Genomic DNA, 72089 nt, shown 5'->3' with positions numbered 1-72089 from the left:
ATTTCTTCAACTTTTCTCTGATTTTCTTCTTCAGACTCATCGGAACCAACATCCAATAGTCTCATATTAACTGTTAGTTTCAAAACAGTAACATGATCCCATAGGTATGAAGAATTTAGAGATGCTCCAACTATCTGTTCCCGAGTTCCTCGTGTAATAACTGGTAAGATCTGTCAAAAGTCACCACCAAAAACTATAACTTTCCCACCAAAAGGTGTATCCATGCTGTTAGGATTTATCGGTCTACAAATATCTCTTAAAGAACGATCGAGAGTTTCAATACAAATCCTATTAACCATGGGTGCTTCATCCCAAATAATCAGAAAACGGGAATGTGCAGTCCGACCTTCAGGTAATAACAAAGCCGCAATTCCACTGGATGCTACATTCAAAACAATTTCACCTCTACAATGAAAAGTAGCTGATAAAGTTCTCCATAAGAAAGTTTTCCCAGTACCACCGTAACCATACAAAAAGAACACACCGCCTCTACTATCGTGAACTGCTCTGACAATTGTGTCGTATGCATTACGTTGTTCTTCGGTTAGTTTATCAATAAGAATAGAGTGGTCAGATGTAAGTGATGACATATCATATGATAGTTCATCGATAATCAACTGATTTTCTGATAAATCCAAACCAACCGAAGAAGGAAATGGCATAGAAGTGTAATTCGTCAACGATTTACCATTACATTGCAGTATTTTTTCGATTTCATTCAATGTCATGTTTTGAAGCATCTCTGGCGTTGGTTGAATAGCTGCATTGATTTAAATATAAATGAAAACATATTAGTATTGCTATAAATTATAATCTGCCAATGTGACAATACATAAAGATGAGGTATCGATTTTTTTTACTGAATATTACACTTTTTTGATATGTAACTTATTCCCAGACCTATTGTTGATTATATGTGAATATATAATTTTTTTTTCTAAGCATTTCATTTTTTTTTTAAATTACAACTAATGGTCGGAAAGCATACCTGACATGCGCTGATGAATTATGTCGACAAACAGATACTCAAAAGCCTTTTCAAAAACGTATTCTGGACGACTTAGACTATCGGTTAGAAGTAGTTGTGCAAATAGATTCCTAACAGCATGACCAGAACCCCAAGTGCTGACCTCTTTTATACCATCTATATATTCCTGATCTTCATCCAACAACCCCATTTCATAGCAAGCTTCTTTGAAAGTAGAACAAACCTTACCACCAACCGTCCTTATTTATTCATATGATTTCGGACCCTTAACCTTGTTCAACAATATTCGAAGATAAAATAGTTCACCTGTTTGTGGCGACACGTGATGTATTCGACCAATGGATCTGGTTTTTCTCTTCCTTGGTGTCCATAATTTAGTGTCCTTATTCCAAACAAACATTGTGGGAAATTCAACGTATGTTAGTTGGCGTGCTTGTTGAAACGTTTGGTTACACCTCATCCAAATAAAAAGGTAAGGATGTTGGTTAAGGCTACTAACTTATTACTGGAGTTTTTGATTAAGAAATCTTACAGAAACTACAACTTTCTTAAGCACAAATGATCACGAAGTGTGAAGACAATAGATTGATCAAGCATAGTTTAAATCCTTAGGGTTCGGTCTGCACTCGGTTAACAAAAGAGGGGTCAACAAAAGAGGAGATAAGGGTGATTCGAGTTTAACTCTCGCTCTGGAATACCGTGAATAATTCCAATGTGAGATGATGATGGGTGGTTAAGCGTCGACTCACTATCATTAGGCTAGATGAGATTGATGGCTCAAGGGAGGTGTTAGGATTTATGTTCATAGAACGTTACAAGTAAGCTTAAGAAGCTGTTAAGACTCCGGTAGCGCGGGTTAGGGTTCGATGATAGTGATGATAATATAATCGTAAGTGATTTGTGAGTGGAAGTGTGTGTGACGAATGTAATGTGTGTAACGTGTGTTGTAATGAGGGTCTGATGCCCTATTCATAGGTGGACACCTTTGTCCTTTAGTGTCACGTAATACGATAAAATGGAATATGCTCTTGCTATGTCGTACTGTTTGGTATGCTAAAGCTGGAAAAGTGTGAGTGGTCCCCACGCAGTCTGCCAGCTGTCTGCCACAGCCGTCGTGCAGACTGCCACACGATCAAAAACTTGAAGTGAAGTGATGTATAAGTATATTTAAAATTAAAATTTAAATATATTATACGGAGTACTTAATAATAATAAGTATATTTAATAATTAATTAATAATTAATTATTCGTATATATTTTGTTTATTTGTTTATGTTTAGGAGTCGAACGATAAAGAGAACCCCAATTGGTACAAACCAACATCTTCAGCCCTTGTTCGTATTTTTTTTTTTTTTTTTGAAAGGCAAGCTTGCATCAGTCCGGACCAAAGCCTAGTCATCATTTGCACACACACACACGCGCTTTCGGGCAGGAAACCCGAACCACACTATGAGGATCCGACCCTTAAACCATCCCGAGGGGCAGGCGGGCTGGATCTTAGTCCCGGAGCGGGTCGGTAAAACCTTCCCTTTGGGCCACCTTCAAGGAATAATGTTTCAATTCCTAGAGCGGGTGATGAGGTTCGAACCCGAGACCTCTAGCCCTACGAGTACACAAGTGTAACCGCGGTACCATTGAAGCAATGCTTCGTTGGTCAGCCCTTGTTCGTATTACATGACTGCAGTAATTATTACTCCATTAATTTGCAACTAGTGAGAATAAAATCAATAGTTACGCCTCCCGATTCTGAAACCTAGAACGATTCACAAGTAGAAGCAGTGCTTGATTTGTTTCGCAGGTGACTGAACAAGTTTACACTCAATTTTTTCTAATTGATGATTTGATTGTTATGTTTTGATGATTTTTATTGGTTACTTTTAATTGTGGATTCGAATTTTCAGACGATTTGATTGTTAGGTTTTGATTTTGCAGATGAATTTGTGTTTATGAAACATCATAGTCACTCTAATTGGTTTGAGTATTGTTGATAAAGTTGTTACTGTTTATTTTATATACTTTGATTGATTGATGGTGCACCTCCTTTTACTTTGTGATAAACTGGTTCATGCCTTGCACAGACATGGAACAAGCAATCCCCATCGTACCTGACGCCGCCATCGTCCGTCGTTGCAACAATTCCCTGGAAAATACCGACATTCACAACCCTCTGAAAAAGATGGAAACTTTAGGTAAGAAACATAGTTGTGTGTTTAAAGTTTGTTTTTATTATTGTTGTACTAAATAAATGTGAACGTGATGTGAAGTGGGTATTATGTATGTATGACTTGTTTGGTCTGATGAAACAAACAGCTCCGGTATCCAAAACGCCAAGGTTAGCTAGTTTGAATTATTTAAAACTTAACTAGAATATACATTACCTTTATTGCATAAAAAAGTTGAATGTTATAATAATCAAAAGCAATTTCTCCAGTGATTTGGTAAATTACTCATCTGTTAGGTTATATAATAATCACAGCTGCATATATATAATAAATATATACCATCGCAAGTATTTGACTTTCAATCAGCAACATCTAAGAACTATCTGATCATAACCAAAATAATACCCTCTTAATCTGTTTGACATGCAAATATCAGTATAAGTTTAAGTTTTTAATCATTGTAATATGAACAAATTATGAATGATTAATACCTTTATTGCTCTTGATTATTATGTATAGGATAGGATTATTAATTTATTACATCATACTATATTAATTAATTACTCCAGTATTTGTTTGTTTTTAGACTCTGATGTGTGTAATGCTTCTTAAGCAACGCCTCTCTACTTTATTCACCTCCACCGCTCTACTTGATTTAATGTATTGCATTGCAGGGGGGTTTTCTATTTATCATCATCAGCATAAAAAACAAAAAAACAACCCAACAACCGGCCGTCTTGTATCGACAAAAAATAACATTGTGGGTGGTGATGATGAGTTGCCGGTTGACATCATATACAACATCTTGTCTAGAATGCCTCTAAAATCTTTGGCTCGATTTCAATGTGTAAGCAAGGTATGGTGCAAGTGTATTAACGATCTGTACCTTGAAATCATGTCTAATGCCAAACGAGGAGCTATGAAAGATGATCCCACGATGCTCTTCATGTTCCATTTGATAAAAAATGTACATTTAAAATCTAAGCGTGCATCTGCATCACTTAGTATGTTGTTGGTAACTAAAGAAGAAGAAGAATTTCATCAAGTGGTGATCACAGAAAAGAATCCTCCGTATATGGAGTTTCGTACTAAAGATTGGAGTACTAAATTTTATCTACTAGACATAATTTTAGGTTCTTGCAAGGGTATGATAATTTCATCACAAGACAACATCATCGAAGACGGCACCATCGTTTTACTTGTGATCAATCCTCTAAAGAAACAATGTTATAAGCTGCCACCCATCAAAATTTGGTCATATATATCATTTGATTACGATCGCGAGGCATGCGGGCTTGGTTTTGATGATTCTACAAATACTTACAAAATGGTGTGTGTTGTGCTTCGAGATCAAAAGACTATTAGGAGGTTTAATGATGTTGATGATGTGGTGAAGGAGGATTTATGCACCATGGTACATGTATTGGGCACGGATTCATCATGGCGGGAGATACCCCAGGTTCCACCGTATCCCATAAGTGGTGAAGGTGTATTTTCTAATGGATGTTTGCACTGATTGGTTAGTCATCGTCTTAAATATTGGCCGATCCGTGTAGTAAGGAAAGTAATATATTTTGACGTGACGAAAGAGGAATTTGGGTTGATAGATCCTCCTCCTATTACATTACCTAATTTTGGGATTAGGACGCATTTGGTTGATCTAGATGGTCAAGTTGGACTTGTGTATCAAGAACTACTGCCCATGTGCTCCATAGAGGTGTGGTTACTGAATCATAAAACAAAATGTTGGGGCATCCATTGTCGGTTAGGTTTAAAACCGCCTCTTGATGATACAAATATAAAGGTTATAGGATATTGGAACAAGGACGCGGGCGACTTATTAATAACAGAGTTATTTCGGGAACGCTTGTTTATCTACCGCTTAAAACAAGGCGTTTTGCATGAAGCCAACTTTATTTATGAGGATCATGATATACGAACAGATATTCGACTCTATCAACCTACATTTTCTTCAGTCCTTCGTTCCCTTCCGTTCAATTAACCTAATAACTAATTATGATTGCTGGCTCGCTGCTTCTCTTCTAGCTACCTTATAATAATAATCTTAATTAATTAATGAACAAACATTTGTTTCATTTTTTTGAGTTGGTTATTAAAAAAAAATTATTACGGTTCCTTACGGACAATACTTGCTGAATTGAATTGGCTGATTATTTAATCTGATTATGGTTTATGTCTGAAACAAAACCACTAGCTGAATTGAATGTTTGATATTTAAAAAAATTTGATTATGGTTTATGTATAGAAATCAATTGGTGAATTAACGTGGTTGATTATTAAATTTGATTATGGTTTTTTGTAATTTGATTTTCTCAAATTAGTTTGTTTGATCATTCGGCTCTATTGAGGCAACAACAAATGTTGATATATTGGCGATTTGACTGCCGCTTAGAGTCCAAATTGATTTTGAGGCAAACCCATGAAAATTCAAATCTACCATTTTCATGACGTCTCATATTTTTTTATTTTTATTTTTTATTTTTTTTGGTTTGAGGTCCTCTCGGAATCAAACTCTCTACCCCAGAGTAGAGAGAGGGATGACCTTCTCTTCCTATAGGTGGAGAATTTTTTCCCAACTCGTGGGTAGAGAAACGACTTCTCTTCTATTATAGGAGGAAGGATTGTCTACATCTCACATCTACCATACCTCGCATATGCGGGATTGAGTATTGTTGTTGTTGTGTAGTTTGTTTGATCAATCATATTGCATTGATTCAGTACTAAATTCAGTTTGAACTTCAAGTGTTTTAAACAAACACTTAATGCTGTAATAACGATTTTACTCATTCGAGGCAAATAACATCTTGTGTGTTGCACCATCTCATTGTGATTTAGTACATGTTTTTCGTTTGTTTTGCAACCAATATGAATATTTAGTAAGTTCAATATAGCCTAACTGGATTATTAAATTTGGGGTATATTATGATCACGTGGATGTTTGTGAATTTTGCAGCTCAACTAAATTAGGCAATGGGCTGTGAGTTTTCTAGATTCTGCTCATGTTGTTGTGCTATAGAACATAATGGAGTGATTATGGAAACCCATGAAGTCGGCATGTAAAACTTCTTATATTAGTTTTTGTTGCCATGATACAATTTAAGATTAAGTTTGATTTGTTGCAAAAACAGAAGAAACATGTGAGGCATGTGATTTGCCTTTGTTTCATGGATTCTCAATTGACCAAAATAAGGCTAATAAATGTTTTGTTACACCTTATATAGTTATATGTATGTAAAAGGTTTGCTACTTTGTTACCACTAATTCGTTAACATTAGCCACTGGACATGAGGTATGCATGGGAACCACAAATCAAATAAAACTATCACGTGTGTTGTTACAGTAGCTATGTATAAAATAGGTTTTACATGATCTCTTAGTTTTAAGTTATTTTGATTCTATTTTTTTATTTATTAATACTTCAATTTTATAAATTAGGATTTTTGCTAACGGGTTTTTGTGATTCTGATGCAGTTTAATGGTGGTAATTCACTTGGGCTAACGGTTCCTGATATGAATTATTCTCTGCACTATATGAGTTCGTTAAGCTTTTTTTTTCTTTTGATTTTACTGGAAGTTGGAAACTGATAATGTATGGCCAAATGTTCGTACTCTTGAAAAAAACAGAGTGGTCTTCTGATGTAAGTAATCTTCCGGTCTTCTTCTCTTCATATGAATTTTTGAATTCACAATGATTTATAAGATTATTTTTATTTTGGTTATGTTCAATGTAGGTGATAATAAAGTTGTTGGAAACCATCAATATTTTTATTACATATTGCGTTTGAATCAAGGTCAGTACTCTAAAATTATGAATCCTAATATTACAACATAGAAACATAGTCTATCTATCTTGTAATACTTTCAGAATAAACTTCTTATTATAAACTCTCTGCTACTTCATGAACAGTTAAAGAAAAGCAGATGCTGAACTAATTATCTACCCTATAACAAGCAGAGTAACTATCCAAACTGCCGCTACTTAAAAAGATTATTATTTTTATTTAGATCTTGGCTAATCGCCATTCAGTTGCATGTTTTTAAGAAAGGAAGATGGTTGTCTTTTTTGCTCTAAATCATAACTGTAACTTGGTTGTTGTAATGCTCATATGGCTATTTTTCATCAGAATTGTTATATTATTATTTGTATTTATTTCATTAATAAGCCTTTCATTCAATAAACAGGTTTTCAAACGACATCTCAGGTTTTGACACAAGGATAAAAGTGATTTCAAGAAGTACGACGTATGAGCTAGTGTTTTATTATGTTAAAAACGATAATTTAGTGGAGTTGCGCTGTTATTGTTTCGAGGGAAACAATTCCATATTGATATAGCAATATCAATATGCAACCATGGGTTTTATGAAAGCGTTTTTTTTTTGTATCATTCTTAGATGCCTACACTTTTAATTCTTAGTTAAATATTGATATTGATATTTATTCAGTTAAATATTGAATCGTCCAAACTTTTTAAGTTGTAAAGAAACAGGCCCCAAGTGTTTTGTCAACCCAACCGGACACATAAAAGTAAGTATATTGTCGACCCCATTGAATTTGTGTCATGTCAATCCAATATCCCTGCTCCAAGGAACACAAATAGTGTAATTATACCAGTATATATAATAATCAAAACATAGTAATTCTGCGAGGGCACACAAAAATTATCACCTGCACCTGTTGTCCTTTTAGCCTATATTACTTAGCCCACTCTATAAGGGCTCATTATGTCTAGTCCATTAGGTTTATGTACTCGTCTATATATTGGTGAGCATATGCTTTGTAATGGATCGACAAATAATATCAATAATATCAATTCATATCATCGCTTCTAAAGTTAACATGCCCAACATGCTTGGTCGATCTTGGTACCATTGATTAGTCTATATACCCTGCTTTAATATTAACTTATTATTATTATTATTATTATTATTATTATTATTATTATTATTATTATTATTATTATTATTATTATACTTATATATAAATATATAAATATATAAATAAATTCTGGAGGAAGTAATTAATGAAGAAGGTGAGTTGCTAAATAATCTCAAGGCGGAATGGGGAAGTGGCGTTTATGATGCAGTAGTTGCTGCTTTTATGGAGATGAATGAGAATAACGCTAGTGGAAGGTATGTGGTTAACGAGCTTTTGAACTTTAAAGAAAATCGTAAAGCTACATTGAAGGAAGTTATTAGCTACATTTTGAAGAATTTAAAGACCCTCAAACGCAAAAGATGATGATAAGGTTTGTATTTTTTTCCGTCATATCATGCGCCGGTATGCCTTTTCTTTCTTTGTAAAGCTTATTCTACCTTTGCCATCATATGCTAATTTATTTTTGTAAGCCACCGAACTTTTGTTCCATTGTTGGGCAAATTTGTCCGAATTCTAAAATTTGAAATGAGCATCTATCTACTCTTTGGGTACATATAAACTACACGTGTTTAGGCCAATCTCATATCTAAGGGAACCCTTCAGTCACAACTCACACATCACGCATTACTTATAGTAGATGCAATACTAGATGTGGCTTCAATTCAATTAGAGGAAAATTGATTAGGTTATTTTTCTACTTCAATAGGTAACATCAAAACTTGTTTGTAATATGGGGAATCGGTCAATGTGTTGAAAATGGCCCCGAGTGTATATAAATCTTTGAAACCATCTCATAATACATTATCTTTTATGATCGTTAATTTAAAGTTGTAATCATATAGTGTTGGACCCACCATGTCTAAAACAACAACAACAAACCCCAATACCACATAAGTGGTTTATGGGAAGGTGAGATGTAGACAGTCCTTCCCCTATCCGAGAATAAAGAAAAGTCATTTCTTCGCCCAGAGTGAAAACACTCTCAAAAGTAGAGAAAGTCATCCCTCATTTGGATCCACCTTGTTTCAGCTAGTTAATTACCCATGTGATATGTGTTTATGCTGTTATGCAACTACATGATTGTCATTAATAGTGTGTGATATGATGTTTAACGACGATACATCTGTTATTCGATGCAGATTACAGATCTGGCGGTTTTGGATGGTAATCACGAAGCAATCTGTGGGTTCATGTTAATATGAATTCTAAATTCTAAACTAGTATTTGGATTGCGCACAACATTCAACAGGACTCTATTTTTTGCAACTTGTCTAATCTGTTGTCGCCCCTTTTGGCACTTGGGCCCTTGTTTGTCATATAATAATATTTTTAACGTAGGTCTTACATCTAGTATTTGTCACTGATAAGTGATAAGTACTCTTTATAAGTAGTTTTCCCATGCTTCTTGGATGGAAAAAAAACAAGCAACAAACTTATCCTTTTGCCGTCAACCTTATAGATTGCCTTTTGTTTTGGTCTAATCTTAAATTGGCCTCAACTAAAATGGATATTCAGGGTGCACCCCCTTTTACCCCTACCCCTGCATTTTGACCTTTTTTTGAATTTATTAACTTAAAATTATTATTATTATTCTAACGTCACAATCACAAGATCAATCGCCTACTTTTATTCATTTATTTTATTCATTTATTTGAAGTTTCTAATACTTTGATCTTAGTCATTTATATCATTTGATCTTATTCATCTATTATTATGTAGTGAGAGTAGTATAAATATATGTAATCTCATTTGGCACAACACCGATCAAATTTTTTGTATTTTCTCTTGTAAAAAACTCTCAATCAATATAAGTATTTTCCTTTATTTCCATTTGTTCTCTATTAGTTACTTAAATCGTAGGAAGGTCCGAGTAAAGTTGATTTAGTAGTGACTAAGTATCGCACGAGGAGATTATCGAGATAAGTGTGACATTGAGCCCCACTCAATTTTAAACCTCTTTTCGCCACTGCTTGTTGCCAGATCCTTTTAGGTTCTTACAATGACAAACAATTGTTGTTATTTGAGCGACTATTTGTCTTACTATGTTATTACTATTTAATTATTGCATTAACGATTTGAAACTTAAAGATTAATTTGTGAACATAAAATAAATCTCAAGTTTCTTAAATCAAAATTTTTTAAAGATCTATTACCATATGGATCACGTAATTATGCAATTTTTGTTTTGTTTTTTTAATTATAGTACCATAATATAAAATAACAAAAATTGTAGAATTACGTGTTCTATAAAATAATAGATATTTAAAAATTTTCGATTTAACAAACTTGAGATCTATTTCACATTCACAAATAAATCTCTAGGTTTCAAATCGTTAATGCAATAATTAAATAGTACTAACATAACAAGACAAATAGTCAATCAAATAACATTGGTTGTCACTGTAAGAACCCAAAAGGATCTGGCAACAAGCAGTGGCGAAGCCAGGTATTAAAGATGAGAGGGGCTCAGTGTCACAGACTTATCTCGTTAATCTTCTCGTGCGACACTTAGTCACTACTAAGTCAACATTACTCGGACCTTCCTACAATTTAAGTTACCAATAGAGAATAAATGAGAATAAAGGAAAATACTTATATTGATTGAGAGTTTTTACAAGAGAGAATACAAAATATTTGATGTGTGTTGTGCCAAATGAGGGTACCCATATCTATACTACTCTTACTACATACTAGATGAATAAGATCAAATGATATGAATGACTAAGATCAAAGTATTAGAAACTTCAAATACATACATAATTCTAAAGATATCTATAAAGTTTTTATCATTATGAAGATGAAGTAAGGAGGATTCAAGAAAAAGCTCCATGGAATTCTTGAATCTTTCGATTGTTGGTTAATATATCACAATTGGGCTACAAGCTGAATGTGTTGAGCCACAAACTTAGTTGTGAGAACAATCAAAAGTTAAATACTTATAATAACAATTCTATCTATAAATTGTAACAAAATATTATATTGAGAAAATAAGTTAACCATTATAACCGTTTTAAATAGAATAAATATATGAGCCAAATCAATAAATAATTTTTAACAAATATAATCTATAAAAATTAGTCACTTTTGTACAAGACATTTAACACAAACTAGTTTGTCGATAATTGTTAAATAGCTGTGATTACTTAACTATTCATATAACTTACAATAAAATACAAAATCTTTGAGAAAAATCTTATCTTTTGTGTTAATAGTTGAACGCGTTTACTCTTCTTAAAAATTAAAGAAATTGTAGTAATTATATCATCAATTTCTCTTTCATTATAAAGAATCAAACAAGTTTTAAGAGTAACATAAATACGAGTAATCATAAAATGGTAACACTTCATTACTGTTATAATATTAGGCTTTAATGGATAGTCAATTTTGTACAAATCATAGTCAATATTGGATACCTCTTGTATAGTATTTTTTTTGTACTATAAATACTCATGTATGCAAGCTAAAAAACTTGCACCCTCCATTATACTTACAAGAATCATTTCTCTCATTTCTCTCATTAGTATTCTACTCCTTCATTACTAGAATTTTGTAGTAAGTTTAGGCTACCAATGTTGTTATAAACCACTAAATTACAACACGTTATCAGCACGAAGTGCTCCGTATAATCAAGGTTTATCTAAGCAAGTACAAGTCACTAATCAAGGTAAGAAATCCTTTAACGATATCTTATATTATTTATTAGTAAGATAAATATTATTATCATCATAAGTAAAATTATATTTATGTAATCTAACTTTTATTAACTTCACTAACATTTATATTTATGTTATTTAAGTTATATATGGTCGGTTATACCGCCTGAATTATATTTATGTAATCTAACTTTTATTAACTTCACTAACATTTATATTTATATTATTTAAGTTATATATGGTCGGTTATACTGCCTGAATTATATTTATGTAATCTAACTTTTATTAACTTCACTAACATTTATATTTATGTTATTTAAGTTATATATGGTCGGTGATACCGCCTGAATTATATTTATGTAATCTAACTCTTATTTATGTAATCTAACTTTTATTAACTTCACTAACATTTATATTTATGTTATTTAAGTTATATATGGTCGGTGATACCGCCTGAATTATATTTATGTAATCTAACTCTTATTAACTTCACTAACATTTATATTTATGTTATCTAACATTTATGATTACTTATGCAATTAATCATTATTTATTTCATGCATACTAATGTTTATTCTTAAAATTTATTATTTATGCATAATATGTTTATTCTCTTAATCTTCGTATTTATACTAAACGTATTTATAGTAATCGTATTTGCACTAATAAAATTCTTTTATTAAAATTATTATTAATACAACGAGTACATAACAGTCGTTAACGTCAACTAACGACGTTACAACAGTCATATATACATAACGGTTGTTAACGTCAACTGACGACGTTACAACGACTATATTTTTCAAATATAAAATAAACATCTCCGTTTTCACATTTTCACAAATCAATCTTCATTTTCTCATATTACTACTCTCAAAAAGTTTTTTTGTAAAGATGATTCACACAAGGATGATTTTTTCCTATTGTATTGGTCATCCTAACTATCATCATTGTTGCTAATATACCACCGGGTGAACCTATATTCTATCCTGCTCTTGTGATTTTATCATTTGTAATCATGCCATTATTCTGTTGTTTGCTACTTATGAATTTAAAATAATTCTAATTTCATTTTATTATTTGTCTATGAATAGAAGTTGATTATGATTATGATTTATGTTGTTCATCTTTTTGATAATAGAAAATGTCGAATTTGAAAAAGCTTAAATTTGCTCCTTTAGAATCAAGTGAGAACAACTACTTAACATGGGTTATGAATGTAGAAAAAACGTCTCGAATCAATCGGTATTTTAGAAACCCTGAATGAAAATAATAGAAACCCTGAATGAAAATAACAATGTTCATTTTATGTAAAAGAGGTGAGTTTGTAAGAAGCATATTGTGCAGAGTTTTCTATTTAACTTTCAATTTCAACGCCTCACTTAATATCAATGAGTAGTACTACTTGAAGCTGATTTGTTTATAAAAGCTTTTAGTAATGATTTCTACTAGATTAAAACATATTTTATAGAATAACAACTTCTTATAGACATTTTCCAAATAAAGTATTAAACTAATTAAAGCACTAGCTCCCAGTACTAACTTTAATCAATCCACGTACGATTATTTTATATATAAAATATAAACGAGTAATCAACAATTACAAGCTAGCTAGCTACTTGTATATTTTAGAAAATTATTATAATCAAACCAAACTTCTTAATCATACATATATGATTAAAGATTCAAGTGTATTGTAGAAAAAGCTCAAAGATAGATATGATATTAATTATTCAGAAACAATCGTGATCTATGAACAAATAAAATTGAAGATGTTCGCTTATAAGAATCCCAGAGATTCTTATTAATGATATGGTAACATGGATCACCAGTCTAGTATTTCTTGAATACATGAACATCTTGTTTAGCTCTACAAATAAGTCCTAAAAGAAAAGAAAACAAGAGTGAATCTGTTGAAAAATCTTGATTAAATAAACCATGAGCTACCTTGAGACTTCAATGGTTTGAATTTTCTATGATGCCTAGCTTGTTATGTATCACTCATAAATAAATGGTTTTAGACCATAACGCATATGTTTATTAAGTGTTATCTTTTATGTACTTCAGATTGTAACTTGTTTGCAGGTAATATAATTTGATTATCTTCCTGAAATATAACTCATTATTTGCTTATCTTATTTGAAGTTTTAGTATGAATCGTGCTGAAATACAACATCAATTAAATGGTAAAGACCTATGTATTGCATATAGTGGTAACATACACACTATGATTAAATCTAAGAAATATTCATTGATTTAAATCAAATGAAGGAATTATAAATACTATATCAGGTCTTGCAAACTTGATATAAGGAACGGAAAAGGAAAAAATTCATATTACCAAATGGTACGAATTTTCTGATAAACAATGCCTTGTTTTCTCCCAAATCAAAGAGAAATTTGTTAAGTTTCTCTGATATATATCATAATGTATATGATTATCAGTCAATGATAACCGGAAATGAGAAATATCTATGCAGCACCGAAAAGCGCATATGATGAAAAGTGCAGCGCATATGATTAAAAGCGCATATGATAAAAAGCGCATATGATGAAAAGCGCATATGATGAAAAGCGCAGCGCATATGATTAAAAGCGCATATGATGAAAAGTGCATATGATGAAAAGCAGAGCGCATATGATTAAATGCGCATATGGTGAAAAGGATATATGATGAAAAGCGCATATGATGAAAAGCGCATATGATGAAAAGTGCAGCGCATATGATTAAAAGCGCATATGATGAAAAGTGCATATGATGAAAAACACGGCGCATATGATTAAAAGCGCATATGGTGAAAAGGATATATGATAAAAACGCATATGGTGATTAATGAAAAAGCTCATATGGTGATTAATGAAAAGCACATATGGTGATTAATGAAAAAAATATTGAGAAAGAATCACCAATGTTTCTTGAAAGAATTCAAGGTTATATATATAGACCAATTCATCCATCATGTAGACCATTTTGATATTTAATGGTTCTAATAGACGCATCTAGCGGATGGTCTCATGTTTGTGTGTTATCAAGCCATAATATGGCATTTGCAAAGTTTCTTGCACAAATTATTAAATTGAGAACACATTATTCTGATTACACCATTAAAAGGATGAGACTTGATAATGCTGGTGAGTTAACATCTCAAGCATTTAATGATTATTATATGTCTACAGGGATTATTGTTGAACATCCAGTTGTTCATGTGCATACACAAAATTGGTTTAGCTGAATCAATAGATAAACGCTTGCAGCTAATAACTAGATAATTGGTAATGAGTACTAAACTCTCAATATTTATATGAGGACATGTAAATTTACATGATGCGATATTAATTCGCATTAAACCAAGTGCAAGTCATAAATATTCTCCATTACCAACTTAATTTTGGTCGAGAGCCAAATATTTTCCATCTTAGAACATTTGGTTGTGCGATTTATGTTCCTATCGCACCACCACAACGCACTAAAATGAGTCCTCAAAGGAGGATGGGAATATATGTTGGATATGAAACATATTCAATTATAAGATATATTGAACCCATGACGGGTGATGTTTTTACAGCACGTTTTGCTGATTGTCATTATAATAAAAAATTGTTCCCTATATTAGGGGGAGAAATAAAAAATAAAGAAAAAGATGTTTCATGATGTGAACATAAATTAATGTATCTTGACCATCGCAAAAAAGAATGCGAAAAGAAAGTTCAAAAATAATACATATGCAAGAACTTGCAAATAAATTACCTGATGTATTTACAGATACAAAAAGGAGTGACTAAATCATATATACTAGCAGTAAATGCTTCAGCTAGAATTGAAATTCTAAAAGTTGCCAATAATGTCACTCATGAGTCTTTGCCACGCCAGAAACGTGGGAGATCAATTGGTTCCAAAGATAAAAATCCTCGAAAAAGAAAATCAGCTGATAATAAGTTAAAATAAAGTGTTCAAGAAGAACCACAAATCAATACTCCTTCTGCAGAGGCGATTGATGATGTCAATACGGAAATTGCAATCAATTATGCACATTCAAAAAAATATTATGGAACCGAAATGACATGAAAAATCTTGATGAGATATTTTCATATAATGTTGCATATGACATCATGAATGATGATGATGATCCAGAACCAAAATTTGTCATGGAAAAATAGACACGATTGGGATCATTGAAAAAGAGCAATACTAGCTGAATTTGAATCGCTCAATAAAAGAAAAGTTTTCGGATCTATTGTTCTCACACTTAAAGATGTTAAAAATGTGGAGTATAGATGGATTTTTATGCGAAAATGAAATGAGAAAAATGAAGTTACAAGGTATAAAGCTAGACTTGTAACTCAAGATTTTTCTCAAAGACCGGGAATTGATTATGATGAAACTTATTCCCCTGTTATGGATGGATTTACTTTTAGATACTTAATCAGCCTGTCAGTTTCTAAAAATCTAGAAATGCATCTCATGGATGTTATTACTGCTGATCTTTATGGATCACTTGATAGTGATATATATATATGAAGATACCTGAAGGATTTAAGGTATCAGAAGCATCAAATGCAAAACACAAAGAAATGTACTTAATTAAATTACAAAGGTCTTTATATGGGTTGAAACAATCGGATCGCATATGGTATACCCGATTAAGTGATTAATTGATAAGAAAAGGGGACAAATAATCTTATTTGCATATGTTTCCTTATTAAGAAAACAATGTCCGGATATGTGATTGTAAGTTGTTTATGTCAATCATCATAACATCATATGAACAAATAAAGAGATCAGTATTGCCTTGGATTGCAAATTGAGCATATGCCTAATGATTTACTTGTACATCAAACAACTTATACCGAAAAGATTTTAAAATATTTTTAAAGACAAAACCATTGGTTGTTAGATCACTCAATATTGACACTGATCCATTTTATCACTGTGAAGATCATGAAGATCATTGGAGCTCTTATGTATCTTACAAATTGTACAAGACCTGACATTTCTTTTGCAGTTAATTTGTTAACAAGGTTCAGCTCAGCTCCTACCAAAAGACAATGGAATGGGATCAAACACATATTTCGATACCTTCGAGGAACTACTGATTTAGGATTATTTTATTCTAACGAATCAAAACAAGATTTGGTTGGTTATGCAGATGCAGGTTATTTATCTGATCTACATAAATCTAAATCTCAAACTGGATATATATTCCTAAATGGAGGTACTGCAATATCATGGCGTTCTCAAAAACAAATACTTGTTGCAACATCATCAAATCATGCCGAAGTGATTGCATTACATGAAGCTACTCAGGAATATTTTTGGTTGAGATCAATGACATAACTCATTACTGATTCTTGTGGACTAGAACGTGATAAAAGTCCAACAACTATCTATGAAGATAATGCAGCTTGCATAGCACAGATGAAGGAAGGATATATCAAAAGTGATCGAACAAAACATATACCTCCTAGATTCTTCTCATACACTCAAGACCTCATTAAGGACAACCAGATTGAAATGAGATATATTCAATCCATCAAAAACTCTGCTGATCTTTTCACCAAAGCATTTTCAACTGCTATTTTCAGAACGCATGCTCACAATATTGGCATGAGGCAAGTTCAAAAGATGTAACAGCTCAGCAATGTCTACTTGAGGGGGAGTCAACTATATGCTGCACTCTTTTTCCCTTAACTAAAGTTTTTATCCCACTGGGTTTTTCTTTGGCCAAGGTTTTTAATGAGGCAGTAACTTAGAGTTGATCTCAAACAAAACAAAATTGGTATCCAAGGGGGAGTGTTATAATATTAGGCTTTAATGGATAGTCAATTTTGTACAAATCATAGTCAATATTGGATACCTCTTGTATAGTATTTTTTTGTACTATAAATACTCACGTATGCAAGCTAAAAAACTTGCACCCTCCATTATACTTACAAGAATCATTTCTCTCATTTCTCTCATTAGTATTCTACTCCTTCATTACTAGAATTTTGTAGTAAGTTTAGGCTACCGATGTTGTTATAAACAACTAAATTACAACAATTACAACAATTTTCATTAGGAAAAATACATCTAAAATATATATAAAAAAATGTTTATAACTAAGATTATCTTATCTTATGTTATAGATGTTATACAAACACAATTCTTACGTGGAATGAAATTATTAAAGAAGAAAAACTTACAATTAAAATGACTAATTGCATATTTTGAGAGAAGTTAATTGCTCCTTAAAATAATGGTAAAACATAAAAGGAATACTAAATTTTAATATATAATGGCTCGGTAAATTAAATATAATTGACGTATGATAGGATTGTTTATTCAATATATTAGAGTTTGTTTGAATGAAATATATTTTGGCCAAAACTCAACATATAGTTGGAGTGTAACGACCCTGGAAATTCCAACTTTTATTTATTAATAATTATTATTATTAATACGTGTGATTAAACGAATGTATGTGATTACATTTACATGTTGCCATGATTGCCCGTACTTGACTTTTAAGTGCCCGAAACGTCTTTGTGACACACGAAACTTCACGAATAATATTTCTAGATATTATTTACATTCATGATTAATTTTATTAATCATTTTAATTAACTAAGACTATTAGTTAGTTACTTGGGCTTTAATTGGGTTTAATTGTTAATTAATTGAACTTGGGCTTTGATTAGTTAATGGACTCATGAATTAAGACTTGTAAGCCCACCCTACCTTTAAGTGGGCTTAGTTAGCCCACTCTTTCAAAGTGTAAGTATCAATTAAATGGTAACTAGTTAGTTTGTAAGGATTGGAATCTAGTTATGCCTTAATCCCCATGAAACTACATCTTTTAACCACCTTTTGTAAGGCTTTACTTGCTATTAACCAACAAACACTCCTCTCCCCCCTTGAAGGCCCCAAACCGTCGGTTTAGGAGTACCATATGGGTGCTTTTGATTTCATTTTTCTTCATTACTTCATCTCTCAAAAACACACGCACAAACTAGCTTCACTTTTCTCTCATTTCTCTTATCTCTTTGTAAGTGACTTGAACTTGTTCTTCCTCTTCTTTCTTGAATGAAAACCGAATCCTAAAGTCATCCATCATCATCATTTGTTAATTGTTACTTGATCTTGATTATTGTTTAACTACTTGTCTTTGATAATTGTTGCTACTTACTTTCATGTTACAAGAATGAACTTACTAGTTTGATTCTTCATTTTTATCTTGTTATAACAAGAACAACAAGAACATAATCTATCTAGTTATGTTCTACCTTATTTGTTTCAAAAGATTATAAAGTTCATGGTTGAAAGACATACTTGAAGTTCATGAAGTAAACTTTAAAGTTTACTTTCTAAAGATCAAACTTTGGTTTGAATCTTTAAAGTATGAACAACCATGAACCTTTTCTTGTTTATTTAAGTTTACTACTTCATTTATGCACTTTAAATTTCATGTTGTTGGTTAAAATTGGTCAAAGATTACTAGTTAACTTTGATCTTATACTTCTTGAACTTAAAGACAACTTTATAAGTTTTCAAGAACATAGAAGTATAACTCTTTAGTTATAACTTCACATACTTGTAAGATCTAAGTTATATAGCTTATGGTCTTCTTATTTTTGTCATAAACAAGAGCTTAAAGGCTTACATACACTTTACTAGATGATAATCAAAGTTTTGTAACTTTTGGTTTCATTAAAGTAAGGATTTATGTGTTATTACTTATGGTGTAACTTAATGACTTTAGATCAAGACTTTGAGTCTTGCATCTTCAAGATCAAACTAAGAACTATGTTCTACTACTTATGATCTTGATTATTTAGTTTATTTTCAAGTTTATAGTTCATGTAAGTGTCAAACCTAAGACTTTGATGTAACTTTGGTACATCAAACTACATGCAACTCTTAAGTGAGTTGTGCTTCATGTCTTAGACTTGCACTAGTGTTATGATGGTCAAGACTTGGTTAAGATGATGTAAACACATCCATGAGTTGTACACTTGAAGCTATATGCATCAAGGATGAGAACCATGATGAACATCAAGCACCAAGACCACCGGAACCCTTTTAAACTTACTGTTTCTGTCCAAAACTTTCTGACCTGCTGCTTCTGTAACATACCATTAGGTCTGGGCTGTTCTAACCTTGATTTTTAGATATAACTTTTCGATTAGATAATTTTTCATATAAGACTCGTCTTCATCCGAGTTACGGTTTAGGATTTATGGCCCTCCGATCGTCACTAGGTCTTTTAACGTTGTGCAGAAATTTCAGACCTACTCGCACTTATACCGTTGCCACGGTCAAACGAAGACGAGTTAGCTTCTGGAATTTTTACCACACTTAAAAGACTCATATACGGATCCATGGCCACTGGTCTCACCTCTGTTCGGTTTGTGTAGAGGCCGTGGTAACTGATCCAAGTCAGCCTTTGTTTTAAACTTCGTTCATGAACGAACCTTACTTGTTACCTTTTGTTTGATGATGATTGATGATGACCCTTATGACCTTAATTACATACATATAAATCTTTTGATACGACTTACTGACTTAGTACAATTTGACTTAGGTTGAGGATTTCGGACCGTTTACTTGCACACCTTTCCCGACTCAACTTAACCGCTACTACATATCATTGTGAGTTATAGCATTCCCTTTTTACTTTAACTTATTTTGGGAACTGAGAATACATGGGGATTTTATGTTTTACATACTAGGCACGAGTACTTAAACTTTATATATGTGTGGGTTATATAACGGCACAAAGATTCCCTTTAGCTCGGTAACGTTTAATCAATGGTTTATGAACCGGTGAACGCGAATCTTAGATATGGATCCATAGGGTTTGACATCCCCACTCGGGCTAGTCGCGCTAGCAGTCAACGAGTGTTTAATACTTCGTAAACATACGCACTCGCCAAGTGTACTTTCAGGGGGTATTATTATTTTAAACGTTAAGTTAGTTACCAAGTGCCCACGGTTAAGCATATACTTTTACATACTTTTGAAACGCTCGTTGTAGCACTGAAATCTCGTGGCCTACTTACATTACTGTTATACTTAAACTATAGCTCACCAACCTTTGTGTTGACATTTTTAAGCATGTATTTCTCAGGTGCTTGAGGTTGCTTCCGCTGTGTACTAGTCGTGCTGTAGAACCCGCTGCTTAGAGTTGTTATCGCATGACTACTTATCTTGCATTCAAACTTATTTACTTTTGAAACTATGTTATGTAATGACCATTGGGGTCACGTACACTTATATTAATTGCTTCTACTTTGCGAAGCATGCTTTTGGATTGTAAAACATTTGACGTTGGTTATGACGTCACTTTTATTAATGAATGCAACTCTTTTGAAATCGCATATAGTACTTAACCTTGTAATGATCCTGTTGTTGATGGTCCGTACATGATGATTTAGTACGGGGCGTCACATGGAGTCTTTGTGTAGTTGAACTTAGTAGTATATTAGATATATAAGAAATATTGGGGAGGCATAGCACCACCATGTCCCCTCTTATCTACGCATCTTATAATCCCCCTTGTGGCCACTGGAATTCACCCGCGACGATTCCTCCGTATAGCGGGTAGTCGCTATGAGATTAGACGGCTCACAAAGCAGGTCGGAAATCCGATGTACCAAAATAATAAAGTGAAGAATGGGGGGACAATATTCCAAGTTTTCTATTAGGTGGCGTTTGGTTCGTGGGATTTCGTAAGATTTGGAGAAATTTGCATTTCAAATCCCATAAAATTCTATGTTTGGTACACCAATTTCAAAGTATGGGAATTACAATAATGGACACGACTGCGGTTGGCATAATGGGAAGATAATAGTGTTTTGTTTTGGTATAATTAGTTGTAATGGGTATGCCATGTCTTATTATAGCATTGTACATTGTATTGTATTATGGTGGAGTTCATCGCTATGATGAAGCCCATGTTTGGTTCTAACAAGGATAAAGAACTGTGCTTCGCTGCAGGGTGGTTTTAATCGGTTCACGATCGTTTAACTTAACATTTCAAAAACGGTTAACGGTCGTTTGGGTGATTTTGCTCGGTTAATGGTCAGTTAATTTAGCATTTAAAAACATGGTTAACGCTCGAGTAAATAAACGTTTAAAAAGAGTGAAAAAGGGGTAAAAATGATGTTAAAAAAAGTGATTGGAAAAAAGTTAAAAAAAAGGTTAAATACATGTTTACCAAAATATCCCCAAAGTTGAAAGTATTTACACTTGGGCCATGGTGAATAGTAAAAGGCTCACCATTATTAATATTATTGTTGTGGGGAAGCTTTCACATATGATCTATACTTTAAACCCCACGAAAAAAATATATATACTGCATCATATTGACATCAGCATAACGTTAGCGGTGGGTTATTGTTCACACGACATTGATGCCCTTGGATTGGTTTCAAGGTTTCCTCCCGGGCAGCGATGGGGCGGAGTTATTATCGCTGCATCGTCATAGTCAAAACGGGAGATGATCGCAACGGGTGGTTAATCGCTGTTAAAAAAAAATAGTACTCAATCGACACCCATTTGGATGTCTTTTAGTAATATCTACAGCAAAGTGCAGGTATGAGTTATATGATACACGGGTTGGTGAATAATAGTTAATAATGATATGAAAATGAAACTATCTCCAAAGGAAACCAAGGTTCAATTCCCACCAACTACACTTTGGGAGACTTGCATTTCAAAATTTTTTTTTTTAATAATGATATGAAAATGAAACTATCTCAAATGAAGTTTAAAATTGAGTAACTAAGGGATTTGTATTACAATAGATAATTTGATTATTTAACTAAAGTATTCTGAAGCAAACTATTGCATTGCTCAGTTCTAAAACAGGTTAACATCACGTGACTTAAGGAGGCTGGACAGAGTATTACGATCACCCATACATGCATCATTCTCAGAGATACTTGATGGGTCATCAACTATTTGCAACATAAGAAACATGACCAATTATTGACGCATTAGTAAATATATGGGTTGAAATTGCCACCTCGGATATTGAGCTTGCTTTCTTTATCGGGTAGGAATTGTCGGTGTTAGGAAACCCGATTAGGTGAGCTCAAACAAGACAAGATAACCCAAGTTATCTAACCCACTTCCAACAAACGAAAAATATAGTGATAATCGTAACACAAGCAAGAATGATAAAAACACGGGAATTTAACGTGGTTATATGCAATCGTTTGTGATTGCTTTAGTCCACGGCCAACCAAAGAGTGTTCTTATTGATTAAATTTCGTGGTGGTGAGTTTACAATGAGTTATAATCAGGAACATTTATAGGAGAACAAGAATACATAAGCATGCTTCAAGTAATCATCAACTAGCCATCTTGATCCTCTTTACACCCTTGTATTAGCATGATCACAGCTCTAAAACAAGGTGTAAAGTAGCCCACATGCACCTAAAGTGACAACTTGAACAACCAAATACGGATCCCATGTGCAAAAGTTGATCAACATGCTGTAAGCGTGAAACAGAGCAAAACAGTGCATCAACATGCACTTATTTTTCACTGTTTTGCTCTGTTTAAGTGCATGTGGGCTACTTCACGCACCATCACCCTTTACACATTTGGAAAATAAATCATCTGCTTCTCTTTCTCTTTTTCTCTTTTTCTCTTTGACCTTAGACATCAATACAACATGACGTACATGTTCATAAATTTCATTTTCATTCATCATTATAACAAGTAGAATATTAAAATCTTTCCCATGAAATGAAGTAGCCATTCAACAGGAATGAGATTCCGATAAGCAACATATTCAATTTAATGATTTTTCCTTCAATTTCTTGTAATCCGATATTGAAAATCATCATTTGTTTGTAAATCTCACCACGTCACGTTTTCTACATCTAGATAAACACGACCCGATAAGATATGCATAATAATTTGATGTGCATGTGCATTTGTTGGCATTGCACACTACCTGTTTGATCAATTGACTGAACGAAATACGGCGTCTAATATACGAAAGGTTGGCTGATGAAGTACAACGATGTGAGGCGAGAATTAAGTGTCTTGCACATACCAAAAGCCCATACGATGGGGGAGATGTTAGGTGGTACTTTCGTAAGGTTACAATGGAGAAAAATGGGGGGGTCTTTTTATTCATATTTCACACCTTTAAAATGATTCCTAAAAACCTAATAATTCATGTTATTTTCCAAACTTTTGAAGGGACTAGCCACGCAAGTCTAATAAAAACTAGGTACCAACCAGTGGCGGATCCAGAAATTTTTTTCACTCGGGGCGAAATTTTTTTCTAATACGTAGAGATTTTTTTGGCAAAATATAGAGTTTTTTGAGCAAAATTTAGAGATTTTTAGGCAAAATACGAAGGTTTTGGGGCAATATATGGAGTTTTTGGGACAAAATATGAAGGGCTTGGGGCAAAAAAAAAATTCACCGGGGGCAAAATAGAAAAATCGAAAAAATTTACACTAAAAATTGCAAATTCACTGGGGGCGGGCGCCCCACCCTGACCCTTCATAACTTCATAAGTCCGCCCCTGGTACCAACAACGTAAAAAATAAACTTTAGATGTTGTGATGAAAATGTAAACAAACCACAGGTATCAACGGCGTAATTTTTTCTATAATTAGTCTACAAGTTTATACATATTAATATTTCATGTTGGGAGAGTTATCACCCGCATGACCATTAGTCTGCAAACTTGATCCAATGGTTTAAAAAAGTATTATTGAATCTAATTGTTATGTCTTTGCCATGTCAGCTTTTTGTAAAGGTACTATTGAATCTATACAGCCTACCTTTAGACCATTTGTACTGGTAACTCGTGTTGTGAGTTCGTGTTGTGCACCTTTTGCACTTTTTTGATGACTAGGACGTGTTGTGTTGTGTTGTTAAGTGGAGTAGTGGTGGTGTTGTGAGTTGCTGTTGTGTTAGTGGAATGCTGATGTGTCATTTAATTTTGTATTTTTCTGTTTTATTTATTTATTTTATTTTTATTATTAATATGATTATATTTATATTTTAAAAAATTAATTAAATACAACGGTCATATTTAACACACTTCATTTCTCCTAAAAATCTATATATTTTCTCTCAAATTTCAAAATGAGTCAGTTGAATGTTTGCGTATAAACCCGTGTTCGAGGGACTCGTGAACTACTCGCTTCTCCCTCCACCTCTTCTTCCGTTAAACTCTTAACACATTTTCATCATCGGAATCATCAATGATAAAATCGAACATTTTGCATGCATTTTCCATTGTTTGTTATTTTTTAAATGATAAAGAAATATAGAAAGAAAGATTTTTTTGTGTGTGTAAAATGATTTAATAGAGTATGTATATATATAGATAAATATAAAAATAAATTATTATTTTTTTTTTCCAACGGTTCAATCCCAACGGTTTGATTTTTTTCACCAACAGCATCCCGCCACGTGGCCTCAACGGCCGTTGGATACCTCGTTGGACTCTCCCCAACGCCTGAAAAACGTGACCACAAAACGCCGGGATACGGCCGGGAAACGGCGTTGCCGGCCTGCCACATCGGCTTCAACGGGGTTGAACCCCTAGCGATACAAATGGTCTTACAATGGTTGCATGACAGCTTTTTTATTTGATACAATGGTTCTCATTCAGGTTATGTTGTATCTCTAACGGGTCAAACATAAATGTATCTCTAACGGGTCAAACATAAATGTATCTCTAACGGGTCAAACATAAATGAAGATTAAAAAGAATGAATGGCATAAAGGTCGAGCGGGTCAAAAGTCTCCCAAAGTTGTACCTATAATGTACAAAACTTCCTTACAGTATATAACTTCGTTATCATATTTTACACACGAACAAAAAAAGTTGGAGAAGAGGATTCGACCAGAACCTGTTACCTAACCAAACAGACCCACCCATTTTGCCACTTATACAATATATTTTTATATGTCATACTCACAAACATAGCTTTAAGAGCCCTGCCACCAAAACCACCCCCATTTCTTCGAGTAATCGTACGGACATTATGTTTAGGAATGTTTAAGGCACCGTAAAAATGAAACTTTGTGCATATTCAAGGACTTGAAAGGAACATTGCACCATCGTGAAGTTATCTTCATATGGAACAGCTATCTCAATATATTTATTTGTACTATGATGACGTCTAATTTAGATACGAACCAACAATTAACCAACAAATATTTAAAATTAAAAATACCAACAAAAAATAATAACTTTTTACTAGTTACAGAAGCATTCCAGGTGCCTGAAATTAGAATTTTACAATTTCACATAGTTACAGGCGCAATTGAAATTTCATATGGTTTCTCCTTAATAATTCAAACGAAGGATAAAATTGAATAAATCGAAAACAAATATAATGACTATATACAGTACAATTTAAAAAATCTTCAGGAACACTGGTACATTAGGCTTGACACACTGAAGACATCATATTGTATCCCTAATCGATCTCCAACAAACATCATATTGGTGACAAATCAGATATTGTAATCGAGAAACGAAATAATCAATTGGCTATCTAAATAAGGCTATTTATTTATTTATTGCTATTTTTCTTTTGTTATTGCTCACTTAAATTTTATTTACTTTATCGATCTACCGGTCAATGAACTACTGAAATTTGCATTAACTAGTTAACTAGAAAGGTTATAAAAGCTTTGATGAAACAACAAAAGTCTAATATTTGAGAAACTTTAAATATTTAACTTTTATTATATAATATAATTATAATCTCTATCTCTCTCTCTATCTTAACAAAAGTAATATTAGCAAATTACTTTAATTTAAAGCTTACATGCCAAAAATTTAACCATTGGATTGAAAAGGAGGTTTCAAAGAGAACCACAGGATCAAACTTAATTGAAATATTAGCAAATATTTCAATACGGTACTTATTGAATTTACGCTTTCCATAGTTCTGTACCTCAAAAAAATGTGATTTATTAATTTAACGAATCAGAAGAAAAAGTATGAACGACGATTAGAAAACAATCGAGAGCTTCGTCTGTGCGCAGTGGTCCGAATAACTAATTCCCCAACCCTATTCATAACAATATTGGTGAATCGTTGATGTTGTTATCGTAGTCTCCAATTGGCAAGGGTTTTGGTCGATTTCTCGCCCAATATCACGATTGGGTTTGGTGTCGATATTTGATATATATTTAGTTATTTTTTATGATGTCGATATCATTAAAGGGTTTGATGAAGGGATGCATGATGGTGTTCTACATTTTTGCTTGGTGGAGTCCCACTTGATTACATGGAAGATGGTGAGTATTTGATGGATCTGTAACTGAAAATCTACGCTCACTTTTATGATTCTTAGGTTCACTCCATAATGCGCTGATTTTGCATCTGATTGGCTTTTTCTGTTGTTAATAAAATGTATAAGCAGAGGTTGCAAGTAGCTGGAAAGGTGGGTTTGATTCAATTGTAGAGAATCTAACGGTAACCCATAAGTTAGATGGAAGATGACTTTGGTAATCACAAAGAATTTTAGACCCATACTAAAAATATCAATTTGTATCCCACCCATTTTGACTGACACTGTGTTCTAAAAAACTATTCACCTTGCTCCAAATTTGTTATGACCTGAAACCTATCTCGCCGGCCTTGCCCAGTTTGAAACCTCCACCAAATATTTGAAGTATGTGTTTAACTAGCTCTATTTGTATTTTAGTTTTCTTCAAATTTATTGTGAGTTTTAATGTGAGACGGAATAACGAACAAACTAGAGGTAATTCTTCTTCGTTATTACTGACATTCACTAATCGATTTTGTGAACATAACGGCGTCTTTTGAGGACATAAAGTATATCATTTTATATTCATTTTACAGTAGAACTTAATACATGTAATGACCTATTGACTTAAAGTGTTAATGAGTCAAATTGATTCGCACGAAACCATTTAGACCCACACTAAAAACCTCAATCTTTACCCAACCCATTTTATTTTAATTATTTTAACCATGTTTATTGTTATGATGCATAGGTAATCTGGCCCTATGGAATGGTTGAAACCCTACAAGGATCAGACCATCATTGAACTTGGCAAGAAAGGTGTCAAGAGTCCTCAAGCCGTACACATTAGGTACTTGTACATCTTACCAACATCCTCATGTTTGGAGATCTCTTTCTTATAAGTTCAGTTGTAACTTCATTAATGTTTTTTTGAGTGAGCATATTGAAACATTGGAGGAAAAAGACCTTGAATACAAGGAACTGGCATAATGGTGTCGTGTTCCTGCACTGACAGTCTCAAATCTTGATGCTCCACTGGTAGAGGTTGAAATTTCGACTCATTTACTTGCGAATATTAAAACGTATGTTTATAGTTTATCCATAACGCGTAAAATAAATTGTTATAGCTAAAAGTAAACCAAGTCTGTTGAAAGTTTTCTGAAGTATACTATACATGCTTACACGTTTCCCCTGATAAATAATATGCTACTTATTCTCTAGATGTGATGATAATAATTTTTTCAATGAACTGTTGTTCTTTTAAATATAATAATTTTTAAGTACCATTAGTATTGCAATACGGATGTCGCTTGAGTTTTATTTTGGGTCTCAGTTACATACATGCTTATGTTCTTATTTAGAGTCTCCATTACATTAATATACCATTAATATGACAGGTATCAAACTGATTTGGCCCACTTGCATGATTAGTCCACTTCAGCAAGCTTTTAACGAATACATTTTATGTGCATAACAAACTTTTCTTTACTGTAGCTCAATTACCACTTTTTGTTATTACAGAGGTTCCAAGTGTTCTTGATTTGTGCTAAGAGTTGTTCCAAGTATTCATGATTTGTCCTAAGAGTTGTTTCATGGTGGGGGGATACATATGTAATCATTTCATTTCATTTCTAAGCTAAGCTTATTTTAGTTGTATATAATCCTAATAACTTTTGATCTCTATTTTTTGTGTCAGTTGCAATATCATTGTCAACTTTGGTTGTGTTTATATGATGAAGCTACTTCAAATGGATTTGGCTAAAGAGCTGAGTGACTACAGATGTGTTTGAAGCAACCATCTAGCCGATTTGGCTAAACAGATTAAGCTTGCTAACAACAATAATCTTAAATCGCTATGAACAAATTGCAAAACAATTTAGTCAATACTTTTACATGTGAAACATTCATTGAACAAGGAGATCCATCTGCTTTAACAATCGTTAGATTAATTTGCATTATAATATTGTTTTGTTTAAGATATTGATGTTCCACGTATGTACTGCTAAAATATTTTTATAAAATCGTTTGTCCATATGTTGATTGTTAAAATACTATATTCTATTGATATTGAACAGTTTGAGATCGGATTAAACCACCCATGCGATCATCTATCTAAATAATAATAATAATAATAATAATCCGAGGGCATGACCGGTAAAACCCCTCCTCCCCACTACCTCCGCAACGATGTGTCAAAGGCGACATTAGGTGGAATTCAAGATCAAGAGATATCCTTGTCCTTGTGTGCAATGTTGGCGTCCTAGAGAATCGAACTCTCAACCTCTAACAAATATGTATGGGTCATTACCACTAAACCAATAACACAAATATGTATTCTATTGATGTTCTAACCCCGCAAATTTGCGAGTTATAACCTAGTAATAATAATATAATAATAATAATTATAAAGTTTAATAAGTAAAACTTAAACAATAACCAAAAATATGAAATGATATGATTTTTATGTTTTGTTGTGAGATCAGTGGCGATTTCAGAATGCAAACTCAATGGGGTTAAAAAAAAAATTTCAGTACTAGTTATATTTGAATGATACTTTAGTGGTTGTTTACTTTCAAAAAGCTACAAGTTCGGAAAATATATTGGGCCCGAGCAGTTAAATACAGTGGTGTCCTATACATTTTAAAGGAAAAACTATAAATTCGAAAAAGATATGGGGTCCTCCAGTTAAATTTAGTGGTGTCATATACAATGTACATAGTATTTTATACTAATATATTTCAAACTAGCGGTGTCCCGTGACCCCACGGGCCAGCATGTAAACTCGCTACTGTGTGAGATACATGAATGAATTAGATTATATATCGTTTTCTATTTGTCCAAGTAAACGTTTATATGGATCACATTTAAACATGTAATAACGTTTTCAATATATATATATATATATATATATATATATATATATATATATATATATATATATATATATATATATATATATATATATATATTTTAAAGGCAATATATATTATGATCAATGAAAGAGTTTACAATACAATTCTCACTAGATGCAACATAACGATACCGAGCTAGAATTCTATGCTAGCATCCCAAAAACGCGATGCTTCTTGACATTTATACAAGGAGAGATTGTGGATTGTGTAGCCATTCGTGCCACTCAATTTTTCTACATTTGAAGCGACTCATTCATAGCTTTTGACTTGAATCTCGTTTAAAGCTATCGGAGGAAACCAACACGACTTCTTGAAGACCTTTTGATTCCTATTTTTTCAAATGAGATAACCGGTTGTCCACTCCACCGCTTGCCATCTTCATCCGCGCACTCGAAACTTGCGAAGAGAACTTGCCACCTAGTACATCATCGAAACTGCATAGGGGAGCATTATTACCCCACCTAACGTTTTCAATATATAAGTACGGAATATTCAAAAACTTTGAATATAATAAGTATAGTATAAATTTAAAGATAACATTGATACTTATTCGTATCACTTAAAGTGCACAACATTCATTTGCCTGTGTCATTTGGTATACAGTGATGTAGTAGGATATGTGCAATAAAAATACTTTTGGGCAAAATCAGCCCATTTGATATGTTCCTCGATTATAACATTTGAAATATTTACTTAAGAAAGTTACTTTATTTCAACTCTTTAGTCCTACACTCGTTTATATCTCAATCATCGACCATTGAGTGGCTGCCATGTCTTCGACGGTAACCAAACTCAATCAAGTTACCAAATCCATCAAAACCATGATTTATCAAACCAACTAGCTGATTTTTTAAAAATCAGTCTTCAAACACAACCCAAATTATCCGACAGTTTGAGCTACTCGCGGGTCACTAATCTCGATTCCATCAAATAGTTAGATGACTCCACAAAAACCGAATCGAAACCATCAGACATAATACGTTCAAGGCTCGAAGTGTCACTAATCTCGGACACTTAAACCAATGTATTCGATTCCATCAACATGTCTAACAACAACTCATCTTGTCTTCACGAGAAGCCTAAAGAGTAAAAAGGTTGCATGTTAAACATCACTTGCAAAACAATTACAAAGTAAAAACTTACTGAAGCAAATATGTGTTATTAAAGAGAATTTAATGTTATAAATGCAATTTGTATTGATCAGTTGTAATATTGAATTGAATTGATACAATTGTTATTGATTTTACAAGTTGAAGTGTGTTTATATACACTTAGAGAAATAACAGCTAATTCTAGTTTGAGGTTAGGCTCCATTAAACTTTTTGGAACCACCTCTACAAATAAGGAAAAAGCTATTTTGTCTTGGTGCTTGTAGCCGTTGATCTTGTGCAGTTTTGTATGCTTCCAATTGAGGAAATGATGAAGTGCAGCTTCTGATCCCATAAGTCAAATTACCTAAAATGGTAATTTGACTATTGTTGATTTTTTGGTGACTCTGACACTCCCCCTCAAGTTGAACAGTGGGGTTTCCAGTATTCAACTTGCCAAGAACTTCGCTGAAGAGTCTCCCGTTGACTGATTTGGTGAGGATGTCAGCTAGCTGATCTTCGGATCTGATTGATGGAAGGGAAATGATTTCATCATCTAATTTTTGTCTAATAAAATGTCGATCAACTTCCACATGTTTGGTTCGGTCATGTTGAACTGGATTTTCTGATATGGCAATGGCTGCTTCGTTATCACATAATATCTGAATGCTATCTTCTGGTGGAAATCCGATCTCTGTTAGTAGTTTTTGGGTCCACAATGCTTCTACAACTCCTTTGGCTATCCCTCTAAACTCTGATTCTGCACTTGATAGAGAAACAACCTTTTGTTTCTTGCTTTTCCATGCAACTAAATTATCTCCGACAATTGTAAAGAATCCAGATGTAGATCTTCTATCCCCTTTTTCTCCAGCCCAACTTGCATCTGTATATATTTGAGTTCTTAGATGCCCATTTCTTTTGAAAACAACTCCATGATCCGCCGTTTTCTTCAAATATCTGATGATTCTCATTACGACTTCCATATGGTGAACCTATGGTTGATGCATGAATTGACTCACAACTCCAACTGCGTGTTCTATATCAGGTCGAGTATGAGCAAGATAAATGAGTTTTTCCACCATCCTTTGATATTGCCCTTTATCAGTAAGATCAGCTTCATCTTCCATATATAGCTTCTGGTTTGGAATCATTGGAGTATCAGCTGGTTTGCAATCAATCATACATGTTTCTGCAAGAAAATCAAGAACATACTTCTTTTTACAGATAAATATTCCCTGTTGGGATCGTAACACCTCAATCCCCAAAAAATATTTAAGTCTGTCAAAGTCTTTCATTTCAAATTCTTTAAATAAGTTCACTTTTAAGTTAGAAATTTCCTCTTTATCATTTCTTGTTATTATCATATCATCAACATAAATGATTAAACATGTAATCAAATTTCCTTTTCGTTTAAAGAAAAGAGTATGATCCGAGTTACTTTGTTTGAAATCGTATTTTTTCATAAATAAAGTAAATCTTCCAAACCAAGCCCTTGGGGATTGTTTTAACCCATATAAAGCCTTTTTAAGTCGACAAACTTCCCTGTTTTTGAAGTTGCCACTGAATCCCGGTGGTGCTTCCATATAGACTTCTTCCTTTAATTCGCCATGTAGAAAAGCATTCTTCACATCAAATTGGTGAAGTAGCCAATCTTCATTTGCAGCGATAGAAAAGAGAACTCTAATGGTATCAATTTTCGCAACTAGTGAGAAGGTTTTGGAGTAATCGATCCCATATGTCTGAGTGTATCCTTTCGCAACCAGTCGAGCTTTATATCTTTCAATAGTTCCATCTGGTTTATATTTTATCGTAAATACCCATCGACATCCCACTGGTTTCTTTCCTTAAGGCATGACAAATTTTTCCCACGTTTTATTATCATTCAAGGCTTTCATTTCAACTTCCATCACTTCTTTCGAGTTTTTTGAGTTTAGAGCTTGTTCAACGGAAGTTGGAATATTTTCAGAGTAAATTGCGGAATTAAACTGATGAGCTTCTTTTGACAGATTTCCCTGTGCTATATTAGCCATAGGATATCTGGATCTTTGCGCTTCTTTTTCAGGTGAGTATCGTTTGGGTGGGACACCTCTATTGACTCTTTGAGGTAGGACATATCTTTGGGTGGTTTCATCGGGATTTGTGTCACTTTGTTCCTCATGGGTTTGATGTTCATTGTTCGAGGAGGTTTCATCGGATTCAATGCTTGGTGGTTCGAAATCAGGATTTGGTATTTCAGGATCGGGATTTGGTGTTTCGGGATCAGGATTTGGTGTTTCGGGATTTGGTATTTCAGTATTAGGATTTGGTGGTGTCTGAATGTTACTAGGTTTAGGTATCCAGGTTATCCAACTGAGAGTGTCATTATCCTCTTTCTCCCCCTCACTCGTGAGTTGGGTATCATAAAAATATTCGGTTTCGACAAAGTCACAGTTCATTGTAGTAAAAACATGACGTCTTTTGGGACTATAACACATAAACCCTTTTTGGTTAATTCCATAGCCCACCATGACACATTTTTCCGCACATGGATCTAGCTTGGTACGTTCATTTTTTGGAATGTGGACAAAGACCGATCACCCAAATATTCGAGGTTCAATCCTAAATGAGGTCGGAAGAGTATGAAATTGAGAGAGGGTATCTATCGGGGTTTTTGTGCCCAAAACTTTAGTAGGTAATCAGTTAATTAGGTAGGTAGCGGAAGCAAGAGCTTCGGGCAAAAAACTTTTCGGAACTTTTGATTCAATTAATAAAGCTCTTGTCATTTCTAAAAGTAGTCGATTTTTTCGTTCGGCTACGCCATTTTGCTCGGGGGTATGAGCATACGAGGTTTGATGAATAATCCCATTATTTTCGCAAAAAGATTTCATTGATGAATTTACAAACTCACCCCCATTATCGGATCTTAACATTTGTATGTTTTTATTAAATTGGGTTTGAACCATTTTATAAAAGTGAGAAAAATTTTCAAAAACTTCTGATTTGTGAGTTAGAAAATAAATCCAGGTCATGCGTAAATGGTCATCGATAAATAGGACAAAATATCGGAAGTTTTTCCCTCCAGTGACCGGTGCAGGACCCCAAACATCCGAATGGATTAAAGCAAAGGGAACATCTTTTCTTGTATTACTAGGTCTATAAGTACTTCGGTGGCTTTTAGCCAAAATACAAGTTTCACAGTTTAAAGTAACGTTTGATGGAAAAAGACTCGGAAATAAAGCATGTAAGTATCCGGCAGATGGGTGACCCAATCTCCTATGCCATAACCAAGCTTCCCTCGTGGGTGTTCCGTGAGCAAGCATCACGGTACCATGTTGGGTTACTTCGTTCACATAGTACAACCCGCCCCGTTCGGTGCCACGTCCAATAATCACCCCAGTTCGAATATCTTGTAGGATACAAAACGTGGGGTGTAGTAAGACGGAACAATTTAACTATTTTGCAACGTGACTAACGAATAAAAGTTTGTGTGACAAGGTTGGAATATATAAACAATTAGATAAGTTCATAGTCGGAGTGATCTCAATTTTTCCACCCCCTTCAACTTGTACCACACCACCATTGGCCGTTTGAATTTTACTAACCCGAGGTTTTGATTGAGCATAAAAATCTGATTTTTCAAAACTCATGGTGTGGGTAGCACCACAATCAAAAATCCATTCGTTAATCTTAACGTTATTTGAAACGGTATTGGGTTTTCCGGTAAAACACGGGTTACTAGTTGAATTTTTTACTTTCAAAATTAACGGAGTTTTGAACCTTTTTAAAAACGTAAGACTTTTGGACTTGATTTCGAGAAATAATAGGTTGGACCTTTTTAAAAACTCTTTGTTTTTTGTTCTGGCCCAAAAGGAACTTTCTTAGATAAATCCTTTTTAGTGGGTGGCCCAACTCTCCCTTGTAGTATCGGCCCAAAATCCCTTTTTATTAACCCATGTTCAATACCCATGTTCAATACCCGTGTTTCCAAACCGGTTCCCAAAGATTGTGTTTTCCCATGTTCCCCATGTATACAGACATAACGTGGGTTCATCCCCACATATACATCGAACTTTTTATCATCCCCACATATACCTTTCTCTTTATCAGAGAAAGTTTTGTTTTCCCTAAATCCTACTTTTTCTTTATCAATGGAAGATAAACTGGTGATATTCTTATCAGATGTGGATCGTAAACAGGAATTGGTGTTATTTCCATCTGTTGTAGATCGAAGACATGGTTTTATTATCTCCATCTGTGCTCTTGATCGATTGGGGTTATCCCCTTTCAATTTGGTCAATTGAGGTCTGGATTCTAATTTTCCTTCTTCTTCTATCAGTTCTTGTAAGCCTTTGAACCGATTATCATCAGTTAATTCAAAGTGATTAGGGTTTACCCCAATTACTTTGTTCGATTTGAGAATTTTATTAGGGTTTGAAGACGTAATCTTCACCCATTTGGTTGATTTTCGAGGTAAATTAAAGTTTGAAATACCTCTATTTAATTTCTGAGTTGACTGGTTGGTTCTTGAGTGACCATTGCTGGTAACCTTCTGGTGGCCGCTGGTTGCTTCAGCTCCAGTCCTCAGTCCTCACCAATTTGTTGTGTGTCTGTTTATGTGACGCCCCGTACAAAATCAATGTTTACGGATCATCAACAACAGGATCATTATAAGGTCACAACACTATATGCTGTTTGAAAACAAGTTTTGCATTCATGAAAAGGTAACGTTTTTACCAACGTCAAATGTTTTACAAAAGCCAACGTCTTTACCAACGTCATATGTTTTACAAAAGCCGACGTCTTTACCAACGTCAAATGGTTTACAAAAGATAACGTGCTTCTACGAATAGAAAGCATTAACATAAGTATGTAACACAAAGGTCATTCCAAAAACATTGTTCAAATGTAACATAAGTTGTTTCGCAAAGTAAAAGTTTCATGCTTTGAGACATCTCTAAACAATGCAGCGAAAGTCTAACACAGCGAGTCTGTAACAGCAAGCCTATAGCACCAAGACTAATACAGCAAGTCTAACAGCGGAAGCAACAACGTCTAAGCACCTGAGAAATACATGCTTAAAAAGTCAACACGAATGTTGGTGAGCTATAGTTTGTTTGTAATCAGTAATTTAATGTAGGCTACGAGATTTCAGTGCTTCAACCAGCATTTCAAATCCGTAATTCAAATCAGTATGATAAAGTATATGCTTATCCGTGGGCACCCGGTAACTAACTTAACGTAATATTACCCCCTAAAAGTACACTTGGCGAGTGCGTAAGTTTACGAAGTATTAAACACCCGTTAAATGCTAGCGCGACTAGCCCGAGTGGGGATGTCAAACCCTATGGATCTATATCTAAGATTCGCTTTCACCGGTTCAAAAACCAATGACTAAACGTTACCGAGCTAAGGGGAAAGTTTATGCTGTTATATCACCCCACACATATATAAAGTTTAAGTACTCGTGCCTAGTAAGTAAAACATAAAAAATGCATGTATTCTCAGTCCCAAAAATAGTTGAAGTAAAAAGGGATGCTATAACTCACAGTGAAAGTGCAGTAAAAGTCGATACGAAAAGTAAGCAAGTAAGTCGGTCCGAAAGGTCCTCAACCTAAGTCAAAAGTTACTAAGTCAATAAATCGTTCCCAAAGGTTTAAAAGTACGTAAGTTAAGTCTTAAATATCATCATCATCATCATCGTACGTAAATAGTAAAGTAAGTTTTCAATCAAAAATAGAGATCGAAACAAAGACTGACTTCGTCCAGTTGCTACAACCTCTATACAAACTGAAATGATGCGCTATAAGTGGACAAGGCTCCGTATATGAGTCCTCTAACCGCTGACCAATTTTCAGAACCTAACTCGTCTTTGTTTGACCGTGGTGACGGTTTAAGTGCGAGTAGGTTAGAAATTTCAGCACAATGTTACAAAGGCGTAGTGATTTTCGAAAGGCTATAAATCCTAAACCTTATATCGGATTTAGGCGAGTCTTAAATGAAAAGTCATCTACTCGAACCGAACTACCTATAAATCAACTTTCCCATTAGCCCAGGGGTCTGATCAGACCCTGAAAAATAGAAAATAAGTGCTCCGGTGGGTTTCTTGGAGTTTGATGCTCATCACGGTTCTCATCCTTGATGCGTATAAGCCTCAAGTGTACAACTCTTGATGTGTTATCATCAATTTAACTAAGGTTTAACCATCAACACACAAAGTCAAGACTAAGAAATGAAATACAACTCATGTGAGAGTTTGAGCAAGATGATGAACCAAAGTTACATCAATTTCTTAGTTTCAACACAAGTACAAGTTCTATTAAGCTATAAACTTTGAATCAAACTAAAATAAGCAAGACCTTAAGTTATAGAACTTAGATCTTAGCTAAGTATTAAAGACCTTAGACTAAAAAGTCTAGATCTCATGTTCTTGGTGAAACCCTAAGTCATAACACTTAGACTTTCTACCTTTACACAACCATAAGTTATGAAACTTAGATCTTGTAAAGTAGGATGAACATAAACTAATGAGCTTTTGTTTAAACAAAGTAGAAGACCATAAGTTACACAACTTAGATCAAACACAAAAATGAAACCCTAAGCTAGAGAGCTTGGATTCCTAACAACAACACTTATGAGATCTCAAGCTAGTAAGCTTGTATCTTTTGTTTGATGAACACACAAGTCACAAATCTAAAGTGCAACAAATTAAAGAAGATCATAAGTTAGTAAACTTTGATCTTAACTAACTTTTTGTAGAAACTTCAAGCTAGAAAGCTTGTATTTCTTTTGTTCTTGAAGATCCATAAAGTAAAAAGTTGGATCTACAAGTTACATGAAGATCATAAACATAGGTTTTGATCTTTAAACATAAATAAAGAGATCTTAAGTTAATAACTTAGATCTAGCAAGATTATGAAGATTCAAAGCTAAAAAGCTTGAATCCTTCATGTTCTTGAAGACTTTTCAAAACAAAGTTTAAATCTTACAAGAGTTATGAAGATTCAAGTTACAAAACTTGAATCCTTGATTATGATGATGATGATTTACGAAAATAAGGAAGAAAAAAGAAGAAAAGAAAATCAAGAACACTTACAAGTTCTTCAAAGTTTTAGAGAGAAGTTAGAGTGAAAAGCAACTATAGAGAAAACTAGAGAGAATTTGTATGTGTTTGTGAAAAATGAAGTAGTGAATGGAGGGATCTTGTATTTATAGGCAAAAAAACATAAAACAAGACAACAAATGGTGGTGATGCTGGGGGGACCATGGTGGACGGTTTTGGGCATGGGGGGGGGGACCATTTTGGCCTCATGTGGTGGTGGCATGGTGTGGTCCATGGTGGTGGTACAAAGTAGTGTTGGTTTGTTGGGTGGTTTGAGACAAAAATGCAAGCATTAGTACATGAGCATGCAAGTTACTTGTCTCATTATTTCATGGGCTGATAATTAATTACATGGGCTAATTAATCCACTAATTAGTCCACTAAGTTGAGTAGGTTGGGCCATGGAAGTCCACTAAGGTAAAAGTCCATTAAGGTAACTAGTGAGCATTAGTAAACACTAAGCGTAATTAAATAAACCATCAAGCCAAGTAATTGTCATTTATAAATAACAATTATGTTTACGTAGTCATAATATTCCAATTATGATAAAAGTTTAACATGTACCAAGTACGTAGCTCGTTTTAAACGACAAATGACATTAACGGTCATAAATGCATTCGGGGATCAAGTTAAGTGATTACACACTTAATAGCACATTGTAAGATATTAATGAAAGTAATTAATCATGAAATAAGATCCCAGAGCAAAAACTAGCTCAGTACGCACATATACGCAGATTCGTGAAAGTAATAAATAAAATAATAAGTCGAAAAAGTCGGGTAGTTACAGTTTATTCCACCTTTTTGGATAGCCAATGAGCTTATAACAGTTAATGATTGTGTGTTTTGGCATTCTACAATATACACAACTCAGTTGCTCAAGTGGTTGATGATGGTTGGTGGTGACAGCTTCAATTTCAGCAACAATTGATGGTTTACAGAGAATATCCAGGTAGCTTCTCCCATTATATGTTGAGCTACCGTCAAACATTGACATGGCAACTCGATTTTCTGAGCTACCGTCAATGTTAGACATGGCAGCCTTGTTTATGGTAAATGATTGAGCCATAAAAGGGTGTTTGATCCAGAATCAACACTCCTTCAGCTCCGATACCATGTTATTAAAGAGAATTTAATGTTATAAATGCAATTTGTATTGATCGGTTGTAATATTGACTTGAATTGATACAATTGTTATTGATTTTACAAGTTGAAGTGTGTTTATATACACTTAGAGAAATAACAGCTAATTCTAGTTTGAGGTTAGGCTCTATTAAACTTTTTGGAACCACCTCTACAATTAAGGAAAAAGCTATTTTGTCTTGGTGCTTGTAGCCGTTTATCTTGTGCAGTTTTGTATGCTTCCAATTGAGGAAATGATGAAGTGCAGCTTCTGATCCCATAAGTCAAATGACCTAAAATGGTAATTTGACTATTGTTGATTTTTTGGTGACTCATTCTGACAATATGTATATTTAAAGAAGTTACATACCAGTTCCACCATTGTATCATCGTCCTCCTTCAATAAGTTCCAGCTCCCAAGCCCCAATTCTCAATTTCAGATTTATTGTCTTCCATAGAGGTTGCAAGCTTTAAACTTTCTGTTTGTTTGCCTGAAGCATGAAGCTTGCGAGTGACGATAATTCATGCATTTAATGTCACTTTTAGCTGCATAAATGAGTCTAAAGGTTAAATGTGCAAGCAAATGGGCCCTTACAAACTTAAACGATACAATAAATTACCGAATAAGAACAGAGATGTGCAACCGAAAATGTTGAATGTGCTTTTTGCCTGATAGCACATCCAAGATAGTGTTCAAGGGCCTTGAAAGAATCGCCATAGTAAGCATGATATATTTATTGGCTGCAAAGTTGATATTAAGTAACTTTGTTATGAAAAAATTTAAATGTTAACACACTAATTTAAGTGCAAAATAAGACACATAAAATAGTTGAAAAACATCTGGGATGCATTTCTGCAAATAAAAGTAAAGTACAAACCCGAATAAAAAAAAATAATATTATCCTAAGGATAAAATGTGTAAACAAATACGAGTAGTATATCAAAACAAGATAGCAGGGTAGCAAATTTTGCCATAGAATCACATATAGTTCTTATTACTGGAGAACTTGTTGTTGACCAATTGTTCCAGTTTCGTTTTGTCCATATATTTGAAGATGATAACATTATGTACATGTTAACAAAATAATTAAATATCTTCCTGATAAACATGTTAATCCATATGAAATTCATCACAATCAGCTCCATATTCTTTTTATAATGGTATTAGATAGATTGAACTTCAGGTAGATTTAAAACTTATGAAAATTTGATTCTACCATTTTCATGGCATCTCATCGTTTTTTATTAATTTTTTGAACATTTTTCTTTTAAACCTACTTACTAGCCGGAGGTCCACTCGAAAGCAATCTCCATATCCATCGAACATTAAGCGGGAGGACTTTCTCTACTCTTAAAGTGTTTCACCTTGGGTTGAGAAATGACTTCTCTTTATTCAAGGATTGAGTTTTGTTGTTGTTGTAAATATATAAGAAAATTCATACTTTTATACATCTACATTAAGAGTATCAACTCTACTGATTGTGTAGCCAACTATTGTTACGATTTTAAGCAAGTAGATGGGGCAAAAGAGGAAATATAACTGATTCATGAACAAACTTCAACTAGAATCAACACTAAATATGTATAGTAAACAACTAAAGACATAATTTCATAATTTATTTATTACATCTACATATACACAATAACAATGAATAATAATTATAATTAGTACACAATCAATGGAAAAAAAGACAAACAAAAGTTGTTCATTAATTAATTAATTTAAATAAGATTACTATAAGATAGCTAGACGAGAAGCAGCGAGCCAGCGATCATAATTAGTTATTAGGTTAATTGAACGGAAGGGAACGGAGGACCGAAGAAAATGTAGGTTGATAGAGTCGAATATCTGTTTGTGCATCATGAGCCTCATAAATAAAGTTAGCTTCATGCAAAACGCCCTGTTTTAAGCGGTAAATAAACAAGCGTTCCCGAAATAACTCTGTTATTAATAAGTCGCATGCGTCCTTGTTCCAATATCCTATAACCTTTACAAACGTATCATCAAGAGGCGGTTTTAAACAGAACCGACAATGGATGCCCCAACGTTTTGTTTTATGATTCAATAACCACACCTTGCACTTGTCCGGCGGGAGTTCTTGATACACAAGTCCAACTTGACCATCTAGATCAACCAAATGCATCCTAGGCCCAACAATAAGTGTATTAGGAGGATCTATCAACCCAAATTCCTCTTTTGTCACGTCAAAATATATTACTTTCCTTACAGTACGGACCGGCTAATATTTAAGACGAGAACTAACCAACCAGTGCAAACATCCATTAGCAAATACACCTTCACCACTTATGGGATACGGTGGTACTTGGGGTATCTCCCGCCACAATGAATCCTTGCTACCCAATACATGTACCATGGTGCATAAATCCTCCTTCACCACATCACCATCATCGCGCTGATACGACCTAATCGTCTTGTCTTGATTTCGAAGAACAACACACACCATTTTGTAAGTATTTGTAGAATCATCAAAACCAAGCCCGCATGCCTCGCGATTGTATGAAGTTGATTTTAATGACCAGATTTTGATGGGTGGCAGCTTATAACATTCCTTCTTTAGAGGATTGATCACAAGTAAAACGATGGTGCCGTCGTCGACGTTGTTGTCTTGTGATGAAATTATCAGACCCTTGCAGGAACCTAAAATTATGTCTAGAAGATAAAATTTAGTACCCCAATCTTTAGAACGAAACTCCATATACGGTGGATTCTTTTTTGTGATCACCACTTGATGAGATTCTTCTTCTTCTTCTTCTTTAGTTACCAACATGCTGAGTGATGCATATGCATGCTGTTCTATCAACTGGAACATGAAGAGCATCGTGGGATCATCTTTCATAGCTCCTCGTTTGGCATTATACATGGTTTCAAGGTACGGATCGTTAGGAAATTATTTTGGTAATTTCGTTGAGGTTGATTTCGGTTATTATAACCTGGTGGTGGATTTCTTTGATTTTGATTTGGAAAATTCCGATTGTTTTGGTAACCTGGATTTCCTCCTTGATAGTTATTGTTATTTTGATAATTATTATTATTTGATCCTGAAGGTCCTCCTACTTGATAGCTGTTTATAGGAGGATATTTTCGGTTGTTTGCTTCTATAGCTGGAAAATCACTGAAGTTCATTTCACCTTTTCGTAAGTAACCTAAGAAATTTGCTTGCTCTTCCATTGTACTTTGATCACAATCTCTAGTAACATGGGGACCTTGGCACAGTTCACATCCTACTCTGATAGCATGCATTTCCTTGGTTACTTTCTCGATTTGTCTTGCTTGATTCGCTATTTGAACTTTTAAAGAAGCAATTTCATCATTGCTTTCAATACTAGCAACATCTGATGATCTAGAGAATTCTATTTCTTGATGCCAGTTATGAGAATGGGACGCTAAATCAGCAATGATTGTATGAGCGTCTTCAGGTGTTTTCTTCATAACTGAACCTCCGGCTGCAACATCTATATCTTTTCGAGTTGTCACATTGACTCCTTTATAGAATATTTGGACCTTTTGGAATGTATTCAACCCGTGTTGAGGACATATTCGAAGCATTTTATTGAATCGGGTCCAAGCTTCATAAAGAGTTTCATTAGGCTTTTGTTTAAAGTGATTTATGTCACTTTGTAATTTTCCCGCTTTTGAAGCAGGAAAGAATTCTGACAAAAATTTATCCATCATATCATTCCAATCTTCAATATAGCCTTCAGGTAATGAGTCTAGCCAATCTCTAGCTTCATCTTTTAATGACCATGGAAAGATTTTTAAACATGCGACATCATCGGTGACATCCTTAATTTTGAATAGTTTGCAAATGCTTACAAACTTACGAAGATGCTCGTTAGCATCCTCATTTGGAGCTCCACCGAATTGGCATGTATTAGTTACCATGTGTAAAAATTGACCTTTTATTTCAAAGCCATCACTCATCGTGGGTTGGATGATTGCGTGGCCTTGACCTTTTCTTGTGGCCTTCATTAATGCTTCCATCGTTTGATTTGTATCAGCCATTTCTTCTTCTTCTTTAATAATCGGCTCTATGATTGGTTGAATTATTGGTTCAGAGTCGGATTCTAAGAAAAGTGACTCTAAATTTTTAGCAAGAGATTCTACTTCTTGAGCTCTTAAGCGTTCGTGGAATTTCCTTTCGGGTTCAGGATGTGAAGGAGTTAATTCAGCGTTGGAGGAACGTAAGTTCATACATTAATTTCTATTATGAAATCACAACACTGAAGGTTTAGCTAGGGTTACCTATTTGTTTCTCTTTTTTTTTTAGTATTTTTCGGTGTTTTAAAATTACTAGTACTTCCTATTTCTTTTTGTTGTTTTTGTCCTTTATTAATTCTTTGAGGTTCCGGATTAAGTTTAACGAGTTTAGGATTGAACGGATCATACAATTTGGGAAATTGTACAAAGAATTAAAGGATTTATTCAAAAACTTTTAACTTTCTTGGAAATGAATTTCCTCGAGAGGATCTAATAACATAAAAACAATGATAAAAACCCTTAAACAAACAGATTTTCCTTCTGATTTTGCCCACGTTTTGAATAGCCAAAAGATGCAGCAGAGGGGCAGGATCCTTCTATTGACCAATAAAATTGGTGATCCAACAACCCGGTCCACGTACAAATCCAACTACTACTACGAATCAGAAAAATTATCTATTTATTTAACTGCCAACTCCCCGGCAGCGGCGCCAAAAAGTTGATGTGCGGAAACGTAACCTTTATTTTTGAACGGATTTGAGTTGTTTTGTTACACGAATTGATTTATTGTATATGTGGTATTTTATAGATTTTAGGTTGATTTCACACATATATATAGGCAACTAGTCCTATCCGTGTAGTTTAGTTTTATAGGTAAATCCGATTCGTTCCACAGGGAGATGGAGTGTTTAATGGTTTTTAATAGTCTTTGATGTCAAACTTAATTAAAGTGGGGTTTGGATTAGGAATTTATAGTATAATAGTAAAAGAAAATAACTTAACTAATTTACAAAATAAAATTACAAGATTACAATAATTAACTTAAAAAGGAACCTAAATGAAATTATACTAATTATGATGCGATAATTATATTACTAAATGGTAATTAGTAAAATAGTAATTTTTAATGAAACTAAATATTTAGAATTTTGTTTTGAGCAATTATAATAGAAACTTATTTAAATTAACTAAAATGCATTTTTAGTAAAACTAATACAAATTAAAAGGAATTTAATTAATTTACAAATTATAAACTAATTACAATTTATAAACTTATAATTAATACTAATTTTTAGAATTAAAACATATATTTTAAGTATTTTAAATAACTTTAACTAATTAACTTAATTAAAATAACTAAAATAACTAATAACCTAAATATAAATATAATTAAATAACAAAAACCCTAATTTTAACCTAGCTGTACTGTAGCCGCGTTTTAGCCTTACACGATTCGTGTGATGATACACGATTCGTGTACGTGTAAAAATATGTGACAACTTAACTGTTACGAAAATTAAATGTTTTTATGTATTTTTCTAATATTTTAAAATGGTAAATCGTAAATAATAATAATAATACTTTTATAACAAATATAAATAAGATAAATGGGAGTGTTTACTTAATTGTGTCACCCCTAGGTCCATGGATTGTTTTAAGTTTTACGCCCTATTTAAAATGTTCTAGTATCAAACTTTACATTTTTCTCTCGAATAAATATAAAGTTACAACTTAACTAAATAAAATCTAATTTTCATTGGATTCTTTTTAGAAAGCTACTATTCCCTAAGTATTTAAATTGAGACCTAGCCTAGTTTTGACCTTCGCCAATACCTAAATTATAACGGTTTCCCTTTTTATAATTTCACCTTCATATAACTTATTGATATCACCCAAACCACCGAAGTTTATTTCTAAATTGGTGTCAATAACTTATCCATAAATTCGTCTAGATCATTTTTAATGTTGAAGCTTAATTTATGTAAATAAATATAACTTTCGTTATTTAAATTTACTAAATTAAGTGGCAAGGGTTAAATACCTAATTACATAAAAATGGTTCTTTTAACTAGGCTCAATATTAAAAATACTAAAGTTACATTTTAACTTTTACTAATGGTAACAATCCATTTCACTAGGGGCTCTACATTTAAGCAAACACTAGGGAAATTTAGCTATCCATTACACTAAGGTAGACATAAAAATATAGATATGCAAACATAATAACAACGCTAATTTTAACAGAGTAAACTTACTAAAATATCTTCACTTGCATTAACTTCAAATGGTAGAAAATTACAATAATAACAACCCTTTTCACACGTACAATAATACCCTTAATCACGAACAATACCCCTAAATAGTTGATACTTGAAACTAATTACAATAGATACAAAAAATAACAATAGTAATTTGATATAGTAATTTTATGTTGTAATCTCTCTGTCGTAATATGTGTTGTAATCTTGTCTCCTCCTTCTGTCTCTGAACGTACTCTCTATTTAACATGTATTAGAAGTAGTAGGTGAGTCAAAAAGATCCATTTGCTGAAGCACTAGCCAAAAGAAAGGTTTTAAAACTCCAAAAGTAGCCGCCCCTTATCTGATGAATGATTAAATTCGGCCTAACATTACACGATTCGTGTATCACTACACGATTCGTGTGAGAACAAATATTCTACACGTTTCGTGTAGACATACACGATTCGTGTAAGATCAAATAACAGTTTTCTTCATTTTTCTTCTTCAGTTGTTCTTTGTTGATCCCGTGTTGACGTGTACTGATTTGGCACTTCTCATTTGAACTCTTTTCTTCTTTCATCTTGTACTTTCATTCGGATAAACGTTTCTTGATATAAATCTAGTTAAAACTATCGTTTTATCGTCGTTTCTTCTAACTTCACTCTTTTGTCGTTTTTCTCGTGAAATGCGCATTGAATGTCTTTGTAGATGATAAAAACCTATGAAATATAAGTGATATTGCGTTGAATAATATGTATGTTTAGAGCAATATCAGGAAACAATCAATCATGAACCTGAGAATAACACATGCGAGTAACTGTCAACAAAAATGTTGAGTGAATTATAGGTTTAATATTGCAAATAATATTTAATTTAAACCATAAAAATTTATGTTTGAAAACATAAAGACTCCTTTTTGGACCACAAAATTATATGCTAGAAAATATATAAAAATATTATTCAATTTTCTGTGAGCCACCTGGTAACCACTTAACCATTTATTTACCTTTGCCATACACAATAAATAATATACACCGAACAAGTGTATCTTCAACTAAATACGAAGTACTAAACATTCCGATTATAAATTGCTAGCGCGACAAGCTCGAAATGAGATTGTCAAACCCGATAGATCTATCCATAGGATTCGCGTTCACCAGTAGAAACCAGTGATTACAATTACCAGATTAGGGAATATTTTTGTTCGACTCACAATGAATAATTTAAACCAACTTTCACTTGTCCAAAATATAAAATAAATTGCATGTATCCTCATCCCAAAAGATTTAAAATAGAAAAATGGGACTATAACTCACCTTAAAGCAAATAAAGTAACCACACAAAATGCGAACAGTAAACGAAGTAAAGTGATCAGGAATGATCACCACGCCGACCTATAAATAAAGCAGGTCGATATAAATAACTAACTTAGGTCAAGTCTTAGTATGATAGCTATGGTACATGTTGCAAGTAGACATAGAACAACACTCAACATGCATCGGTTTGATCGGAACAGCGTACGGACACACACTTTCTATTTTTAGAAAGTTTCTATTTTTAGCAGGTTTCCATTTTTGGAAAGTTTCTATTTTAGGAAAGTTTCTATTTTGGAAAGTTTCTGTTTTAGGAAAGTTTCTATTTTTGGAAAGTTTCTATTTTAGGAAAGTTTTCTTAATTAGAAAGTCAACAAAAGTCAACTGAAAGTCAAAGTCAACCGAAAGTCAACTCAAAAGTCAACCTTGGTCAAACATAATCAACATTAATTTTTAAAGTATAAGTTATAACAATAATATAAGTTATAATATTAGTTAAAGTCAAATATGTATAATTATGTTATAACATAAATTTAATTAAATTAAAATGAATTATTAAGTTAACATAAGTTTAAATGATATAATTAATATAACATAAGTATTTAATTAATTAATTAAATATTAGTAATAATATAAGTATTATTAATTAATAATAAATTTTAATCATATCATAAGTATTATTAATTAATAATGAATTATTAATCATATCATAAGTTTCTAATTATAATTATTAAACCATAAGTATTTAATAATTAAATTATAATTAAATAATAACTAAGCCTTATAATAATTAAATAATTAATTAATCCTTATTATAAGTCTTATAATAATAATCTTATAACATAAGTTTAATACTTATCATAAGTATTTTTCATTAATAATAAAAGTATTATTAATCATAAGTTTAATTAAATCATAAGTAATTATTAAATGATATAATAAATATATCATAAGTCTTAAATTATAATAATTACTTTTTATATCATAAGTAATTTAATAATAATGAACATCATTATTTATATTATAAGTTTTAATAATTAACCATAAGTTTTAATTAGAAGTTCATCGGGTCATAACTTGAGCCCCGAGTGTTTGTTTTCGGCGAGTCTTATATACATCTCCGCCTAACCAACCCACCCGACACATTAGTGCACTCAAGAACACCCCAAGAATAGCAACCAAGTCGTGATGATCAGCCATTAAACAACTTGGAGCTTTAATCCGTTCAAAAACATGTTTTAGTCATAACGGGTGATCCGTGGCTCGGATTTCGATGACCCGAACATGAAAGTTGATCCCATCATCAATCCTAACACACTAGTACACCCTAAAGACTCCAAAAGTGGTCATGTGACAGACCAAACCTGGAACAATTCGTTTTCACAATTTAATTCCAACATAACACCATTTTAATCATAACTAGGGCTCTGGGAATCGAAATGACATGAATCCGGAGTCTAAAATTAATGTCTTGATGAGAGGAAATCGTCTAGATACTTTAATTTAACTTTTATAACAGTTAAGTTTACAGAAATGATCAAACAAGCTGCTGTCTCAAATTAATCAAACCGAAAACATGAATTAACGAGCATTTCTACGCATACAATCAACAATACAATAACATATAAGCATCATACTATCAAAATAGCATACAAAAACAGAAAATTAAAGAAAAATTGAAAATCTAGGGTTAGGGTTTATACCCTAATCGATAATCAAGAGATATCAACGTGTAGAGAATGATGAGAGGAACGTGTTTATGTAATTGATTTGATGATCCAAGCTTTAATTTGTTGAAAGATGATGATTATAGTGATGGTGCAGGCGACAGCCACAAGAAGAAAAAGAGAGGAGAAAATGTTGAGAGAAAAGGAGAAAACTAGGTTTGATAAAAATAAAATGAAATTGCAAAATGAGGAGTAAGTGAGCCAACACTCCCTCCCCTTGGGAGTGTTCGACCGATTATAGATAATGGGGTGGGACCCATGGCCCAAATTTGCTAATTGACAATTATCTTGTGGCCCGAACGCTCGAACGAACCTGAAACGCGAAAACACGACTACACGATTGAAAATTCGGAGAGATAACAAATACGCGACGAAAAATATATATAAACACTATATATAAACATATGACATTAAAATATCATATTTAAAATAATTAGAACTTAAAAATCCCAAAATCTTGACCGTTGATTTGAAAACCGAAAAGATTCACCGGATAGAAATCCACGACACGTAGAAACGTACAACTTTAAATATGAATACAAATATTCACATAACCAATAATAATTAATATATTATTACTAAAATAATAATATAGATCATAGAAATGACGTGGCACGAATAACAATTAACGACCGTTAAATAATAAACGGTGAAAGATAACAGTAAAAGTAGGGTCGTTACAGTACCTTCCAGTTACGAAAATTTCGTCCCGAAATTTAAGTAGGTGCAGGGGTTGACTCAGCATCTGAGAACAAATGCGGGTACTTCTGCTTCATCTGATCTTCACGTTCCCAAGTGAACTCGGGACCGCGTCTGGTGTTCCATCTAACTCGAACAATAGGAATTCTACTTTGCTTAAGAGTCTTAACCTCTCAATCCATAATTTCAACAGGTTCCTCAATAAAATGAAGTTGCTTATCAACATGAAGCTCCTCTAGAGGCATAGTCTTGTCGGCCTCGGCCAAACATTTCTTTAAATTTGATACATGAAAAACGTCATGAACAGCACTGAGTTCTTGTGGCAATTCCAGACGATAAGCCACTGGTCCAACTCTCTCAATAATCTCAAACGGTCCAACAAAACGAGGATTCAACTTTCCCTTTTTACCAAAACGTATCATGCCCTTCCAAGGTGATACCTTCAACATAACACGTTCACCGACCTGAAATTCAATATCGTTCCTTCTCTTATTGGCATAGCTCTTTTGCTGACTTCTGGCAGTTCTCAATCTTTTCTTAATCTGTACGATATTCTCAGTAGTCTCATGAATAAGTTCTGGACCTGTGAATTGAGCATCCCCAACCTTATTCCAACAGACAGAAGACCTACACTTTCTACCGTACGGAGCTTCAAACGGTGCGGCTTTAATACTTGCATGATAGCTGTTATTATAAGAAAATTCAGCTAGTGGTAAATACCTATCCCACCCATTACCAAAATCAATAACACACACTCGTAACACGTCTTCTAACGTTTGAATGGTCCTTTCACTTTGACCATCTATCTGAGGATGATAAGCGGTACTCATATCTAACTTAGTTCTCAAAGCTTCCTGTAAGGATTGCCAAAACCTCGATATAAATCGACTGTCTCGGTCTGAAATAATAGATACAGGAACGCCATGTCTTGAAACAATCTCCTTCAAATACAAACGAGTAAGCTTCTCCATCGAATTTGTTTCCTTAATCGGTAAAAAGTGAGCTGACTTAGTGAGTCGATCTACAATCACCAAAATGGCATCATAGCCACCCGCAACTCTCGGTAATTTGTAATAAAATCCATCGTAATACCTTCCCACTTCCACTCGGGAATCTCAGGTTGCACCAAAAGTTCAGACGGTTTCTGATGTTCAGCTTTAACCTTAGCACAGGTCAAACACTTAGCCACAAAAGTAGCCACATCAGTTTTCAAATTTGGCCACCAATACCACTCCTTAAGATCATGATGCATCTTCCCTGAACCAAGGTGAATAGAGTATCTTGGCTTATGGCTTCATCTAAACAAGTTGTCGCAAATCACCAAATTTCGGAACCCAAAGACGCCCCGTAAAGTACCGAGTACCATCGGTTCGTACCTCAAACTGTTTACTCAAGCCTCTGACCTTCCCGTTACGAAATTCTCCTCCTTCAAGGCTTCTTGTTGTCCCTCAAGAATCTTCTAGGCGAGGTTAGTTCGAATTGTCATATTCAAGGCTCTAAACCTACGAGGTTCAACTCTCTCTTTTCGACTCAAAGCATCAGCCACAACATTGGCCTTTCCCGGATGATATAAAAATTCACAATCATAATCATTCAACGTCTAAACCCATCTTCGCTACCTCATATTTAGCTGTTTTTGATCAAGAATATGTTGAAGACTTTTGTGATCAGTGTACACTGTACCTTTGACCCCATATAAATAATTTCTCTAAATCTTAAGCGCAAACACAATATCTCCCAACTCTAAATCATGGGTTGTATAACTCTGCTCATGATTCTTCAACTGACGTGACACGTAAGCAATGACTTCCTTTCGTTGCATCAAAACACAACCAAAGTCCTGACACGAAGCGTCACAATAGGTAACAAAATCGTCATTATCCTCAGGTAGTGATAATGTCGGTGCCGAAGTTAACTTCTTCTTTAAAGTTTGGAAAGCAGACTCCGGTTTACTCTTTCACTCGTACTTATTCCCCTTGTGCGTTAAAGCAGTCAGAGGTTTCGCTACTTGTGAAAAATCTTGAATGAACCTTCTATAATAGCCTGCCAAACCTAGGAATTGACGACTCTGAGTAGGAGTCTCCGGAGTTTCCCACTTCTCAATTGCCTCAACCTTGGCAGGATCAACTTGAATTCCCTGTTTACTAACGTCGTGACCAAGGAATTGAACTTCTTTCAACCAGAACGCACACTTAGAAAATTTAGCATACAACTCTTCTTTTCTTAACAAATCAAGCACTAACTTCAAATGCTCTTCGTGCTCTTGATTTATCTTGGAATAGATAAGAATATAATCGATGAAAACGATAATGAACTTGTCCAGATAAGAACTACACACACGGTTCATGTGGTCCATGAACACTACAGGTGTGCTATCCAATCCGAAAGGCATAACAAGAAATTCGTAGTGACCATAACGGGTTCGGAAAGCGGTTTTCGGAACATCAGATTCTTTAACACGCAGTTGATGATAACCGGAACGAAGATTGATTTGAGAATTAACAAACGAACCCTGAAGCTGATCGAACAGATCATCAATTCTAGGAAGAGGGTAACGGTTTTTAACTGTAAGCTTGTTCAATTCACGATAATCAATGCACAACCCGAACGAACCATCTTTCTTCTTAATAAACAAAACAGGAGCTCCCCAAGGGGACGAACTGGGATGAATGAAATATAGTTGCAACCAATGAAAGAAGAAATATATAGAGTAGCCGTATCAGCGGTATAGATGCTTAAGACAATTCCTTCAAAAGAGGATAACGAGGATCATGGACTTCAAAGTAAATTTTCATTATATTTCCGAAAGGAAGAATTACGAAAGGTGTGATATCTCAACGAGAGTGAACTTCCTTGTACAATGAGCGAGGAAATCTAGGATTCATCCATATTCTTAAATTTATGTGTGGATGAAAATGTAACATCCCGAGTTTTTCCGTTAAATTTATTTTTAACACCGTCTTTTTTTTTTGATAATATCTTTCGTTATCTAAATTCGTATCTTTCGTTAACTAACGTTCTTAATATTTCTGTTATTTAATTATAACATCTCTCGGCTACTCTAGCGTTTTTAAAATATTCGTTCGGTTAATTCCCGCTCTCGCTTTTAAACTCGTGGGACTATTGGCGTCAAGTGGGCAAACTAGTTGACTAGGTCAACTAGTCAACCCACCACTACCACCATTCATTCATCCTCCTCATCTCTTTCTCTCTTTTCTCTCTTCCATCTTTGAACACAAACACCCAATTCATTAAATCATCATCCAAATTCGATCTAGGAGGCTTACAACAAAACAAATTACATATTCGTGATCCTCTCATGTAAAAACCCGTCCTTATCCACCTGGACGAAGTCATCAACATCTGGTCCCATTGCGAGGTACTGTCCTAAATATGCCATGAATGACTTCAAATATTATCTTTAAAATGAGCAAATGCACAACGGAAGGTTTCTTTCATACCTGAGAATAAACATGCTTAAAAGTGTCAACCAAAAGGTTGGTGAGTTCATAGGTTTATCATAATAATCATTTCAATATATTAATAGACCACAAGATTTCATATACATAAATATTTTAATAAAATTATTCTAAGTGGTTGAGCACTTGGTACTTATACTTAACATTTAATCAACGTCGCATATTCCCTTTATTATGAAATCTCACTACACCGTACCAAGTGTAGTTACCGAAACGAAGTACTGTGCAACCGTTGAATACTGGTCGTCCAGCCCGGTTGGGGTTGTCAGGCCCGATAGATCTATCAACAGGATTCACGTTTACAATACCGCATGTAAATGGTAGTTACCAAGCTACAGGGAAGTATGCCAGTGGTACAACTCAACGTAGAATATATTTTAAGTACTTATGTCTATTTCGTAAAGCATTCATAAAACAGCGCATGTATTCTCACCCCAAAAATATATAATACAAAAGCATTTAAAAAGGGAGCAAATGAAACTCACGATACGATATTTTGTAGGACAGAACTGAACAATGCAAGGTTGGCCTCGGATTCACGAACCTATATCAATTATATATATTAACACATATAATCGTAACCGAACAATTTATATATTATTATTATTTGTTATTTTAGTAACTTATTTGTTTCATTAATAACTTAATTAACTATATTTATTTTATATACATTAGATAAATAATTGGTATTTATTATAAAATATCAATATAGTTATGTTATAAATATATTTTTATTATATTTATAATATTTATTTAGTAAATTAATAATAATAATCTTGTTAATGATAATGAAAATAATAATTTTGATAATAATAATAGCCATTTTTTTTGTAGTAATAATAATACTGTAATAATGATATTATTAATGATAATAATAATGATAATGTAAATAAAAATATATAAATATCATGTTAATGAAAATAATAATAATGATAGTAATAATTTTAGTTAAAATGTTAATTTTTAATGTTAATAATAATAATAATAATAATAATAATAATAATAATAATAATAATAATAATAATAATAATAATAATAATAATAATAATAATAATAATAATAATAATAATAAAATGAAATACTACCTTAAAAAGCTTTTTCAAAAACTAAATGCCCCAGATAGGGCTCGAACTCACGACCCCTTGTTAAACACACACAAGCCTAACCACTCCACTGCTAGTTACTTCTTTGAATTATCTTCTTCCCTTAATTACATTAAACCGAATCTTGGCCCAACAGAAGAAAAAGGGACTCGGCCCAAGTTTCAAGTCCATCTCAAATTTAAATGGCCCAACAGAAGGAAAAGGGGGCTCGAATCATTCAGTTTAATAGGAAAAAAAAAGTCACAGCCCAAACATAATATTTGGCCCAAATTGTAATCTGATATAAAAGAAATAAGTGGGTTTCGCTGGTACAATCGAACGGTTTTGAAACAGAAACGTGGACATCACCTTCTCTTTATTTAATCAACAAATTGCACAAGTGGGGTTTGAGGCCTGAAAGTCTTCGAGCTTTAGTAGGAGTTCAAACAGAAAAAAAATAAAATAATAATATACAGTTATCTGTTTCCAGCTTGTCGGCCACAATCAAAAATAAAATTAAAAGTCACGCAATTGCAGCTTTTAACTGTAACCCTTTTTACAGACTGCACATTTAAATCTATAGCGCTGTGTGATAGGGTTTTGATGGATTATTTGATTGTAACAGAAATGACAGAAGAACCGTAACAACAATACAGCAGCGTGGTAGTGATGATGACGGATTAAATTGGTTGTTTCAAGGTGGTTTACTAAGGTATCGATTAGAAACAGAAACAGATAGGAAAAATATAACGAGATGGTGGTTGTCGGACAAAGAGGAAGAAACAAGGTAGAAAGCAAAAGACCAATTGCAATATGGTTCAGTTTAATTATGTGTGGGTTGAATAGAATGTTCGATGGTGGTAATGGTTCATGATGGTTTGTTATGGGTTGATGATGGGTGGTTTATTGTGGTTGTGCTGTTTTGGTGGTCAGACACAGCGAAAAATAATAATAATATAGGAACTGTAGCAGCTGCAGAATAACATGAGTTGTAGAGAAAAGAAGAGGGGAAGTGAGATGGTTGTTAATGGTGGTTACGGATATTCGAGACAACATAAAGCTTGAAGTAGAAGCAGCAGGTTTGTGCAGCTTGATAGTGATGATGGTTTGTGACGTTTGCAAAACCGGAGACAGAAAGTGTGGGTGTGGTAATGGTTAATGATCTTTGTTCATACCGTAAAAGGAATATTAGACCCGAAATAAAATAAAACAAATATGATTAGTGTGGTGGTTTGGTTCTTGGATTGTCAAACGAAACAGAAGAATAGCAAGATGGTTAGTTTGAAGTGGTGTTCGATTGGTGTCTGAGTTTGTGGGTTTCAATTTAATAGAAATATTAGTCAGAGAGTGGAATGGTGTAGGTTGTTGTGGTTCTCAGTTTGAGACCAAAAACAGAAATAACAAACAGTTAAATAATAAAAGAGTTTGAGGTTTCAGTTGATACCTTGAATTAAAGAACAAAGAATAGATCAAGATGAGATTTCTTTGGCTTCGGTTACAGCAGCAAGAAAATGATGAAGGTGATGGTTGTGGTGGAAACAATAATAGAATGAGATAATGATTAATCGAAGAGAGAGAGAGAGAGAGATATGTGTGATTATCTTTCCTAACATATGCAATGTCATGTAAATATATAGATACATTTCATGTATGATTGAATGAGAAAGAAACCAAAACACCAACAGTGACTAGAATAGTAATTCTCAATCAATATTCAATTTTCACAGGTAAACAGAGAAATATAACAAACTGATTGTGACAAATCTATCTATACTCGTTTTTACATATATTTATATATTATATTTAATATTAAATTTTAATGGTTAATAAATATAAATGCAAATATATTAATAAAAATAATAATAATAACAATATTAGTATTGATATAACAAATTAATATTATCACCTAATTATGGAATTTTATAAATTCCTATATATAATATTTATAAATTATCTATTTTACAATATTCATTTAAATAAATTTTTTATAGAAGTTATATATTTATTTTACATATTTTAATCTACAATTTTTATTATATAGATATTTGTTATTAATTTCAAAAAAAAAAAAAATAAACGAGTATTTTTAAATAAGATAATCAATGTTTTTATAGAATTTTATATATATATATATATATATATATATATATATATATATATTCATTTTAATAGCAACTAAATTATTCTGTATATTATATTTACATTTTTAATTCTAATGGCTAAAATGTATTTTTTTTATTTCAAATTATTATTATATATTCATAGATTTAAAATATATATATTTATTTACAAATAGTGGTTCGTGAATCGTCGGAACTAGTCGGAGATCAATTGAATATATGAAACAGTTCAAAAATTTTGAGACTCAACCTATCAGACTTTTCTTATTGCGTCAGAAATATTAAATCGTATCAAGAGTTTGGTTCAAAATTAGTCGGAATTTTCCGGGTCGTGACAGTACCTACCCGTTAAAGAAATTTCGTCCCGAAATTTGAGTGAGGTAGTCATGGCTAACAATAAAAATGTTTTAATGACGAATATGAGTTGATAATTAGAGTTTTATCATTTTTGATTAATATAGATAAAACGATTCTATTATGTGAAGCGTACGAGTGAAGCTGTCACAAAAGATTGAGATAGAAATTTAACTTTTGACGTAGTCACGGTGGATTTCCGGAATTTAAGAAATTTAAAGAAATCTTCTATTCAGCAAGAAAATGTGATAGCATGATTTATTAGCAAACTGTTGAAATTACGAAAGAACAGAAATATCAAGGAAAATATTTCCGTGATATGCTTAGAGATTAAGCAGAATGAAAGAGTTGTTTAACATGGCACATGATGAGGGTATGATCTGTGAACCATTATCACGTTCCATTAGAAATTCAGCATGACTTACTGTAATATAATTACGTTGGCCAAGCGCCATGATATTATACTAACTCATGTTTCAATTCCCTACACTTCTCCAGAAACCATTCCTAATTCAAACTCGAATCTTAAAGAAATTTAGAAACTAAAATAATTTTCTTTATGATGTAACATAGATAGCACGAGGAGATAAATAATTTCGGACAAGATTAGCTGTGAAGGTATCCTCAAGAACATCGAAGATATTTATAACAGAAGATACGATGATATCTTAGGATTTAAAATATTTAAGATCAGAAGATGATGAAGAAATTTGTCCGCAAGGATTTAGAATAAGTAGGAGCAAGGTATTCGCTAAAGGGTTTATCAGATACAGAATCATCTGGATTCATTAAGTACAGGTTTTAGTTCTGGTGATTTATCCACAGTCTCCTTCATAGTTTTGCATAATCCGCTTTTCGGTACTAAATTTTCTATTGAGCGTTTCCAACACTCCATTCTTTATCATCAAACTTTTGGCCATTATGACCATCTACAGTTTTGCTGCTTCATCAGCATTTAAAGTTATCATAATTGAATCATTGGTTATCAATCCGAGGTGTTTCAAGAATTTCGAAGGATTTAAACGTATATTGTAATCGTCAAGATACAAAAGATTGTTTAAGATGAAATCAAGTGGCAAATTTGAAGAATTATTTAGTTTCATATGTTATAATTAATATTTTAATTCATTTTTAATTATCCAATGTTGATAGTCCTATAATCGGTTTATATATATAAAATTTTAGAATTATCCCACAACGTATTGTATACGTATTGTCTTTGCATCAACCCAGAGACGTATTGTATACGTATTGTCTTAGAATTAACTAAGACATATTGTGTACGTATTGTCTTAGGATTTATCAAAACGTTTTGTATACTTATTGTGTTAGGATGTACCAAGAATATTATTATACATATATATAATTACCTTTGTATACGTGTCCCGATATTTAAAGTGCGTAAAATAAATAACAGAAATTAAATGACGATAAATAAAATTGCGAGAATATAAAATGCGATAATTAAATTGCGATAATTAAATTGCGATAAATAAAATGTAACCAGTTAGCTAGGAACAGTTAGCATAGATTCTTAACAAAATTCTTTATAATTAATTTGTTTGTTTCTATCAAATTTTATTTTGTCCAATGTTTTCTTCATTATGTCACTTGTTGAATTCTGATAGGTCAAAATCCAAATATGAGATTGAATGAAAATGGTTATTCTGTGGTGAACGGATCTGTATATCGATGAATGTAAGTAGGATAGTAAATGACTGTTGATCAGATTCGAAGAATGTACAGTGTAACTTATTAATGTGAAATCTAAATATTCTTCAGGTATTACCTACCCGTTAAAATATTTTCACCATTAATATTTTGTACCAAAGAACTTTTAATTACAGTCTTTATGAAAATATATTTACATATTTATTTTCTTCAGATGTAATCATGGATTTAATGAGTTAATATGATATTAATCTCATTTGCTTTTCGGTTTGAGCTAGAATAAGTAATCTCTAAAACTTTTTGAAACCACATATTCTTCGTAGAATATTAATGAAGTTATGGATCAATACTTCATCATTCATTGCTGTTGGTACTCCTTGATATCTATGGTGCGTATGATGTTGATGTTCGTGAGACAGATTGTGAAATTGAGGCTTGGGATGATGTTGTTGTTGGTGGTAATGTTGGTGCCGGTAATGTTGCTGAAGCTGTGTCACGACCCGGAAAATTTCGACTAATTTTAAACCAAACTCTCGATACGATTTAATATTCTTGACACGATAAGAGAAATCTGTTAGGCTGAGTCTCAAAAATTTTGAACTGTTTCATATATTCAATTGATCTTCGACTGTTCTCGACGATTCACGAACAACTATTTGTAAATAGATACATATATATATATATATATATATATATATATATATATATATATATATATATATATATATATATATATATATACATATATATATATATAAATATATACATGAATGTTAATTGTAGATATATTTATTTAAAAATAAATAAATAAATAAATAAAAAAATAAATAAATAAATAAATAAATATATATATATATATATATATATATATATATATATATATATATTTAGTTCTATAATAAAACCTGATATTAGAATGTATTTATATATACATTTAGTATATGGAAAATAACTGATTTCGAGCCTAATTAATAAACGTCAGTAACACTCGGTTGACGTTTCGTTAGTTTTAATATAGATGTAATACATTTTCATGAAAGATTAAAATAAAAGATGGAGTGTAAATTAATTACGAAGATTTTAGGTTTGATAAAAAAATTTTTACCTCTTTAAGTTTAAATATTGGTACTCCGTACATATAAATTGGAACAGAAAATAAATAATTATCGAACCTTTTTTGATCAGGTTTCAAACAGTTAATGAGTGAAATAATTAAATATACTTAATCTAAAAATTTGGGATTTTTAGGAACACTTTTACTCCGTAACTGTTTAGTAATGGACACGATATAACATTTCCTAATAAACTGTCGGTAGATACATCTAAACAACTGACGGCTAAACTATTTAATTGTTGAAATCATGAGAATTCACCATGCTTGATTTGTGATTTTTCTTCAATGATATATAATATATATATATATATATATATATATATATATATATATATATATATATATAATATACATATAACCGTAAATTGAGTTAAGAATCAAAATTAGTGATTTAACATCACTATTGTTGATTGATCACTTTTACATTTACAAATATATATACATATGTACAGACACCTCATCACTTCACTATTGGTTCAGTTTCATTTCATTTTCCCTAAGATCAATTATCACTAGTATTATGACATCTGTTTGTTACTTTGTCAAACTATGTAATTTGATATTCATATAAAAAAATACATATAATTGATCAATCATCTATCTATGTTTTTCATATATATATAAAAACATCCCTGGTTACAAATCTCACAACAAGGAAAGATACCCATTTAAACCCATAACTATGCATACTACCTCTAGTCTCTATATTACATATCTATGCATATACATATACTTGATTAACCGAAGCTCAAACCTCCATCATCTTCAACGAGCCATTCTATCATCACCCACTTCAACAACTAATAACAAACATACCACTCCATACGCCACCACTTCAATCACCTTCTTTTCATCATTAACATTCGGATTCATAAACACAAAACATCATTCATTAAAACTACTACTTGTCTTTCTCTCTCTTTTGTTTTCTCTCTCCAATTTCCATTTGAAAACCCTCACAAACCCCCATTGAATAACAACTGTTTCTGTTGTCTTGTTGCAACTGAAATCATCACCTTGCAGCTGCCTGGTTCTGTTCTGATAAAACGCCACCCCAAAACACACCCTAAAATCACACTTATGCTACTGCAAATTTTGTGGCTACTGTTACGGTTTTAAGTCACCCCACCACCACATTAAACCATGACCTGATTATATGAGCTGCTATCAGTTCTATTTGAAGCAAACACCATTACCGCCTGCAACTACCATTCAATCCTGATTAATTCTTTTCGTGCTATAAAAGGAAAACGGAGACGATACAGTAACGTGATAAAGATTGATAATAAATGGCTACCGCTGCAAGAACATTTTTTTTTTCTATTCCTGTTCTATTTAAATCACGAAGTGTATTGATGCTGGTGATAAAGATGATAAACAGTTAAGAAACTTGAAGATGTGGTGAACAAGGATGATGATGGGAAGTAGAATGATGATGATCCACTTATTTTTTTTCTTTATGTTTTCTTTTCGAACCCCACACAACAGAATACCTTTACACCTGTTTTCTTCTCGTTTCTGTTTCATTTAGTTGGGCCGAGATCTACATAATATCAATTGGGCCGAATTTTATTTTTGTTGGACCATAGTTCTTCATCTTCTGACGGGCCGAGGCCCATCTCAAATTCTGATGGGCCGTAAACTAGTTTTGACTAAGTATGTTGGACTGAATGAAACGTTTATGATGGTGGCGATTAGAATGATAAAACGATGACGGTGATGAAATACATAATAAAATGATGATGACTAAGAAACCTTGAATATGAAATGATAACGGTTTTACATATAATAAGTAATTAAAAACGCGAGATATAACAAGAAAAGATTTATGGCTTGACGGTTTGGTGGGTGGTTGATTAAGCGAGAGGTTGTGGGTTCGAGTCCCGTCCCAGGCAGTTCAATCTCTTTTTAGTGTTTCTAAGGTATAATTTTATTATTATTATTATTATTATTATTATTATTATTATTATTATTATTATTATTATTATTATTATTATTATTATTATTATTATTATTATTATTATTATTATTATTATTATTATTATTATTATTATTATCATTATTATTATTATTATTATTATTATTATTATTATTATTATTATTATTATTATTATTATTATTAATAATGATAATGATAAAAACTACATTATTAATATTATCACAACTAGTAACTATTGTTATCAGTGATATTAAAATTATCATTTTTATTAAAAATTAATATTACTATTACTATTATTAGTATTATTAAAAATTATCATTTTATTTGCATTAAAATTTTCATTACTATTATTAGAATTGTCATTATTTTTATTATTATTTTTATAGCAAATAAATATTATACTTATATTACATATCTTATTAACATTATTTTTATAAATATTACAAATAACAAATTATTGATAAAATATTAACATACATATTAAGATATCTACATATATAAATATTAATCATTTTAAATATATACAAATTAAATATATATAACATATAAATTAAGATATATTATATATAATTTTGTTTGATTACAAAGATATGTGTTAATATACATTAATGATATAGGTTCGTGAATCCGAGACCAACCCTATACTTGTTCATTGTCGTCATATGTATTTTTACTACAAAATACTGTATGGTGAGTTTCATTTGCTCCCTTTTACTCTTTACCTTTTTGGGACTGAGAATACATGCGCTGTTTTTATAAATGTTTACGAAATAGACACAAGTACTTAAAAATATATTCTACGTTGAGTTGTACCACTGGCATATTTCCCTGTAGCTTGGTAACTACTATTTACGTGGGTATTGTAAAAGCGAATCCTGTTGATAGATCTATCGGGCCTGACAACCCCAACCGGACTGGACGACCAGTATTCAACGGTTGCACAGTACTTCGTTTCAGTGACTACATTTGGTACAGTGTAGTGAGATTTCATAATAAAGGGAATATGCGACGTTGATTAAATGTTAAGTATGGTTACCAAGTGCTCAACCACTTAGAATGCTTTACATACACTTGCAAGATTATGTTTATGATTATGAAATCTTGTGGTCTATTAATATATTGAAATGATTGTTATGATAAACTAATGAACTCACCAACCTTTTGGTTGACACTTTAAAGCATGTTTATTCTCAGGTACGAATTAAGTCTTCCGCTGTGCATTTGCTCAATTTAAGGACATTACTTGGAGTCGATCATCGCAATGGAACCAGATGTTGATGACTTCGTCCAGGTGGGTAAGGACGGGTCCTCACAGGTGGTATCAGAGCGGTGGTCGTAGCGAACCAGGTCTTGCATTAGTATGTCTAACTAATAGTTGTTAGGATGCATTAATGAGTCTGGACTTCGACCTAGTAGTTGTTAGGTTATGTTAATGAGTCTAGACTTGAACCCGGTCTGCATGTTAAAAGTGTTTGCTTACCACCATTTGTTGAAAAATATCTACTTGTCATTTTCAGTCTCGACGCGTCTTATTGCAATTATTGCATAGACGGTGTACAGACAAATTCACATTCCATCACATTAAGTCTTGTCTGACACGTTTCCTTAATTCTCTCCGTAATCTACGAGATCTTTTGTACTATACATAGATATTCTATGTGATTAGAATATCATCCGATATCCGAAATTCATTTCATACCAAAAACTCTTTATCTAACCGAGCAAAATGGAACTCAACACTAGTTCAAGCCCCTCGGATTCCGATATGGAGTCCCACTCCAGCTCCGAAAGCAGCGTAACCAGAATGAATCAATCAATCAGCCATCCCCAATTCATCTGATGGGTTCGTAGTCTACTTAATCATTGGAGGCAAGAAGAAGGTGATCCCTTCCACCAACCGAATTCACCTCTGGGTGAAGAACCTGAAGCACTTACCGGTGAACCTATTCGAAACACCATTTTTAATCTCATCTCCAGGGTAGCTCGTCACGATTATCTCCTATCTAAAATTCTAAACTTTATTCATCCACTCGTTCCGACCGACAATCATCCCGGAGTAATAGAAGAAGTCAACGAGCTTCGCGCTCGAGTAGTGGCTTTGGAACGTATTGTGATGCCCCGTACAAAACCATCGTGTACGAATCATCAACAACAAGATCATTACAAGGTTAAGTACTATATGCTGTAAAAAAAAGAAGTTGCATTCACGATAAAAAAGGTGACGTCATAACCGATATCAAATGTTTTACACCAACAATATGCTTCTACGAATAGCAAGCATGAATAAATGTATGTGACCCTTAGGTCGTTATAAAACATAGTTTCAAATGTATTAAAGTTTGAATGCAAGATAAACAGTTCATCCAGTGATAACACTAGAGCAGCGGGTGTCTACGGCAAGACTAGCACGACAGCGGAATCAAATAACCTTAAGCACCTGAGAAAAACATGCTTAAAAATGTCAACACAAAGGTTGGTGAGCTATAGTTTAAGTATAACAGTATGTAAGATAGGCCACGAGATTTCAGTGCTACAAAGAGCGTTTCAAAACAGTATGATAAAGTATATGTTAACCGTGGGCACTTGGTAACTAACTTAACGTTTATACCCCCTGAAAGTAAACTTGGCAAGTGCGTATGTCTACGAAGTATTAAAAACTTGTTAAATACTAGCGCGACTAGCCCGAGTGGGGATGTCAAACCCTATGGATCCATATCTAAGATTCGCGTTCACGGTTCAAAAACCAATGATTAAATGTTACCGAGCTAAAGGGAATGTTTATGCCGTTGTATAACCCACACATATATAAGTTTAAGTACTCCTGACTAGTATGTAAAACATAAAATCCGCATGTATTCTCAGTTCTCAAAATAAGTTAAAGTAAAAAGGGAATGCTATAACTCACAATGATAAAGTAGCGGTAATGTATGACTCGGAAAGTAAGCAAGTAATGAAGGTTGTCCAAACGGGTTCTCAACCTAAGTCAAATAGTACTAAGTCAGTAAATCATCCAAATAGGTTTAAAATTATGTAAATAAGGTCTTAAGGATCATCATCATTCATCATTAACAAAAAGGCGTAAAGTAAGTTTCGTTTATGAAAGTAGTTTAAAACAAAGGCTGAGTTCGGTCAGTCACCACGGCCTCTATACCTACTGAAATAAGGTGAGACCAATGCCCATGGCTCCGTATATGAGTCCTTTAGTTGTGGTAAAATTTACAGAAGCAAACTCGTCTTCGTTTGACCGTGGCGACGGTCTAAATGCGAGTAGGTCAGAAATTTCTGCACAACGTTAAAGGACATAGTGACGATCGGAGGGCCATAAATCCTAAACCGTAACTCGGATTAAGACGAGTCCTATATGAAAAGTTATCTACTAGAACAGAGCTATCTGAAAATCATAATTACAGTAGCCCAGGTCATACGGGTCAGACACAGAAACAGTATAACAGTAGGGTCAGTAGGTTCCGGTGGTTCTTGGTGCTCGATGCTTATCATGGTTCTCATCCTTGATGCATATAGCTTCAAGTGTATAACTCGTTGATGTGTTTGCATAATTTTCACCAAGGTTTGACCATCATAACCCAAGTGTAAGTCTAAGACATGAAGCACAACTCACTTAAGTGTTGCAAGTGTTTTGATGAACTAAAGTTACATCAAAGTCTTAGATCTAACACATATATGAACTTTAAAACTAATAATAAGTTACAAACTTGAAAGTGAACTTATGAAATCAAGATCTTAAGATGTAGAACATAGTTCTTAGTTTGATCTTGAAGATCCAAGACTCAAAAGTCTAGATCTAACATAATTGTACAAAGTTATAATTAAAGAAATCTTACTTACATGTTCTTGAACTATTTAAAGTTAACTTTAGTTCAAGATTAATGAGATCAAAGTTAACTAGTAACATTTGACCAATAACAACCCACAAACATGAAATTAAAGTGCATAATGTAAAGAAATAAACTAAGTACACAAGTAAATAAGTTCATGGGTTGCATACTTTAAAGATTCAAACAAAAGTTTGATCTTTAAGAAAGTAAACTTTAAAGTTTACTTCATGAACTTCAAGTATGCTTTACAACCATGAACTTACAATCTTTGAAACAACATATGTAGAACATAAACTAGTAAGTTTAGTTCTTGTGTGTTCTTGTAATTACAAGATAAAATGAAGAATGAAACTAAAGAGTTTGATTCTTGTAACCAAGTAAGTAAGTAAACAATAATCAAGTAAACAACTACAACTAACAAATACAAGTCATTAAACAACAAAGAACAAAAGATGATGATGATTAGATGTTCTTGGTTTCGGTTTCAACAAGAAAAGAAGAAAGAAAGAAAGCCTTGTAACTTACAAAGTTTAGATAGAAAGGAGAGAAAAAAAAGTATGCAAGTAAATGTGTGTTTGGAATGAATGAAGTGTGAGAGAACTAGTAGCTAAGTTAACAAAATTTGAAAGCCAAATACACCTCCCCATGAGGCCTAAACCGTCGGCCAGCAGTAGAAAAAGGAGGGGAGGGAGAAGTTCAATGGGTCCTTGTATGATAAAGCTTAAAAGATTGGATAATGAGGATGCATGCATGGGGATTATGTGATAACTAGATTCCAAATGAACAAAACTAGCTAGTTACACTTACAAGTAATACTTACATGTTTAGATGGGCTAATTAAGTCCATATAAGAAGTAGGGTGGGCTAATCAAGTCCATTAAAGTGAGCCCAAGTCCAATTTAGTGATAATTCAAGTAAAAGTCCACTAACACTAGTAAAGGCCCAAGTAATCAACTAATAACCTTAGTTAATCAAAATGATTAATAAACTTAATCGTGAATGTAAATAATATTCTAAAAATATTATTCGTGAAAGTTTCGTGTGTCACAAAGACGTTTCGGGCATTTAAAAGTCAAGTACGGGCAATCATGGTAACAAGTAAATGTAATAACATACATTCGTTTAATCACACGTATTAATAATAATAATTATTAATAAATAAACGTTGGAAAATCCAAGGTCGTTACATTACCCACCTGTTAAAGAAAATTTCGTCCCGAAATTTAAGCTGAGGTAGATGGAGGAGTCGGGAAAAGGTGAGGATACTTCTGCATCATTTGATCCTCTCGCTCCCAAGTGAACTCTGGTCCTCGTTTGGCATTCCATCATACTCGTACAATCGGAATCTTGTTGCGTTTCAAAGTTTTGATCTCTCGATCCATAATTTCAACAAGTTCTTCCACAAAGTGGAGTTTGTCATCAATTGTAAGTTCCTCAAGTGGTATGATAAGTTCAGGTGCAGCAAGACACTTCTTCAAGTTTGACATGTGGAAGGTAGGATGAACTGAGCTCAACTGCACTGGTAGATCCAAACGGTAAGCAACGGGTCCAACACGTTCCAAAATTTCGGAAGGACCAATGTATTGCAGGTTTAACTTTCCGCGTTTTCTAAAGCAAATCACACCCTTCCAAGGTGCAACCTTCAACATTACACGGTCACCAACGTTGAATTCAAAGTCTTTACATTTAAGATCCGCATAACTCTTTTGACGATCGCGAGCAGTCTTAAGTCTCGTTTGAATCTGAGTAATCTTCTCCGTTGTCTCATGGACTACCTCGGGTCCGGTGATTTGCTTTTCGCCTACTTCGGCCCAATAAATAGGAGATCGGCACTTGTGTCCATACAATGCTTCAAAAGGTGCGGCATTAATGCTCGAGTGATAACTGTTGTTGTACGAGAATTTGGCTAACGGCAAATGCCTTTTCCAGGCCTTTCCAAAATCAATGACACATGCACGTAACATGTCTTCCAATGTCTGAATCGTTCGTTCACTTTGCCCGTCAGTCTGAGGGTGATAAGCAGTACTCATGTCAAGACGAGTTCCCATGGCTTCTTGCAAAGAACGCCAAAATCGAGAAGCAAAACGAGGATCGTGATCTGAGATGATCGATAAAGGTACACCATGATGAGATACAACCTCTTTGATGTATAATTGGGCAAGTCTCTCCATCGTATCCGTCTCCTTCATCGCTAAGAAGTGTGCAGATTTGGTAAGGCGGTCAACAATAACCCAAATAGTATCGTATCCGCCCACCGTCTTTGGTAGCTTGGTGATGAAATCCATTGTTATCCGTTCCTACTTCCATTGTGGGATTTCTGGTTGTTGAAGCAATCCAAAGGGTCTCTGATGCTCGGCTTTAACCTTCGAGCAAGTCAAACACTTACCAACATAAGTCGCAACGTCCTTCTTAAGATTCGGCCACCAATACTGTTCCTTAAGGTCGTGGTACATTTTGTCCGCTCCAGGATGAATTGAATATCTCGATTTGTGTGCTTCATCAAGTATAAGGTTCCGTAGATCTCCATAAAGAGGTATCCAAATTCTTCCGGCATAACATCGGAGTCCAGACTCCCTAACCTCGAATCGAGAGACAAGTATGTTCAAATGTTCATGAGTTATATTCTCCTTCTTGAGAGCCTCATCTTGGGCTACTCTGATCTGAATGTTGAGATTCGAATGAATGGTGATGTTCAGAGCCCTAACACGAAGAGGTGCCATCCTCTCCTTTCAGCTCAAAGCGTCAGCTACAACATTGGCCTTGCCAGGATGATAACGAAGTTCACAATCGTAGTCATTCAGCGTCTCGATCCATCGACGCTGTCTCATATTTAGTTGCTTCTGATCAAAGATGTGCTGGAGGCTCTTGTGGTCAGTGAAGATAGTACTCTTAGTTCCATACAAATAATGTCTCCACAATTTGAGCGCAAAGACAACGGCTCCAAGTTCGAGATCGTGAGTAGTGTAGTTCCGCTCGCGAATCTTCAATTGGCCGGAGGCATAGGCAATAACTTTTGATCGTTGCATCAGTACACAACCAAAACCACTCTTCGATGCATCACAATAAACAACAAAGTCATCACTGCCCTCAGGAAGTGATAGGATAGGTGCGGTGGTTAACTTCTTCTTCAAAGTTTGAAATGCTGATTCGTGTGCGGGTTCCCAAATGAACTTCTTGCCCTTGTGAATCAGCGCGGTCAAAGGACGCGCAATCAGAGAAAATCCTTCAATGAACCTTCGGTAGTAACCGGTGAGACCTAGGAATTGGCGAATATGAGTTGGAGTAGTGGGGGTCTCCCACTTGCTGACAGCTTCAATCTTGGCGGGATCAACTTTAATACCCTGGTCGCTCACAACATGACCCAGAAACTGGACTTCCTTCAACCAAAATTCACACTTGGAGAATTTGGCGTAAAGTTGCTCTTGTCTTAAGAGTTCAAGCACTAATCGGAGGTGTTGCTCATGCTCTTCTTCGCTCTTAGAGTAGATGAGGATATCATCTATGAAGACGATAACAAACTTATCCAAGTACGGCTTGCAGACACGATTCATAAGGTCCATGAACACGGCAGGTGCATTTGTCAAACCGAATGGCATCACGAGAAACTCATAATGACCATAACGGGTTCTGAATGCAGTTTTCATTACATCACTTTCCTTCACCCTCAACTGGTGATAACCGGATCGCAAATCGATCTTTGAGTAAACGCTCGATCCTTGTAGTTGATCAAAAAGATCGTCAATTCTGGGAAGAGGATACCAATTCTTGATTGTCAATTTGTTGAGTTCACGGTAGTCGATACACATACGGAAGGATCCATCCTTCTTCTTCACAAACAGAATAGGTGTGCCCCAAGGCGAGAAACTTGGTTGGATAAATCCACGGCCTAACAGCTCTTGTAGTTGACTCTGTAATTCTTGCATCTCGGAAGGTGCGAGTCTATAAGGTGCGCAAGCTACAGGTGCAGCTCCTGGCACTAAGTCGATCTGAAACTCTACTGCTCTCGACGGTGGTAATCCAGGCAATTCCTCTGGGAAGACATCGGAAAATTCGTTCACAATTTGAACGTCGTTCACGCTCTTCACCTCAGTTTCTACCGCTTTCACATGTGCTAGGACAGCAAAACGTCCCTTCTTCATGATCTTTTGCACTTTCACGCAACTAATGAGGTTCAGCTTCGAGGTACATCTCTCTCCGTAGATGATCAGTGGCTCACCGTCTCCTTGTGGTGTACGAATAACTTTATCTCCACAGATAATATCGGCCCTTATCTTACTCAACCAATCCATACCGACGATCACGTCAAAACTTTCCAATTTGATTGGTATCAAATCAATTTCGAAATCTGCACCAGCTATGTTGATAATAACTCCACGACTAATATGGTCAACCTTTTCAAGTTTTCCATTGGCGACCTCGACAAGCATACTCTCTTTTAATGGGACTAATGACCAATTAATCTTATCGCAAAAATGTCTACATACATAACTTCTATTCGCACCAGTATCAAACAAGATAGAAGCTAAAAGATTGTTGATTTTGAATATACCTGTCACCAAGTCGGGGTTTTCGCGTGCGTCCCTAGTATTAACGTTGAAAGCTCTACCACGGGGTGGTCTGCCGTCTTTTCGCTTATTTGGGCACGCATTTCTGAAATGGCCCATCTGCCCGCATTCATAGCACTTTTTAGGTCCATTGGTATTCAGCTTCCCGTTCAAAGTGGTGACCTTGCAGTCTTTCCCGATATGTCCAGCCCGTTGGCACTTCTCGCAGACAACATAGCAATACCCAGTGTGGTGTTTGTAACACCTCTTGCATTAAGGTAAGGTTCCCTTGTAGTTCGGGTTGGAGTTGGTGTTGTTGTTGGGGTTGGGGTTTCCACCGTTGTTGTTTCCTCTGAAACACTCATGTCTTTTCACCGGGTTTTGATCATAGTTCCTTCCACTGTTGTTGTTGTTGTTGTGGTTATCCCATTTGCGCTTCTCACTAGTACCCACTTCAGTCTTAGTTTTCTCCGGTTCATCGATGGTTATCTGATTCATTAAAGTATGCGCCATGCGCATCGCTTCGGGAACATTCGGTGGCTTGGACGAGGTGACATTTCCCTTGATGGACTTAGGGAGTCCCGAGAAGTATCTCTCCATACGCTTGAATTCTGGGGTGACCATTGTCGGACACATCCGGGCTAACTCCAAAAATCTCCTGTTGTAACCATCAAGGTCTTTCCCAACGGCCTTTAACTGCATGAATTCCATTTCCATATTTTGTATCTCAGTTCTCGGACAATACTCCTCAATCATGGCATACTTAAATTCTTCCCATGGCGTAGCATACGCCTCATCAATGCCTTGTGCATGTGCCATTATATTCCACCACGTGAGCGCACCATCAGACAGCATGCAAGAAGCAAATTTGGTTTTGTTGTCCTCCGAACAGTTGCTAACTCGGAATACTAATTCAAGTTTCTCGAACCATCTGGTGAGACCAATCGGTCCCTCAGTGCCGCTGAAGTTATGTGGTTTACAGCTCGGGAATTCCTTGTAAGTACACCCATTTCGAATGGGCTGCATAACCGGTGGTGGTGGCGATGGCGGTGGAGCTTGTGGTTGCATTTCCGGAATGGCTGCGGCTACCCTTTCGGCAATCATCTCTTCGATTTGGGTGGTGGTAGGTGTTGATCGTCCGTTGGCCATGGTGTTCTAAACAAAAATTTTGACTCAAGTCAAAATCCAGCATTCAGTATATAATAACACGGTATATGTAGCCAACACGGAATCAACACATCACATGTTATTAAGTAACGCATCTAGGTACAAATACCACAGAATCATCGTACAGTAATGTAAATAGAACATCGTGCAAGAATTAAATAACGCAAAGTTCCATTCATTAATAATAATAAGTTTCATACATCTGAATAAGTCCGTACAATACATGAGTAATACAATAAACTACAACTAGATTACATAACAAAATCTAAATACAAAAGCCCTACGGTGAAGGTGGGTGAAGGATGTCCATAACATGGGCCATCTGGTCCTCTAGCTCAGTAACTCGATCTCGAAGGATCTCCACCTTCCTTGTCAATTCCTCGACAGTGGGAGATGGTGGCGCGGGCGGTGCCGGCGGTGCAGGTGGCGCCGGTGGTGCAGGTGGTGCTGACATTACATAACGGGGTGTAGATGTTCCGGCTCCAGAAATAGTCAGTACGTAACGGGGTGCCTTACGTATCTGTGGGTCGGCAGGGTACGGCGCAAGCCGTTTGTGGGCGGTAACCCTATGACGCCGACCAAATGCGTCAGTGAAGGCACGGCCTCCGTTGATCCCCGGAATAATGGTGCCATCGAAGCGGTACCGCTTCTTCGGTGGGGTAGAGGGTGCCTGTACGGGTACATCAGCAGGGTACTCATCATCACTGGAGTCGTCTGAGGAAGAGTCATCTGATGAAGAATCGGCGGATGATGAGTCATCCGAATCATGTGGTGGTGGCACTGGTGGCTGAACTGGTAGTCCGTGAGCGGCCATCATCTTTCTGTATCTGCCTGGCGGAATCGGCACTAAACATCCATTAGGAGCGCGTCGGCACGGCATGTGTAGAGACCCGTCCAAGTAAAGCATTTCATAATATATCCAAATATAATTGACAAACATTACATCGACAGTTGACAGGCATGTAAAGCATTTCATAATATATCCAAATATAATTGACTTAATAATAATCTTGATGAACTCAACGACTCGAATGCAACATCTTTTGAAATATGTCATGAATGACTCCAAGTAATATCTCTAATATGAGCAAATGCACAGCGGAAGATTTCTTTCGTACCTGAGAATAAACATGCTTTAAAGTGTCAACCAAAAGGTTGGTGAGTTCATTAGTTTATCATAAAGAATCATTTCATAATTTTAATAGACCACAAGATTTCATACTTCCATTTCTCATAATCATACATCCCATGCATAGAGACAAAAATATCATTCATATGGATTGAACACCTGGTAACCGACATTCACAATATGCATATAAGAATATCCCCATCATTCCGGGATCCTCCTTCGGACATGATATAAATTTCGAAGTACTAAAGCATCCGGTACTTTGGATGGGGCTTGTTGGGCCCGATAGATCTATCTTTAGAGTTCGCGTCAATTAGGGTGTCTGTTCCCTAATTCTTAGATTACCAGACTTAATAAAAAGGGGCATATTCAGTTTCGATCATTCAACCATAGAACGTAATTTCGATTACTTGTGTCTATTTCGTAAAACAGTTATAAAAGTTGCGCATGTATTCTCAGCCCAAAAATATAAAGGGTAAAAAGGTAAATGAAACTCACGCATATAAATATTGTAAAACAGTTAATAAAGCATT

At 33.9% G+C, this 72089-nt stretch overlaps 1 protein-coding gene and 1 long non-coding RNA gene across 2 annotated transcripts; one reads left to right on the top strand and one right to left on the bottom strand.

The window, feature by feature from the left end:
• Nucleotides 1-173: 173 nt before the first annotated feature.
• Nucleotides 174-1178, bottom strand: LOC139890412 (uncharacterized). The gene is made up of 2 exons (XM_071873297.1): nt 989-1178; nt 174-760 (listed from the first exon to the last, which is right to left on the bottom strand). The coding sequence occupies exons 1-2, from the start codon at nt 1176-1178 to the stop codon at nt 174-176; spliced, it is 777 nt and encodes a 258-aa protein (XP_071729398.1).
• A 26534-nt stretch (nt 1179-27712) lies between these two features.
• LOC139894132 (uncharacterized) lies at nt 27713-28914 on the top strand. The gene is made up of 3 exons (XR_011774823.1): nt 27713-27987; nt 28465-28554; nt 28640-28914. It is a non-coding gene; the product is annotated as an uncharacterized lncRNA (long non-coding RNA).
• The last annotated feature ends 43175 nt before the right edge of the window (nt 28915-72089 follow it).

Source organism: Rutidosis leptorrhynchoides, chromosome 2 (genome assembly GCF_046630445.1).
Source record: "Rutidosis leptorrhynchoides isolate AG116_Rl617_1_P2 chromosome 2, CSIRO_AGI_Rlap_v1, whole genome shotgun sequence".
In the NCBI taxonomy this organism is placed as follows: Eukaryota; Viridiplantae; Streptophyta; class Magnoliopsida; order Asterales; family Asteraceae; genus Rutidosis; species Rutidosis leptorrhynchoides.
The sequence above is the reverse complement of the archived record's forward strand: the minus strand, read 5'-3'. Positions and strand labels throughout refer to the sequence as shown.

Coding starts and splice junctions, on each gene's coding strand:
- LOC139890412 (XM_071873297.1), bottom strand. CDS start 1,178: ATGGGGTTGTTGGATGAAGATCAGGAATATATAGATGGTATAAAAGAG. Junction 761..988: donor AATTCATCAGCGCATGTCAG/GTATGCTTTCCG, acceptor AAATCAATGCAG/CTATTCAACCAACGCCAGAG.